A 72,089-nucleotide genomic window follows, 5' to 3' on the forward strand; every position below is an offset into this window, starting at 1 on the left:
GCTCCTCATTGTTCGCTGACGTGATGCCGACTTCACTGTGACATGTAGAAGAAAATCACGGAAAAATATCTTGCTAAATCAGTCTGGAATCACTTTTGATACCTTTGCAGAAACTTTACAGAGACTCGTCTTTGACAGCAAGACAGTCACATTAATGAACCTTAATGAAAATCATCAGACAAGAAATACAGGCCATCAATTATATTAAACACATAAAACTCCCATACCTTAAAAGCACCAGGATCAAGATAACATGGAGAAGACAGCAGTGCAAACGGAGTGCACTCCTCTGTATCAGCACAGAAAACATGGTTGTGTATCATGACTGACTGCGCACAAGAAGACAACACTGCTGCTCTGTCTACGTAAACACACACTGATCGATACTGGCCTGGATATGAACTCATCGGTGTCATTACACTCAGAGGTGGAGCTGAATACACATTACTACTGCAGGCCCTCAAGACCCCAAAACTCAGCATGGGGGCTCATTTGCAGACAAAACTACAAAGGTTCTCTAACAAAAACATTGTACAAATCCACATGTCTGGATGTCTTTTCAGAATATCACCCATTAAAATCTCTATGGTGGATAATCATAAGATAAATATAATATAAGCAGTTCTGTGATACAACTGGAACAGTGACAAAACACACTCTGGATCAGAACACAGCCTTGCAGTAAAGTGAATTCCTGTCACAAGGCTCGTGTGGGGAAATCATGATGTTTGTGTATTTATGACCTTTAAACTTTGCTCACCTTTAATTCCGAGTTCAGTGTGACAAAATAACATAACTCAGCTATTTTGTATTAACTGAATTCCCCTATCCTTGCAGTAAGTCCACTGGCATGAGGCTGCCAGACTCTTGTCTGTAAAGACAGCAGTGGTGGGAGGCGATTTCAAATTATTTCTCCACAACATTTCAGTGGGAAATGTTGTAACACACTACGTTTATTTGACAGCTGGAGTTACTAGTTGCGTCTCACGTTACAAAAACCACAGGATGAGCTAATAAAATACACTCCGTGGTAAAAGATTAAAACGGAGGTATCTAAACTTCTTTGGCTTGTGATCTCTTACAAAAAGCAGATGTCTGTGAGTTGTTCATTGTTTCACAGAAAGTCATTTCCCCCTCTTAACTTCTCAGATGGTTTCATTAAAAAAGTAATTTCAAGGGTCTTTCATTTCACAACAAAAACAAAGACAAGAAAAAAAATCTAAAAATACTTTCTGACTGTATGGTAAGTTTAAGCCGTTAACATATAATATAGTTTTCATCCCTTAAGTACACACAAATACACACACTCATTTACATATTTGTACGGGAACATCAAATTAGTATATCATTTTTGGATGCTTTATTTCAGTGACAGTTAGTTACTTTGCATGTCCTGTGGTAAACGAACACATGTAATGATACTGATGCTGATGTAGCACATCTGTGGTCACATGGCAGTGCCTGAGTGTGCATACTGGAGTGTTAGTGTGAGGAGAGCAGCCTCTGTTGGCTCATTAGAGCGATGCCTTCAGGTTCAGGAAAGACAAGGACACTGGGCAGACCAGTGGGAATCACATGATATTTTATTTGTGACTGAACAGTGGCATGGGTACAGTGTATGGGGAAGTCATAGACGTACAAAAGTCCTTTTTTTTCTCTTTTTCATGACAATTCTTAATTCCATAAATAAAATTTACAAAATATTTTGGACTATTTCTCATTTTTCTTACACGAGCAGGGGTACAGTTAGGCTACCTTTTTGTTACTGTAAGTCTAGCAATTAATAGTGATATCTCTATTGTTCATATTATATAAAGTTACCTTTATTTTTGACCATTTTGATTCGGTGGAGCAGACCTACAATATGCCCAAGTGCTTTGTTACAACAATGACCTCTTTACTGTATACAATGACCTGACAAGAAGAACAGTGATTGACAAAAACAAAACAAAAACAAAAAAACCTGATAAGGCATAGAAATGCACTCTACTGTCTCAGTGCTCGTGGTTTTGAAGCCATGTCATATCAGAGTGGGTTTGTTCTGCTCAGTTATTCAAGAGACTAAACAGAGATATGATTTTTTTTTTTGAGAGGGAAATTGTAAACAATGCGACCTTAGTTGGAAATGCAAAATATCTAAAAACAAAGAGATGCAGGAAAAATCTGCCTCCTGTTACTAAAATAGTCTGACCTTTTTTCTTTTTTTTTCCAGAAGTAGCAGGATTTCTGTTTCAACCCCTTTTGTTTCTTTCATCTCTCAAGTTCACAATGAGTGAGACAGATTCAGCAGGCTTTATTTTGAGTGACCATGTAACACAGATTCACAGTTCATACCTCACCAACTCAACAGAAACATTTTCAGAAATTAACCAGAAAAAAATAGAGAGAAAGAAAAAGAAAAAAATGGCTGCCAAAGCGAAACAAACATCCAGACGTCAAAAATGGAGGTGCTGGTAGGGCATTGCTTGAGAGAAACACAGGTAGTTGGCATCCAAGAGGCAGAGAGCTATCGTATGGCACAGAGGCTCAGGTACGGGGGGCTGGGGAGTTTCTTATTTACAAAATAGATGTTTGGCAAATTTTGATTTTAACATTGACGCTTCCGAGTCATTTTGATATCTCTGATGACTCGGTGTCATCAACTAAGAATTCACAGCTTATAAAATAAGAAAAAAAGAAAACTCATATCATTTGATTTGTTTCAGACCGAGGTTGGAAGCTGCAGAGAACTGAGCTGAGTCAGCTGAATCCACATTGAGTCTGTTCATGCAAATGGACGAGTCGGTGGCGCAACACTATGAGTACATTTGGCAAATCCATCTGCTGTGCACAGTCTTTGCTGGTGGCAGTTGACATACTGAAGGTCAACCACAGGACGCTGCTCCCTCTCCAACGTCTCCGGAAAAAGAAAAAAGAAAATAATTTGCATCATCAGTGTCACCCATGGCCTTTTCACGTTCCCTCACAGATAGAAATCCATCACAGGAGGAAGCGGTCGCCTCCTGTTGTAGGTTTCGGTCAAAGATCAAAGGTCACTTCCTGGTTGAAAGGTTATTTGATTGGACGATAAAGCCAAAGTCTGGTTGTCATGCTGAGGAGTGCAGTACAGTATGTGGCCTCTGGAGGAAAGCAGATCCTAGGATAGCCAGCTTATTACAGAACTGCCGAAATATCCTTTAAAGGTTGAAAAACAAAACAAAAAGCAAAAACAGAACAAGTCTGTGTAATCCAGCTGTGTGAGACGCTGCTGTTCACAGTCACACTTCTCTCTCTTTGTCTCTTTTCTTGAGCTTCTGTCTTGGCCTTGAGAGCTTCATCCCCTAAAAAAAAAGGCAAACAGCAACAGCTTACTAAGTGTGAAGCTGCATGAGTGCAGTTACACATCTCACCTTCAGGGGGCAACATTGTGCCTTCCTTGTCTTTAAATTGGGTGACGTAGATGGGCATAATGACTGAAACATTGAACTAAAGCAAAGCTCTTTCCCAACAGGCAGCAAACCACTCATCCACATAGAGGAAGGAGACACATGAAGGGGACAAATGGAAATATGAAGCAAATAAAGAAACACAGGGAGACATCGGAGATGAAAAGACCAAAGGAGGAAAAGACATGAAAATGGCACAATATGACGAGCGGAGGAAACTACGGTGTACCCACTCAGTTTGTTGTTCTCTAGCTGTCTTCCTGTGGACAGGTCTCATCCTGCGTAGGATCAGGATCAGGATCAGGAGCTCCGCTGGGCTTAGGAGAGACCGGCCTCGCCACATCAGAGCCCTGAGAGAGAGAGGAAGAGAGAACATCTCTATTCTGAGTGTTATACAGTTATTGAAATCTAGAGTGTGGAGATTTTTCCTCCCACATTTTCCACAAAAACCATCAGACATTTAACAGCAGCTCTAATCTAATCAACACACTTAGATCATCTTTGACCTTTCATGCTTAATTGACTTGACATTTTTCTGAAAAAGGGTAAAAATCAATGCTACTCAGTCGTATTAATCACATGACATTCTCGGTGTAATTACATGTGATGTGGCAGAGAGCACATCATCCATATGACAATAATAGATAGTAGCGTCGCGGCGGGCAGCTGTTAAATCAAATCCACCACTCTTTATTGACTGGGATGTGACCCCTCGGGTGTCGGCGCTCACCGATTGTTCCTCCTTGGCGCTGCTGCTGGGGTCGCCCTCGGGGTCGACGGGGGAGTGGTCTGTGGGGGGGTCACTGGCCTGGGATGGGGGGCAGTCAGAGGAACAGCTCTGATGAGGGGCTGGAGTGGATGCTGCAAAGACACACCATATGAAACGTACGGTAAATTCAATGGAAATATTCATGAAGGTTTCAACTTTGATTTGCACATTTTCCCAATGTTTACTGCTAATGTTTACATGCTAATCTGCCCTGGGAATATGTTTCAACATCAAGCGAGTCACACACATAATGTACACTGAGAGGTAGCAGATTTAAAGCTAGATCATGACCTTTATTGTACATCATCTCTTCTGCTTTTTTCCTATTAAACCTGACATTCTGAATCCCATCAAATAAAACACAACACAACTTTGTCTGCCCAAAGGTCACTGCAGTTTTTTAGTCACACAGTTTTCTCTCTCTTTTTTTTTATGAGGCACAATGCTGTAGGAATTTCAATGTAAACATTTAACCTGATGATGACACTTTATGGATCACCTGAGTGTTTCATCATGTGAAAAATCCAAATTAATATATATCAATGAGATAAAATGCTATAATTGATATTTGAGGCACTTGAAAAATGCTCCATGCTATTATTATAAGTTGGAACCATGATTAAAGGAACTTACGAGATTCAGTGGATGGTGAGGTGGAGGTGCCCGGGCTCAAGGTCATCCTAGAGAGATCAAGGTCGCTACAGCTCCCTTCCTCTTCCTGGGCAGCAGCAGATGAGGGCGGCAGCAGCTGACTGCAGACCAGTGAGTCCGGTACGCTCATGAGGCCTGGGGTCCCACACCTGCTCACCGCTGCTGACGCCATGCCAGGGCCCACGCCCGACGTAGAGGGGCCCTCGCCCGCGTCCGAGTCCCCGCCGAGGCCCTCTCTGCCCAGGCTGAGCTGCCTCTGCAGCAGGGCGGGGTCGGCCGTGTGCTGGGGGCTGGTGATGGCCGAGGACGGCGCCGATAGGTCGCAGGCTTGGGGGCACATGGTGGTGATTGGAACCAGGCCTTGGAGCATGGCAGCTGGGATGGCATGGCCCCCCACGCCCACAGTCTGGGCCGGCATGTAGGCCGCCATGGCCGCCCACTGCTGCTGAGTGGCTGGGAAGATGTTGGCCTGGCTCCAGATGAGCGGCTGACCGCCCGGAAGGACCTGAGCCACCTGGAGCGGGCCCTGCACCGGGAAGGCCAGGGTCTGAGCCGGGGACGGAAACGGCTGCTGCGCCCACTGGGCCGCCTGCACCGGCCCCATGGTCATATAACCTGCAGATCAGAGACAGGGAAGGAAATGATAAAAGGATATTACAGCGGAAAAAGGAAGTCACGGCAATCATTACTGTTATTATTATGAGCACAGAATACATTTTGCCTCATGTGATTACAGGTTCAACACATTGATTTTCAAAATGACTGTCTGTTCCTCTGTCAATACTGCTGTTTAACAATCTTTGTGTAACAATAAGAGCTATTTAATGCTTAATCAATGCTTAAAGGTGTTTTGTGAATTAAAAGAGACCACAGTAGGACTGAATAACGCAGCCCATTAGCGACAAGTCACACACACCTTTCATTCCAGCTGAACAACAGCCAAGCAAATAATATGTTTTTACACAGTGTTCCTGTTTTCCAAAGAGCCATATGCTTCCGTTGATTTCATTTCCAGACTTACAGCACAAAATGGTAAAAAATGTAAAAACAATATGAAGAAAAAACACCCACACAATTATTACTGAATGTGTTTTTCTGATTTATGTTAATATTACACAGGAACACAGTTGTAAGCAGGGACTGTTTTGAAAAGGCTTCACTCTTGGAGTGTTCCAGGAAAACAAAGTGAGATTTGAGGGTCAGCTGCTAGAAAGCACTGACTTCATATGTTTTTTTGTTGTTGTTTTTTTGTTTTTTTTTTATCACTGACAGGCACACTTGGAGAAAAGGGATTGATGAGAGTTTGTCTGTTTATTGCAATGAAAGAGCCACTGTTGCTGTTGTTGTTGTTGTTGTTGGGCTTCTGTTGATGCTGCTATGTTGCTGAATGCATAAAAAATGCCTGTTAGCCAAGTGCAGCGTTACGATGGAGAAGTTGATTATTATGTCTCCAGGAAAATTCAAGTCAGTAAAGATTTTCATTTTACACTGAAATAAATAAAAACAATAGAGATAGGAAATCTTTCTACTTGAGATATACTTTTCTAAATGGTAGTCTAAAGCATTGCAAACTGGAATTAAGTGATTGTGGGGTGAATGGAAAAATGATAATGTTATGGGTTTTATTAAAATATGCAATGGCCCTAAGACATCTGGGGTAAAAGACACACAATATGTGGTCATCAGATAAATCCACATTCTGGTCAAATCATCAAACTAACCATAGAAAAACAAAAAAATCCAATCCAATCAATGTTTTTTTCTGCAGTATATTTGACTCTGGTTGAGTCTGGGTAAGTACCTGACGGCACAGACGTGGGGCTGAACGGGGCGTACATCTCAGCAGGGTTGTGTTGCTGCTGGCGGCTGCTCCTGCTTGGGTCCAGTGTGTTGGCAGGTGATGGAGGCATCTGGGAGGCAGAGCACACATGGACACACACACAGATGTCACAACTATCAAAGTCACCCAAAAGTCACCGTGCTGCACATTTATCTTTAATCTGCAGCACTGTGGCACATTCAGGCCAATTTAGATCTCTGCAGCCGACGAGACGACTGAATTTACAGATAAAACGTGATTTCAGTGTTCCCGAACTTTGCGAACCTAAAAGACGGTTTGGTTTGATAGGTGTGGCCGTATACTCACCGAGGGAGGGGTGGACATGTCGCCGAAAAGATCAAAGTGGTTGATGTTCTGTGAGTTTAACCAAGGGATGAGGGAGAAAGAGAGAGAGAGAGAGAGACAAAGTCCAGTGATACATCACAACAATGAGGTTTGCAAAGTCATGAGACCTCACATTCATCTCCACATAGGGTTTGGTGGCTGCATGTGTTGGTACTGTAGGTGTGAGGAGTGAAATCTATTCACATAGACAGTCTGCGCTCTGGATGGCAAAGGAACAACTATCCCCTCGTTTCATTATCAGAAAATGGATCTAAAATGAATCTTTCATGGCTCGGTATAATTGAGTGGGTAAAAGGCTATTCAGTTCTTCTTATGTCTGCCAATCAAGAAGGGCCCCCATGAGAGCCTGGGCCGCTTTATCATGCTGATTCCTCTCTGCCAGCAGATACAGACACAAGAGGAACGTGTTTATATCATCGCGTGAAAGAAAGAAGAAGCTCCTGGAAGCACCCAACCGAGACAATGAGGCCACCTCACCCTATAGGCAGACGTGACCCCGGCTCTGGTCCCCTCTGCCAGCCACTCGCACTACTTAAAGGAGAGGGGACGCGGCTATGAAAAAGACTATGGGATGGCTAAGTTGCATGAAATGTCTCTGGGGCCATGCACAAGCAGACAATGAATCACCGTAAAAGCACAGAGACACACAGAACACACAGGGTTTGCATGCTATAAATAAACAGATACACAGGCAACATGTTCAACCAAAGAAAAGAAAAAAGGGGAAGAATCACAGCAATCACTGTTGCGCATAAACAGGGGTGTTTATGTCTCCCTGGGATAAGCCGGGACATGGCGGAAATGCACAGTTTGCACAGCACTTTGGAACCATTGAGGGGCACAGAATGAGTCAGAATTTGGAAAAAGGTAAACATTGTACACAGAGGTCTCTCCCTGCAGGCACTGACACACATCAGGGGAGTTCGACGCTCTCAAAAAGCTCCAACTGAATGAACAGACAAGCAGTAACACTTAGAGATATGGAAGCGCTGCTACTTATACTGGCATGGGCTGTTTGGGCGAGATAGCAAAGGGGGTCGGGACAGTTTATCTGCTTGATATGCTGAGCAACAAGCACACAAACAGTGAAGAGTGGAGAGGCACTTTGCTAGGGCTGTTTTCAAAAGTTGTGTGGAAATTCTTTCTGGGTGCATGTTTGGGCAAAATAGGCTTGAATAAATGTTTTCTATAAGCGATTTGAGAGATGTAATAGCGTGGTCACGGCATGGTGGTGAAGAACTCATAAAACCTACCAGGATGAGATGAAATATATTTGCAGTTTGATGACAGGAGGAGAAATCAAAAAATGCTTTTTTGTGCTGTTTTCTGACCAAACCAATTCACAGCAGAAAGATATTTTTTAAAAATTAAAATAAAATATATATCTCTAATCATTAAGGTACAGGTTTCATTGTTTGTTGGCCTTGACTATATGGAGCCGTGACTTCACTGCATGCAGCTCAAACCAACACCCACCCCACCTACAAACCTCTCCTTCCTCATCCTCTGAGGAAGACGGCACAGCCACCCCTTTATTCTAGTCGTACCACTTTAAAAAACTAAACAAAACAAAACAAAATACAACAAAAAAACGGGACCAGCAAAAACACTCTGTGCTGATTTTGTCTCAACCATCTGGTCGCGACATGCGTCAGATTCTGCACAGGATTGGATTTTGGACACGAGGCCTGTCTCTCTAATGTTCTGTGAAATTGCTGACATGTGTGATTTTGGTCGACCAATCAGTCAGCCTTATCTCTTCAAGCAGGCTCGACATGACCAATGATGCTTTGTCTCATCATCATCATCATCAGCATCATCATCAGCATCACCATCATCATAGATAACTGATGCAGATGTAGATGCCCATTGGACTTGTTGTTGGCTTGAGAAATGTGATTTAGAGCCTGATGACTACTGAATATTACAAACATTACAGTGTCAAAGGGGGGTTAAGGCACTTCCTTCCAGACGATATTAAAGAGAGGTTTGCAAGTAGAGGAGTAAAGAAACAAATAATAGAAAATAAAAAACACCTACAGTCATGAAATGGCGTTTTGGGACATCATAGATCCCTTCCTTCTGCTGACTGGATGGGACCTGCATTGGATTGGAGGTCGATTCAAATGTAAGTAACAGAGCAACACCTTATTTCTGTTTCTTTTTTTCTCTGACAGGCTGCGTATTTAAAACAGGAGCTTATATGAACTGAAAAATGTCTATTTAAGTAGAAAAAGCATACTACATCAATTTGGATTTAAGACATTTTTTTTCCCTAATGTAATTTTATCGTTTAGAGCAATGGGATTATGCAAATTTTACAGTTGTGCCGTTGAATCAATTCTACTTAAATCAATATTGATTGCAAACAATGCTGGTTCTGTGAGTATTAAGAGAGCCGATTGTTATTCTGCACCAGTATGTCTCAACTGGTTCATCTGACAACAGGAAGATGCCTTGGCCTTCTTTGTATATTTCTCTCACATTTATCCAAACTATCTATTGCTCTTACCCTCTCTGCCTGTCTCTCCAATTGCTCCCTTGACTGGTTAACTTTCCGTTACGTTTTCCCCAAGTCTATTGATCTTGTTTCATTCTGAGATCAAATGGCATGGCGAGTGATTAATCTCTCTCTCTGAATCTTTCATCTTCAGAGGAATGCAAGATACAGAGAGGCAAAAAAGAGCAGGAGGAGGAGGAGGAGGGGTTGGAGAGGGAGGCAGCGAGGGGGGGTGGGCGGGGTAGGATTAAATCATACGACAGGTCCCCAGAGTCCTTGCTGGTCCTCCAAATGGTCTAAAATCAAAAGGTCAAAGTGTTGGATATATAAAAGGAGCCTGGTCTACAGGCCAGACTCAACAACTGACCTTGACTCCGCTACAGTTGTTCCACTCACAACATGAGGCATCCTATTGTCTTTATTATGTATCATATTTTATTCATATATTCATTCAATTAGATCCAATTTTTGTTAACGATATCCTTTAAATGTATTTACATTCACTAATTATGTCTCTATATAGCAGCTTTTATTGTTACCGAGAGACTACATCATCACTGTATTGGATTTAAATTGTCTTCCAAAGCAGAAGGGATTCACATTAAATGATGATTGGATATGATCCAGAGATGTTTGTAATTTTATTTCATAGATATTATTTGATATCACTGTTCACTCTCCTAACCCCACACCAGAGCTTTATTAAGTTACGAGGCATAAATACAGCTGCTGCTGCGGCACATCAAAAGTGTTTCACTGCTAAAAAAAAAAGGAGTGGCTTTTATTGTAAAGACCCTGCAGGAAACAGCCACATCAAAACAGAAACCTTGGTTTGATCTACTTTTGAATCTCCAAAAACAATCTGCACTTAGTAACTTCTTTTTAAAAAGTTGTTAGTAACGTCACTATTATCATCTATCACAGGGTATCAAGAGGGAGGAAAAAAAGGGGGCAATGCTTGTCTTTGTACCTGATAAACGCTCTCCTCTGACTGGGGGCCACGGAGGGGTTCGTGTCCAGCCTCAAACACTATGTACTACAGAACAGAAGTAGTGGGCAAGGCGTAGAGGTGCAGAGAATAATGAGATGAGAAGACAGAGAGAGAGGCAGAGGTTGGCATATAAAACAGAGATATACAACAAGGGGGTGATACATGATGAGAATAAATGAAAGGATAGGGGAGCGAGGGTGGCGCCAAGTGAGGAGTGAAATGAGATCAGGAATGTGAAGGGTGTAAAAAAAAAAAAGGGGGCATATGAAAGAGGAATGGGGCGGTGGTGGAGAGAGAAAGAAAAAGAGTGAGGTGGGGAGAGGAAAGAGCACAAGTATAATAGGTCAGGCAGTAGTTCAAGGCAGTGTGGAGGTCTTAGCTCAGCAACGTGATGCTCCACCTCTTTGAGAGAAAATAGAGCCGCAGTTCAGAATACTGGCTTGAGATCCACGACTGAAGCCTCATCAGTCCTCAGATCTGTCAGTATCTCCTCTGAGGTGCATAGAAATAAATGTATTTATGGATCTCAATATTAAAGTAATAGTTTGGCATTTTGGGACAAACACTTAATCACCATTAAGTAAGATAAGAGGACTGAAGCCTTTCCCACATCTGTATGGTAACCATTTAACTGGAGCAAGCAGCTGGTTGGATTAGCTTCACATAAAGATGGCGAAGCGGGGACATAGCTCGCCTGGCTCTGTCAAACTGTGACAATATTCTTCGAGCAGCTCACTAATTAACATGCCATATCTTATCTGTTTAATCCATACAGAAATTTCGGTGACAAATCTGCTGTTTTACAGGGGACTGTTTCTTGGCAGCGAACGGTGAAGGAAGGAGTGAAGCCACTCCTCCCACCCAATAAGTCGTTTGGCACATATTCTCCCTTGAAACTGCAGCCTGTCACTTTTACCTCATGGTTTTTGTGTGTATTAAAAAAGAAGGTGAACTTGATATGTGCTGGTGGTGGGCGGATTTTATTCCCTTTGAACAGAGCTAGCTAGCTGCGTTCCACTGTTTCTAGCCTTTGAGCTAGGCTAAGCTAATTAGCTCCATACAGACATTAGAGTGGCATCAAGTCACATCCGGAAAGCTAATACATTTCCCAAAATGTCAAATTATTCCTTTGAAGGCTCTGGCCACAGTCTGGAGTTTTGTCAACCAACATCAACATAAATTGAAAAACTGCAAATGGAATGATGTTATGCAAAAACACACTTCAAGAGCAAAGAACAGAGGTGATCTGGGAGGTGGTTGGACGTACGTACTACTGAACATAGCATTCAGAGTAAGAGTTAGTGTTGTCTGTATTCAGTGTGAGCAAACACAGAGAAAAAAGATCATGTTCAGCCAAATAAATGCACAGGGCAAAAAAGAGGGGGGGGTGTAGGGGGTGGGGGTAACAACCAGTCCGGGGTGGAGGGCATATCTTTGGAAGAAATCAGAACATTGACACAGATCAACTTAAAAAATATGGTTTTACAACACTGCACTGGCAAATGGGAGTTGAATGGTTGAACAAAACTGTCCACTAGGATGATCTACTGTGTATTACTGGAATGGTGGAATATCATGAATCATTAATTCAAGCAGATCAGTTACTGGAGAAGATATTTGAATTAAGAATTAATTTTTTTTTTTTTTTTTTTAATTCAAAGCTTGAAAAGTGAAAACAGCTCCAGTGAAGCTAGAAGAGCATCAAAGTCAGCGGTGTTAGCTCCTGCTCTGTGTGCCTGTGGACCTACCTGGTAAACTGGATCATCCACTTCGTCCTCCAGGATAGTCTGTGTGGGTTTAGGACAGAGGGCAGACGACACATTTTGTAATTTTGACAAGTCAAAGTCTCATTAGAAAAAGAAATGGACGAGGAACAGAGAATACAAAACATTAATCTTAGTGTTTTCCATCAACTAGGCTATAATTACAGAGCGACAGCGTCTTCAGTTTTAATGAAACAACGATTTGCTCAGCCATAAACACACCAACACATACAGTACATTTCCTGTCACACATCTGAGTCTCAGGGGGAAAAAAACATCCAAACCTGTTGCACTTATCTTATATTTAGATGTTCAAAACAGAAATTAATGGAGCAGACGAACACAGTCTGTGGCACACTTCAGACGAAGCTTGAAAGTGTTAAGATTTCTGCTGTGCGAGTGCGTTGCTGGCTGAGTTAGAGTGTGTGATCTCGCTTATAAATGGGAAACGAAACTGCGAAAAAAAAGAAAAGAGAAAAAACAAACTCTCTTTCTCTCTCTGGGTGTCCTACCTGGTAAACCGCCTGTTCACACTGTTTGTCCTTCTGAGCCTTTTTCTCCATCTCCTCCCGCTGTTTAATATCGTAGATGAGCGTGAAGAGGTCACGCAGGTCAATGATGAGAGGCTCCGCCTGAACGGGAGAGGTGCAGAGAAAGAAGGAAGAGGAAGAAAAAGACAAAGAATTAACAAGGGCGAGAAAAGAAGAGGGAAGAAGGGAATGAAGGGGAAAAAAAGGGAAGGAGAGAAAGATAGGTAGCAAGAAGATGCAGCAGAGTGTAGAGTAATTGCAGAGCAGTGGCGGACGAGATGATGATATGTAGGAAAACAGGGAGAAGCAGAGAAGAGAGAGCAGAGCAGGAAGGCTCTTCACATTTTCAGAGAATGAGCCTGAGCCTTTCAGCAATAACCTTTAAAAACAAACAATTAACCCTCAAACAGAGCTCTGATGTGAGTAAGAGGACAAATATTTTTCCTCTGTGACTGATGTATTTGTTAATGTGTTAGCCCATATGTGCAACAGCCTATTTTTTTTATTTTTAACCATCCGCCTGAGTGGCTGAAATTGGATTTTTCATACCACAATCATCCCATGTTCGAGGACGTGTTTTTCTCTGTTGCAGAACATCTTTTTTTCTTTTTTTGCCGGGGGGAATGTAGTGATTGTGATTGTCGCTTGACAAGAGCTTCTGCCATTGTTGTTTTTTTTATTAGAGGTTAAATGATGTCCTCACTGAGCAGTGCAAGGTATTCAAGGCAGACTGGAGGCTAAAGTGAGTCACTATTAGAAAGTGATGAGACGTCAGTCAACGTTGATGTTGCTTTCCGCATCTGAAGACAGTTGCAGGAGTATAGTCGTGAAGTTTGACGCTGAACTCACAATGGTTCATCTCAACTGGTAATGATGTAAAGGCTAATGCTATGCTAAGGCTAATGCTAATGTAATGATGTTAATGCTAATTCTCGCTGTGAAGCAATAGCAAAACGAAATAGTTCCTTGAAATTATATCTTCTCTCCTCTTTGTTACATGGAGTGACTTCATGAAGGATTTTAAATATTTCATGAAAGCATTTTCGTTTTATCATTTTAGTTGCTGGACTCCCATGGAGTTGTCTGTGAATGTAGAATATTAACAGTAGAGTGTGGATGTGGACGACCACAGAGTTCAGCACTACAGGGGGCATGGAGGACTTAAATAACTTATAATCTCTCTGGTCGGTCGGCTCCTACCCCGTCTAATAAAACTCATTTGAAAAACTAGGAAACTAGTGCAGAAGAAACAAGCAGCTGCATCTTAATTCTAACGTTGGTTTGTTTTTGAATGGCGACATTTAAGTTGGTGTCAACTCAGCACACAGTTTTCTGCATCACAGACATTAAACCCGCGACAGTTCATTTTTACATCTAAGTGAACTGACCTAACAGTATACAATATCTTTTTGAGTTGCATGTATAGTTTTTTTTAATTTTATTAGGGCTGTCAGAGTTAACGCGTTAATCGCGATGCGATTAATTTAAAAAATTAACGCGATTAAATTTTTTAATCGCTGTTAATCGCGGCCCATTTTGTCCTCTGTCTGCTGGACTGGAGGACTGGAGTGTGGGACCTCCAGTCCAGTAGGTGGCGGTAAGGCACCTTCAAGTTGGTTGCTACACAAATATACACAGTCTAACATATATCCACAGCTCCATCCATTGATTTTTTGACGGCTTCTGTTGTCAACAAATGCACATGGCCAGGCAGAGGTGTAGCAAAGTAAAGGGCAATTTCCACTGGATGCAATTCGTTTCAATTCTGTGTGAGTTTCATGCATCATGTGTTATGATTAGGTAGGCCTACTAGGTCTGGTCTAAAAGTTGTTTGTCTAGAGATTATAACACTTTGGAGTGTTGAAAGTCCAAAGCGCCATATATAATATTTTTAATAGAGATTAATCGCGAGTTAACTATGGAAAAAATGCGATTAATCGCGATTAGAAAAATTAATCGTTTGACAGCCCTAAATTTTATATATATATATCTTAAACTGTACATGTAAACCACCATTTGTGCATTTCACACTTTCCTCAGTCAAGATTGAAGATCTGTAGACACACAACTGAGACCTGAACTTGACTCACTCCTCAGAAAATGAGGATTTGACTCCCACTAGACTTGCCTTGGGACTTTGAAGCAAAAACAGTGAAGTCTAAAATTGAGACCAGGAGAAGTTTTTCTGACAGCACCAGGTGCGCCCTGCATAGGCACAAAGCTTGAATATTTAATCGCTGGGCCTATGCAGTAAAAAAAAAAAAGAAATATGTGGTCTCAGTTACATTAAAATTATTGCTTTTGGCTCATCTTCAAAAGGAAAATGTTCAAATCTTGTGGCATTAAATACAAAGATTTGCAATCACAACATACAAATCTTGTTACTTGCTTCCATCGTGCCCTCAGGGGACTTGGATTTCAAAGCAGCCCCAGCAGGGTGGGAGAGCACTCACCGACTGTGCAGTCTTGATGGCCACAAACCTGTGGTGGCCCTCCTTCCCACATACATAACCAAAGGCTCGGTGGTCCCTGGTGTCCTTGGCGATGTAGCTGATCTCATGGACAGAGTGGTGATGCAGGAGCACCTAGGTGACAGAGATGTGTTTGTACAGATGAGACCTCGTGGGCCAGGAGGAATACGGTAGCCACACATCTACTGCATCTTCTTTTCATTCCCAAAGATGCAAATAAAGAACACGTCTCATTTCATTTGAGAACCTGCCTTTTCATATAAATGTTATACAATAAGCAGCACTATACACTGTGTTGGCAGAAAAAGTAGGTCAAAGCTACTTTAAACATCTTTGCATATTGCTAAGCCAAACGCAACCATCCAAGGCAGGGTGAGCCTGAAAGTCTCTGACAGAGGGAGGAAAGATTCAAGAGTGTTCACGTCTCTGTTACACAGTATGTCACAGATGATATGGGAGCAATAGGACTGGTCCTCTGCCATCAAGCATAAGGATCTAGTATCCTGCTGTTTGACTGGTCTGATTCGGGTGTTCCTTCTGCTGTGACCATGTCCACTTTTTATACGAGCAGGATTAACCATGCTGTGATTATTCACAATTGCTGTAATCTACCACATGACGCATTCACGCCATTGGTGGCCGTCGAACAGCCTCGACAAACCGGGCGAACGCAGGGACTGAAAAGCGCGCTAAACATAACTACACACCCATATACACACACTGACTAATTGAGCTGTCACTCAGGCACACCTACCTGCTGCTCCTCTATTAGCAGAGATAAGCTTAGGCACTGAGGAGGAGCTTTTATTTGAATATTAGCCGATGCTCAGTCCCTGGTAACGCCTCAGATTAATGTAAAATACAAAACTAATATGACTAGTCTACTCGATTCAGCAGAGAATCATGTCAGCTTTACATAAAGTATTTCCATCTAAATGCTTGCTGACGCCGGCTGCGCTGGAGTGATCCCCATTTCCACCATAATCACTCAAGAGGGATATTAAGTGTGGAGTGTTATTTACTGCCAGTAATCAGTAAATAAAATGAAGAGCATTAGGGGGCATGATTTCCAAAACAACAAATGAGCTTGTCAAAAGCTGGTGAGCTGGTTGGTGATGGCGGGAGGCTTAATGTTCTTTTTCATTACATGCGAAAGGCACGGCACTATCACCACCAGTCATATTGAAAAGAGATATTATCAAAGATGGGTGTTTTTGTTTTGTTTGTTTGTTTGTTTTTTGTGGGGGGGGATAAACAGTTGGTGGTTGGGTGGGGGTCGGCAGCCACGGGACAAGCGCTGTTGCATAATTATCAGTTTAACGCTAACGACAGCCGAGGTGGAGCTGCGGTGTAATTAGCATTAGCGGCAATGATCATTAAGGGGTGGAACTGACTGCTAATTATGGGTTAGCGCTGATGAGCAGAGTGGGCCTATCTGTGGCCAACACTACGCCCCAGGACGGGGGGGCCAGGAGCCCCTCCATCATCCTGTAATGGAACAGCAGGCCTCTGAGCCCGCCAGGGGGGCGGAAACAGCCCGTCTCATAACATCACCATAACATTGCTCACTGCGCTATCATTAGCAGGCAGACAGGGCCTGAGTGATCTTAAGTAGGTCCTGCAGCGTAGCCTTAATCTTACTTTGGTGTATGTTAAACCAGTTAAGGTCAGGGTCAAATATCAAATGCAAGACCCGCAATTTAATGCTGTCAAGTTCAATCTATATGACCGAAGGGGGAAAAATGTCCAGTGGAAAACATGTTATTGCTTCTTTTTTTTTTTCTTTCGCACTGATATTTTTGAGCAGAATTTCGATTTTTTTTTTTCTTTTTGCAAATGCAGCAGTAGGTACAACACGTTTTTACTTCAACACAACCATGTGACTCATATCACCTCATATCACCTCAGTGCAGGTACTGCCGCTGTGCTAATATGTCAACCGTGCCAACCAAGGCTTACAAGATGGCGGCCCTGGCAGCCGCTGTGAACTGAACCGTGCTAGCGTCTGCCCTCTGGATGTCCTATACGGCGGCTTCACGCAGCAGCAGCAGCAGCAGCAGCTGGCGGAGGCCTCACGGTGCAGCTCGGCCCGCTCGCTGACATGTTACTCACCCCTGATCTTTCACAGTAAATCTTGATCCCGCCGAAAGAGACCGTCAAGAAGACTCTCTGCTTGTGCTCCCCTTTGGAACGTGCCGAGGAAGCCATTCCCTGAAGGACATTAAAGGAAACGACATGAGGAGATGAAAGGATATGAGCTCAGCGTGAAAGATAGCGGGCGTTCTTCTCTTCCAGCTCAGGTGAGTGTAACAGTGGGGGAGGGAGAAGGAGAGATTGAGGGGGAGATCTGGGAGGTGGGGGGGGGGGGGGGGGGGGGGTTGGGATTGGGTGAGCGGGGTGACAGGAGTTACATAAGGTGTGATAGGACAGAATGTTCTTTCATGTGCCTTTTCTTGAAGCTTCACTCTCTCAGGAATTCACATGTCACCTTGTACAGCAAGTCTTATTATTATTTCCCAAGCACCTTTTTTTTCTCTCTCTTTTCATGAAGTAGGTCTTCTGCACTTCAACGTGACACACACACAAGAGCTAGCTAACAACAATAAGGTGAGATTTGCTGACAGAACGGATCTCGCTGCTGACCGAAACCGGCTCGCAACTTCACACACTGCTGACTGAACATCCAATCCTGCCTTTGAAGTATGCTTTTTCCCATGGTTCTCAGCAGCTCCCTTTCTCTCATGTTCTCCGCTGTAATAATGAAAACAATTAACATTTCTCCACCGCGTTTCAGTTGACGCAACCTGTGTGTTTGACATGTCTTTCATGGAACAAAGCCCGCAAAGGAAGAGAGAAGGGAAAACAGAGGAGATACAAAGGAGGAGAAGAACTGATGTGCTGAAAGTGTCTGACAAAACTGCAGCCCCAGTCACACTGATGAGTAGGTGACCTCCTCTGTACATTAGCTACCTTCCACTTCTGACTTTTCATTTCAAAGCTTAGCTGGTATTTAAAACCACAGCCACTGTGAGTTAATTTTGCAGGGAAACGGTGGAGGGAAAAAAAAACATCCATCCATCGTTACATAAACGTATTCATATGAGAAAAGGAGGAGCTGAAGGGATGAAAGGGAGAATGGAAAGGAGGATAACAAGCATAACTAGCAACAGGGATAAGAAAGAGATGAAGTAAGTGAGAAAGAGGCGGGCGGGCAGGAGAGTCGATGGATGTTGTCAATCAGCCATCGGCTTCTCCATTTGGTGGATTAGTCCTCAAGGCAGCGAGAGGCAGCTCAATACAGACCCCGTCCCCTCCTCTATCCCCTGTCCAGATAATAGCAGGTCTGTATCGACTGCTCCATTGACTGGAACTGGCTGGTGGCTGGTGACTACTCGAGTCATGTGGAGGGCACTGCTGAAATGTCAGATCAAGGCAATGAAAAAGTTGTTTTATTGGACATAGCCCTTTGAATGGATACGGGTGATGAGAATTAAGCTTTACCTTCTGGCTATACTGCTCTTCACATAAGGGCTTCCCACACATTTAAGCCGCAGCAAAATCTGTGAGAATATACTTAAAGAGCCGTGCATATACGTCCCTATTGGAGAGGGATTTATCCCATAGCCACCTACTGCAAAGATGCTTATGTGCAGCTTTTCTTTCTCCAAACAAAGAGAGAGGAAAGTATTTCTTGCCTTTTACTTTCAAAAGGATACAAAGTAAACTTTTGAGAGGAAGAGGTGTCTTATTTATGACTAGTATGTCACTGCACGTTTATCAAACTTCCCCATATGCTGAAGCAACGTGCACTGGCCTCTGATAAGGTTGGTGTTTTGGTACTATACTATTATTCTATTAAATAAAACTAATACAAGAGCAAAAGTAAAAGGAATGACTTTAATACTGTGTTTAACATTAGCTGCAAATGACAGCATATCTGGCCAACGAGTTTACCTAGGGGAGCGCCGGGTCGATTAATACACTTTTCAGTTAAATGTCTTTTTCAAAGATGACGTTATGTACACAAACATTTTTATCATGTGATCAACAACTCACATGTGTATTCTCTTAGTTACAAGTGTAATTTAACACATATGTTGGATGATCGCGCTGTTTTCTAACTTTGAACGTAAGTTGACATTTGTCTCAAACGCCCCACCTATGCGGGTCGTTTGAAACACAGAGGAGGGACGGTTGAAACAGCATGTTTTAAACAGAAACTACCGACCTTGCTCTCGTTTTTATGAAGCATATCAGACAACATACTAGTGTACTCGTCATTGCCAAAATTTCACATCATTTCTCACAATATAAATAGGTCAAACAAATATTTTTGTCCCGTGCGTAATTGTCAAGATCCGCATTTCGATTAAACTCACCTTTCTTCTTTTGTACGAGTTGTTGGACAACTGCATTTTCATTTCATTTACTTATTTCCCTGTCCTAAGTCATGTTTATGGATACACAGTTGAACATATTGTCATTTTACCCTCTGCATTTTTCCCTCACTTTGCTGAATATCTGTTGATTCATGTCATAAACACGTTTTGTTCATTAAAAATATGTGGTGTTTATTAAAAATACATGTTGTTCATTCAAATCAGTTGTTGTTCATTGCAAAACAGTTATTCATTTGGTGATTTATACAGATATTGATTGCACAATGTGACCACAATTACGCACGGTGGCGTGAGGGACACTTGAAACAGCTGTATCAATTGTCCCTCCAGCGACTACTGACACTTACTGTTTTGCCTCTAAACTTCAAAACTATGACATTGCATACATTAGGACCTGTTTATGTACAAATTCATCTGTTGTTTATTGCATGAAACACACAATACAACTTTTGATCACAAAAAAACTACCGCGCGTAATATTTTACTTTCCATAGTCGAAAACCGGTTCGCACGAATAACTTTTGAATGGCGTGACGTCATTTCACAAGCTTTCCCGGGATTGGTAGGTGTTTTGTGCTGAAGGTAGTAACGAAATCTGATGGCTCAAGCTTGCGTGGTTTTCGAGGAAATCGCTGTGTATCAATCGTCCTGTGTATCAATCGACCCGGCGCTCCCCTACTAGTTAGCCAGATACGCTGTCATTTGCACTAGTAAACCTTATTCACCATTACTCCAAAGACCAGCGACTCTCATCATATTAACTTGTGGGGTGTTACAGGTTATGTTACAAAAAAAAGAAAAAAAAAAGTCCATTCAAAGGAGTGTGTGGAAGCTGGTCCTGGTGGGTTATAGGGTTAATGGCTCTGCAACCTCAACCTCAACCTCTTTCTACTCCGTGTATGGAAAACAGCAACAGCATTATGTCATTTCACATTTTCTCTGATACTAGGAACGACTTGCTGTTCCTTCATTTCCATGTCTTCTACTGGGATCTTTGGCATCAAAAAGTCAAACAAAAAAACCCACATTTTTCAAAGCAACTCATGGAGCTAAAGTTAGCTTAATTAGCAAGCTAGCTACAGCTGAAGATCTGCGATGACAGTCGTTCCCCCGACAACTCACAGACACCAGCTGAAAATGAGAAGTTTGCTTTTGTCTCTCAGATCAACCTCACACAGTGTTTTGAAACCTACTGAAGAATTTCAAGTGGTAAATCTACCCTGTTACCACGGCACTGCGAGCGCACACGAGCCAGAACAGAAAGAGCTTACCAGTAACGAGGGTGGTGCAGTTTACACAACATTGTAGTTCACATACTGTACGTCACAAACATCCTTCTTACCCGTTCATCCACAATCACCAGCTCTGGATCTGTTATTGTGGGGCTGAATTTGACCTAATTTACTTGCGACGTTCTGTTAACAACGTTGCTAAATATTATCTGGGTCACATTATCACAGTTTGCATATGCGCCACAAGTATGAACTTTGTGGTAAAAATAGAAGACTGTGACTGACATGAGAAGACGTACGAGAGGCAGACGAACCGGGGGGGTTAGAGTTCTTGTGGTTAAGTAAGAAAAAAGTGAATATTTAAGTGATGTGCTAGGCTACTTTAAACATCTCAGAGGAGGGAGCCAGTTTACCTCCAAGGTCAATGTGTATGAATCAATGTAGAGAGGAAAATAAAGTACAAAGCTTCTACCATTTTGCACAAGATATAAACCAACCTTACAGTAGCTTTCTACATGACAAATATCTACTGAATAATATGGCCGGACTTTTATTTGTTCCATCTGGTCAGTTCTTTGCAGAGCTTCAGTGAGTCATATACAGGACAAGACAGCTCCCATGAGTCATTCAACAGACAATACAGTCATGCCCGAGCATGGCTTTTCAAAATCTGTCTTTGATGAATGAAGAGGCTCAATGATGTCCCTGCAGACACACACACACAAACACACAAACACACACATGCATGCACACAAAACCGACAGCCAGGCATTAAGTCCGCACCTTCAGCTTCATCATGGAGTCCTGGCACAGCTTGTCCCCACGAGCCGCCGTCACCTCATCAATCCCGATCAGCTTGGCCTTGTACCGCACGCCATCTCCACGGAAACGCTTAATAAGCCCCGCCTCACTGCGGTCCTGACCTGCAGCGAGAGAGGAAGAGAGGAAGAGAAAGAGGACACAAAATTAAAAGGGGGAGAAAATGAAAAGAGTGACTACAGGAAGCAAAGGATGTGTGAGCTCAACTGAATCTTACAACTTCAAGTATCATGCCCCGCCTGAGGTTTAGAGGGGTCTGTGTGTGTGTGTGTGTGTGTGTGTGTGTGTGTGTGTGTGTGTGTGTGTGTGTTCGCCAATATAAATATTTATGGAATAGGAAATTTAGTATGAATAGCAAATAGGCAGCAGAGAGCAAAGATTGAAAAGATTGAAAGGAGGTTGAACCTGAAATTGAAAATGAAGTTGAACTGAAGCCAGTGGACTAAATGAGAAAACAAGTGAAACACTGAGACACTTTACAATCACCGATCGCAGGGCATTGTGGGGCGTTCGCTCACAAAGCTAGGGTGGAAGGTTAGGGACAGTTTGAGTGTGTGTGGGGGGGCGGGGGGAGGGGGCTGACTCCTACGCGTCACCCACATCCAGAGTTCCCATGGGTGCTATTGGTGCTGACAAACCAGCTTGAATGGAACGCTATTGAGGGGGAATCTTCTCGGTCCAGCGCTCAGCCACAATCCACCATGCCCTCCCTGGGTGATGGATGTTGGGTGGTGAGATGGGGGGGGGGGGGGCGTTGTGTGTCTGGATGGCCTCGGGCTTCAGGGTTGTCCCCCCCCCCCCCCTCCCCTGATTATTCTGTCTGCCAGTCTCTGCCCTGACACCACCTTGACACTGACACCTTTCTCATTTTGTCTCTGCGCTGCGTGCCGTTGGACCGTTTTGATTATGTCGGCCTCGAGCAACTTCGCCCCGCGTCTACAACCTATAACACCATCCCCTCGTAGCCTCTGCATGGTTTCGTTGAAGCTTTTTTCGACGCCGACTTTCCTGCTGTGCCTCAAACAAAGAAGATAGCAGGATTTCAAATCAAGGTCACCGGCACCTTGGAGAATTTAGCAGTTTCTCAAACCCCCTTCGGTTGCCTGGATTCTAGGTCAGGAGCCCACACGAGCCCATCAGTTAACGACACATTTAGGTGTCTGGCTAAGCTGTGTGTGAGAAAAGGACAAGGTTTAATATCCCTAACAGAGACCGTCAAGCTGCACTCAAAGACCATATTACACCAAAATGAGCTTATTCCACCCAGAAACACACTGTGTTTCCATCCATACGACATCTACCCTCACACAAATGGAATTTCACTTTCCATTCCTGCAATTTCTAAAGAAAAAAAAAAACAAGAAGAAAAAAATGGGAAATTTAGAAAAAGAGCAAATTAAGGAGCTTGTGCACATGGAGAAAAAAAAATGTTTTAGTTCTAATGCAAGCGCTTGTCTTGGCTATGCACACCCTCTCACTAATTCATGAGGGCACAATTCTCTAAAGAGGGGGGGGAGGGCTTGACGATACTAAAGTCATTAAAGTCTCTAAGCAAGTGAATGTCAAATCTGGGTCTAATTCAGACTTGTTTCCCTGCCAGAGGATAATGAGTCTTATATACAGCCCTGGCGTGCACATAGCAACCGTGTGGAGAAATGAACATTCAGACGTTGATGACAGACTCGCTAAAGACGCTCGCTGTCGACTCTGCTTTGACATACAGTATATACATAATTACAGCAGCGATGAACCCTACAGAACAGATGCAGAGGGAGGGGGGGACACCTGCAGTGATCATCTCTCTACCTGCTTTAGAACCAATCCCCTCGCACAGTGGCTGTAGTCCGCTCATACCCTATTATGTATTCCATCCTGATTTTACTGACTCATACACTCTGTAATGTAATGTAAAATGCATGCTGCTCCAGTTGCATTTTAAACACGATCGGTCCAATTCAGCGCGGCTCTCTCAGATGAGCTTTAACCAGATGTTCTGTGCCATTTGTTTCTTTACATACAGCGTGCCATTTCCCCTAATAACACTTCAGGAGAGATTTAGAGGTTTATGCGCAGATCCCCCCCAAAAAAAAGAAAGAAAAAAAAAAGTAGGCCTTGCATACCGAATGAGAGTCTTGACACAGTGGCATAACTCGTACACTATACGTGCTCTGGGTTCAGATCAAGACGAGCCGAGTGTACTGTATTTGAAAACTAAAGAGCTGCGGGGCATGCTGTTTCATGTTGTTACACACTGTAGGAGAAGGAGAAGAGAGAGGGAGAAGGTGTGTGTGTGTGTGTGTTTGTAGTGAGGTGACACATATTCCTCTGGCTCTCTGGATTTACAATTACCCAAGGTTGAAATGTCCTCACAATATTTCTGGCCCCGTAAGCCTGATGCTCATAATCTGTTTGACAGAGAGTTGCCTTAAGTATTGTCTACTGTTAATCTGAATCTAAGGATATCCTACACATTGTTACACCATGCCCACCGTTCAGGAGTCTTTGTAGTCTGGGGTGCATGCGTCCTCTCTCTCTCTCACATCTCTCTCCCTCCTCTTTTTTGCCTGTTGCCCTCATTTTCTGACGAGCCATTAGGCAATTCAACGCCATAAAAATAGTGGATTCTTCAGAAACGGAGGAGAGAATTAGCAGCCAGGATGTCAGGGGGGGTTCATATCAAACACTACAGTCCCCCACCTGACACACACAGGCCTTGCAACCAGGACCATGGAGAGAACAATTACGGTTAGCCCTGCTCCATACTGTTTCAGGGCTCGTCTCTGATCACAGTGTTGCATCCTCCTCCTTGCTTGCACTCGAATGGGGACAGCGAAGGGACAGATGGCAACAGATGGAGAGTCAGAAGTGGCCCTCCAGTTATAAGGACTTGGCAACAAGAAACTTTTTGTTGGGGATCCGGGCATGGAGGCAGCTTAACCTCTGAACCTTTCTGAGCGTGTATCCGTGTCCGCCTGTCTCCATCCGTCAACGTCCCCGTCGGTAGCGCACACGCCGTCTATTTAGCCATGATGATGAGAGTTTACAGCCATGCTTAGTGAGCCATACTTTCACCTACATGCAGTGCGCAATATTAACAATTACTTTATGCAGCTCTGCACCGAGCAGTTGACGTCCCCTCCAAAATAAAAAAAAAGGGCTTGGTGTGTCGTCCTATCAGCGCGCGCGGGGGGGGTAAGGGGGGGGGGGGGGGGGGGGGGGGCTGATGACTTTAAAGGGATAGTTCACCCAAAATTGACATTTTTATCATTATCTACTCACCCTCATGTGGACTAAGGGCTGGGAGAAGTTTCAGAGTCCTCCGTGGCTTCTCTGAGTTACAGGGGGTCTCGGCGTAGCACTGCATGTCCATATAACGGTTGCAAATGGATACCAACTGTCTTCGTAACAAAAAGACACACCAAAAAAACATCCAAATACCTCCATGCTGCTCGTATGTAATGTCCGTCTTGTATTGAAGCCCGCGAAATGCGAAATTGTCCCAAAAAAAACTCAGAGAAGCCACGGAGGACTCCGAAACTTCTCCCAGCCCTTAGTCCACATGGGGGTGAGTAGATAATGAGAAAAATTTCAATTTTGGGTGAACTATCCCTTTAAGCAGTAGTAAAGAGAACGGGCGTCTGAGGAAGGCAAATCTGTCCCCGCCATCTGCCTCCCTTGTGTGCACAAAATACTTTTCATAAGCCTCAGCAAACACACAGATACACATTTACAAACATTAAAGACAGCACATGCTCACGTCTATAAACCCCCTCTGCCCGGCTCTCCACACTCCAGCACCAAATCAAGGTTTTTGGGGGTAAATGACTGATCGTTAGAGAGGTTATAGAATTAATGAGGGCTATTGTGCACATCATCAATGCTACTGAATAGAGCATTGACTCACTGTAGAGCAACATGTAGGTATTGATCGGTGCTGGGTTGTGCTGGGTGGTGATGGGGAGGGTCATTGTTTGGGTAGATGCTCCACTGTTATTATCACACTGACGGTAAAGCAGTGTGATGAAACAGTTGGATAAGCATGTCAGCAAATGACTGGGTGGAGTATAGGGGAGGACCAGGCTGAACTGGTTTAGTATTTGTACTGCGTGACGTCGAGTGCAGCAGGTGAATGGTGATTTAATCAGCTATTTGCCTCTCTCTGTCTCTGTCTCCGTCCTCCTCCGTTCTCCCGTCTCTCTCTCTCTCTCTCTCTTTTTCTTTTTTCCTTTTTTGAAATGAATCATTTTTTTGTGCACAGATTATAGCAGGAGAGCAACAGTTGCTATGGAGATGGAGTAAAGTCACGCATGTAAAGCAATTCTGTGGCTGGGTAGAGGGGATCTTGGGCTTGGGTTTGCTGCAGTAAGGTTTGATATTTCCAAATGGGTTTTGAAACAGGTGACGATCAGAGATGCTGTGATGTCATAGGAACCAAGCAGAGTGTCTCCTACTACTGTAATAATAGGTAGCTTTCATGGGTATGTGCCCTGTTTTCCTCTGAAATACACAACCAGCAGAGAATACATTAAAAGATAAGAGTGATGACAGTCTATATTTTTCTTTTTGTCAATAAATCCCACAAAAAGACCATAACTGGGCAATAATAGTAATAAAATAAGATATTACAGTAATGTGTTAAGTACACACAGGATTTTCAGTAACAAGTAATGTAAGGAATTATAGCGCGTAATAAAGAAATTACATAATATGCACACATAACACTTTGATACATGGGTCTTTCATATGTCATTATGTTGATATGTCAATTTTGTTGTTTTAAATTCACCTACTGTAGGTGTTAGCTGGGTTCAGTGTGTGAAGATGCCAGGCTGAGCTACAAGTAGAGAAAACAGCCTTCAGATATCCAGATGTCATATAGAGACGGTCCTCGACCATCTAGGTTGTTTATACAAGCAACCCCATGGTTATTGTTGAGCAGCATCTATGGTAATGTTCATGTGAGACAGCATTAGTCTTTTCCACCCAAAACAACATATTTACATCCAAGTAACAAAGCCATTCGGTGGCTGTTGTGATTGTCACAGGAGCACAGGAGGAAGTCAGGTGACGTTGTTGTGCTGTGACAAAGCCAGCGAAGGCAGGAGGTTGTGGCAGATGGTTCAGTCGACAAAACACTAGGCTTTAACAGCTGGAGGTGGTGTAAATAGTCACTAAAGCACTGAATATCTATTAATCCACCGCTGAGAATAGTCCCCCCAAATGTTTTTACTATATATTCCACTTTAAGTAAAATTGGCTCAAAAATAATAATAAAAAAATGCTTTTTTTTTTTTTTTTAAGAAATTGACATATTGCATTTAAATATATTTGATATATTTCTTCAGTAGGACTGGAAGGGTTTTGGGGTTGAGTATTACTGACAGTGTAAAGAGGTCATTTAAATATTATGAGTCAGATTAACACATAGTTGGTTTTGGTCATTTCATGGGATTTGTTGATAAGAGGAAAAATAAAAAATAACAGCAGCCTTATCATTTTAAATCACATCCGTTTCTTCTCCCACCCATATGAATATAAACAAGATCTTTGTCTTAATGTTGTGCATGTCATCAGCCTCATCCTCGGCGGCGTCCTTCACCTGGCCCCTACCCGCTCACAGTCTGCAGTCTGCAGTCTGCATGCATTTACTCTGCCCTATTTCCATTTATATGGATCTAAATAGCATCTTCTCTGATTGTGACAATGGCCCCTGCAGCACATGTGATTAACATGGTAAAGTCGGGGGGCTGATAGCCTGTACTGATAGCCCCCCCCCCCCCCCCCCCCTCCCTCGATGAGCCGCATGGCCACGTGTGTAATAGCCCCCTTGCTCTGCTCTCCCCCCTCCACTTAACTCAAATCGATGGGCCCTCCTCCAGCCCGGCCATTTATCTGAGCGAGCCGACAGAGCCGGTGAAACAGCCACAGAGGAGCTGGCCCCGTGGCCTCGTTACAGCCAGCCCGCACAAACCAGATTTACTGGACTAGCTGGAGTGGCTTTACTCACGGATGGAGCGATGGGGGGGGGGGGGGGGGGGGGCAGGCGAGGCAAAGGAAAAAGCATCCTCTTCTTACGCACTTTCTTCCCACTCCTTGTGATTTTTTACTCATTCTGCCTCTCCGTCTCCTCTTCTTCGCTCCTCTCAGCCAATTCAATCCCATTTCAATCTCCCGGTGAACGTTGGGAGAATGCCTCTTCCTATTACATCACTTATGCTGTTCATCAAAGCGACATGGTGTGAATTACCCTGTCCATGACACCTAAATCATGGCACTACCAAACCCCGGGGCTACGAGGACGGAGTAGCTTGTTACTACATCTGGATCCCCGGGACGAGACGGGGAGCCTCTCGACGGCCGGGCTCTCCTGAGCCAAGCTCCCAGCATTATTCCGCTCCATCCAAACCTGGCTTTAAGTTATGTTCACTGCCTGCCAAACATGAGAACGCTGCCGTTTCTCCATTTTTTACTCTTCATGTTACTACTTGTCTGTGCAGCACTGTTCCCTCAACATACAGTATAGTATAACAAATTACACATGCACTGTGATCTGATGTTTTACACAGATCTACATACAGAATTATTGTTGTAAAGAGATTTGGTAAGTAGACTCACACGTACCTTTGATCCTCCTAGACTCCCTTCGCTGGCTGGTTTTGACACCCGGCTGGAGCTCGGCCTCTGCTGACATCCTCCACTGCTGAGTCCCTGGTCCTGCTCACAGCGGATCCACCATGGGTTAGCAGCACACTTAGCTAATCCTCGCACACCTCCCCGTGTCCGATTCCCCCCTCCCCGCTCCCGTTTTCTTTCCCTCACAGTCGCTCTTTGGTGGAGGAAATCTCCTTCGAATCCATGGCGAGACGTCTGGTATTCCTCAGTGAGCGAAGATCCAGCATTGATAGCTACGCTCCTTCACTGTTTGCCCATGGCGTGCGAGTATCGGTAGACAACACATGGAGAGATGATTGAAATGTGAACCGGGCGATCCTCTCGAGAGCAGCGGCTTCAGATCTGAATTGACATCTTCTGGAGTGTACCTGAGTTCTCTCCGTGAAGGTCAAGTATCACATGGTCCGCCGTTGCTCTTTTCTGAGGGTCCACCTATTGGTCAGGTGTAATTCCCCCCAGGGGAGACTGCAACATTGATTGAATCAAATATTGTTCTTCAGAGTAGGTCAGGAGTGGATATTATTCTTTGGTAGAGCACTTCAGATGCAGTCCGACAGCCCATCACAGTCACTTGCTCCGAGCGCTGCAAGGCAAGAAGACAGGGATGACATTTAATGTTACCCCCAGAGGCGCTTTGAGCATTAAAATGACAAACACATACCCCTTGATCACTCATTACAACATTCATTTAACATACAGAATGGCAGGCACCAATTTAACAGATCAACAAAGATGTTATTATCTCTTCTGGATCATCAATCCTTAATGAGAAGCGGAGAAGACGCTCGCTGTTCAGCGCCCACCCTTGAAGGAGACCTGTGGCGAAATATTTGACGCTCAATGTTTTATGCTCCGCTTGTGAGTAAATATGGGACGTTTAAGCATAACCGGTGCTTCTGTGCATGCAAAGCAAAGCAAAAAATCTTCAGAAGATGGATTGTTAACGCTGCCAGCTCAGGCCGACAGCCCGGGAGGAGGGAGGAGCAGGAAGCCATGAATGACGGGCAGTTTCAAAAAGCAAACTGTGGTGGGAATCCTGGCACAGCCGTCTAGAAACTAGAGCCCCCCCACATTGTTCTTTAATGCCCTTGAAACATCTACTGCTAACACGGGGGCCATGCCAAACTGGCACAGTGGCTGGCACCGCTTCTGTTGGCATGGCGACGGCCCATTGTTGGAGAAAGAGGCCTTCAGCCCGCCGTGGCCTGAAAAGAGCCGCTGCACACACATTATCCTATGTGACATTGTATGACATTGTGAGTGTGTATAATGAGAGTGAACAGATGAGTGATGTTGTTTAAAATGTATTTTTAGACACAAACAAACAAACAAACAGAGAAGAAATCTCAGGTTTTGGTCTTGGCTCTCCGTGTTTATTTGCTTGTTAATGCCTGAATCCAGACAAACATCACCTGCAGCTAGCTTACAGCATACACACCGCCACTGTGTGTGTGTGTGTGTGTGTGTGACAGTTCAGTTGTGTTAGCTCAGACCTCACTACAAACCACTGTTCTTTCTATGTTTCTTCCAGTTTCTTGCAATTTAGCAGAAGCATGAAATCCTTTTGCTGGAATTTGAACATTCTTATAACTCCCTCCTTCAAATACAACTGCACCGCCTCAAAAATTCACTTCTCATTCACATTCATTTCACATTCAGTACTACATAAGTCTGTGGTTTGGTCTCATATCATTACACAGACCTTTGGGGTGGGAAACAGAAATCAAACAGTATTAAGCCCAGAATGATACAAAGCTGAAAGCAATGTTCAAATACAAATTACACATATTGTGACTGAGGCTACAAAATGAGCTACAGTACATGGCTAGAAATCACCAGAGCAGAGGTCTTCAACAGGGGGTCCGCGGAGGTGCTGAAGGGGGGTCGTGGACTTTTCCATTGATTAGACAATGTTTTATATCAATGTTTCAAATAAAAACATCAATTTGAATAGCTGGTCTGCATGATTACATGCAGTTGACAGGCATTGTTGATATTGGCATTGGCATCAGGTGTGTTTATAAATGGCAGAGGGACGGCCCCCTACTCACTGTAGCTTGTACACGTTTAGAAAAAACATGAATAAACCTGTGTATTATTTGAATAGCTTGGGGTGAATTCCAGTTCTCCCCTTAGCCCTAGCCCTTGGCCCTAACCCTTCGTTTTGCGCGTCCACGTGAAGTGGTAGGGGTGTCCCAATTCTGGTTCAGACGAGGGTTAGGGTGAAGGGGTAGGGCTATCTCGCCCTCGAAACTGAGATTTTTCAGGGGCACACTACAAACCGAGGGCTATGGCAAGTTTCCCAGGATGCATCTTGCAGCAACCGGCAGCTGTTTTATTTCTCACTGTAGCGCTGTTATTACGTCATTTTGTTAAGTTTTAATATTTTTTCATGCGAGAAAGTAGCTGTTTAGATCCCCAATGTGCGGTCGGTTTATCCACATGAGGCTGTTTAGACGTTTGCTCCTATGTTTTTCGGAGAAGTGAAGCTCCACGGTGGAGCCTCCACCTGTGGAGCAGATCAACGGCTCGTCACGGAGACACCACCCCGTCCGGAGAGCTTGTCAGCCGGCCAACTTCCCGACGTCATCCCGGTAGAAAAGACGATCGCTAAATTAACTTACCCGCAGGTTTTTAAAGCTTTATCGCCGGGTAGTTACATTCTTTTTAGGAGATAAATGCTCGTCTCATTGATGAAATGTAACAATTGTGGCAGTCGCATTCATTTGTTTGAATTAAAAGTGAAGCTTCATGTGTGTATTGGACACAGGAGCAGCACTGCCTGGGAGCTCTGTAGCCTACGTACAGAAATCACCACATTTACATCAAATGTTTTACAATGAACCGATCATCATTCATTAAAGTTTTATTTTATTTTATTAAGTTAACGTGGTTTTGAATAGAGGATTTGTGGCAAAAGCTCGTCACGTCTGCTTATGTGAAAGCCAGCAGAGACGACTGATGACGTATGTGATTGTTGAAGTGGTGTCCCAATTGGTAGGGGTTGACTTTCAACCCTACCCCTTGTAGCTCCGTTTCAAGGGCAAGGGTTAAGGGCTAGGGGTAGGGATAGGGATGAAAAATATAATTGGAATTGGGCATTATGCACAACAAGCTATGTTTATACATGGTAGCCTACTGGGCCCAGTTTAATACAATACACATTTTCTTCAATAAGGTAGGGGTCCCTGCTTCATCCCTACGTCAGTTTGGGGGTCCTTGGCCTGAAAAACATTGAAGACCTCTGCACTAGAGGGAAGTGAGAAAATATGTGGGTGAAAGGATCCTTTCACTTAGACATTTTTCAACATGCAGAGCTACATCTGCCTCCTGCAGACTGGTCCTTCAACCCTCCCGTTACTCCAAAATGAGCTGCGATGTTGAGACACATTTCATTTCCTTTCCTTGAACAACAGGTCACCTCATCACCTCCGGTTCCCCTTGTGCAAGGCTGTCTAGACCATGTGTCACCCTTCATGTGCGCTTATGAAGTAGATAATGACACCCGGGTCCAGGCGAAGGGGAAATCTCCCCATAAGTATGTCTCAGACAGAGCCATAAAGTGTCAGCGACGGCAGAGGTATTTTCCATGTCACAAAGAACCTTATCAGAATGTAATTTTCATTACCAACGAGGGAGATATGCCTCATTGTATTAGACGGAAGAGCGATTTAATGTGATGTACGGCTGCTTTTCAAAACCAATGCTATCTAGGTCACCCAGACTCCCCAATCTGCTCCGTGTTTTAACAGCTCCCAGTGTCTCTTATGATTTGGGTCAGAGTTAAAGAGCATCACTCGTTTCTCTAGCTACTCTCAACTGTTAGAGAATGTCAAAAAGCCCTTAACAAAAGCCACACTTTATTTATTAATTTGTTCATTTTAGTACTACCTCTCTCAAGTGCAAAGGAAAAACTTCCTCGAGGGAAGTCAGTGTGATTTCTGCTTGCATTTCTTTATTTCCCTCCGTCAGGCCGCCTCTTTTCTTTGTCTCTGTCTGCCTGAATTTCACAAATCATCTGTGGAGATGTTTGTTTCCTGCATGAGTTTTTACCCCATAACTGCATTATTGAACAAAAAACGGGCATGCTGTGAGAAAAAACCTGATGTATGGCAACTCTCTCTTCCTTGACATTAAGCACATCAATCATGCAAGCCATTGATTTTTCAGGAGAGGAGTCTGAGTGTGTACCTTCGCAAGGTGAACTAGACCCCCTAGGCAATATGCAGGTACATATATCTTGTCATACGGCTTTGGTGCACTGGGATCAGATGTGAATCTGAATCCTTCTCATGAGAGGAAGCAGTTCTTTCTGTGTCACAGAGCTGTCTATAACCTTTAGTGTGTTTAAGTTCAGGTCAATCACAACAGTTTGCACGCATCACACATTGGTATCACAATCAACAAGACTAGGCTGAGACCTAGTATATGCTTGGACTGCGTGATGGGCTATTTGCATTCTGCCTGGTGTCAGCAGGTTTCAGGCCTGTATCTGTTTGGTTCTCTGCGACTCTCTGTGCTCAGGGATACAGTATTTTAATAAGGGTTGAATTCCCAAAAAAGCTGTTCTCATTTACATGTTTTTCTGTTTATGTTGTCAGGCAACGGGATTAAGTCTGAAATAGTGACCGAAATGCCGCTAATTAAGACTAAATGCTGACCAGCAATCACTTCTCCAAGCCTGATTTTATTACCACAGCATCGACTGACAAAATCACTAGTCACATAGGCCTAAGGCAACAACTGTGCTGTGATTTCAGCCATATTACTTAAAATAAAAAATGATAATTAAGAGAGAAAATTATTAGATGGAATGTAAAGGGGAACTATGCAAGTCTGGTCACTTTTCCGCTTTTTTACTAACCCTCCTCCTGGCCATGTGCATTTGTTTTCAATGAAGCCAGTGAGAGGGCAATCCATGGAGTGGTGTATAACTTTATCCACCGCTATATCATATGCGTTTTACAGTGTGTATATTTGTGTAGTCTTATCTGTCATAAACAAGAGATTACAGATTATGGGGCGTGTTTGTGACATGGCGCCGCTGAGACGGGATCTGGGACACCGGGTCAGCGGCGTTGATCTTGCAGGTTTGGTTTGTGGCCAAGAGACGCTACGTGGAAGGCAGAGAGCTTCTATTCTCCCTGTAGCACGTTATTTAATAATCACAATTACTCCAAAGCTGTTTAGTTAAGGTAAACATCTAGCATACAGTAGTTCCTCTATAAATCAGCTGCCATGCGGTCAACACAAAGATGTGTGTTGAGGGGAAACCTGACTTTATGCTCACACAGTAACAAGGGGGATTCTTTTGGGGAAACCCAGTTTATCCAAAAAAAATGCAAGAGTTGTTGTTATTATCATTTCAAAAGAATAATGAATAGTGTGGAAACCCCACCTGCCTGACTGATTAATGGTGGAACTCCATCACTCAGTCAGTCAGTGACATATGCACTGGCTACTGCTGTTGGGGTCCGGCCAAAAAAAAACTAATAACTACATACAGTCAGATACAGTGTTGTTAAAACTAGAACAAAAAATACTACCATGACAATACCATGACAACACAATAACAACACACGATTTGAAACTGGAATGGAGGAAGCAGAGATATATAATTATCAAATTAATGCGTACACAATACAATAAGGAACTTGTTTTCTTTGAAATAAAAACTATGATTTAGAATTGGATTTATATTACAGGGAAACAAAAGGCTGTAATCTCCAGCAATTATATTGAGTTCTCGCTCTCTATGGAAGAAAATGAATCATTAAGTGTGATCAGATTTTCAGTCATGTTTACCGTCTCTGAGATATAATGGGCAATCACTGAACCAGTGTTGAAATCAGATCATTCTTGAGATTTTTTAAAGCTCCAGCATTCCAGTAAGTAACGTTTCCTCCTGAGACTGGTGTTTAATAGACTGCACAATCAACCTCACATTGTGAGACAAGCCTCCTGCATCCTGCTGCCGATGAGTAACAAAGGTTGAACAGCCATCTATCACTGGATATGGCCAATTACACCTCCATTCACTGCGGTCCCGACGGAAGGCGCAGTCTGTGCTCTCCAGCTTGTGATTGCTGAGGAACAGGGACGGCCCCGTCCCCGGACCATCATCGTCTCTTCCTGGCCAAGGCCGGCATGGCCCGGGGCCGGCCCAACGTTTGTTCGACAGACTGGCTTTGGCACCTTGCGCTGGTCATCTTTGTTACGAAATTCCCCCCAGCTTATGGAGTGGGACACAACTGTCACAACCTGGTCTAGCAAAGCTCCTCTAAATAGCCCTGCTGTGTTACCTTGTGTCACCTATGGCAGCGTGGGCCACCAGCTACTGCTACAACCTGTCCAGGCCTTTAATCTCTGTTGTTGTCAAATGTTATATTTTTCCGGGGGTTAGGCCTTTTTTCTTTTTTTTTTTCTTTTTTCCATCAGCTCTTATCGCAGCTGCAGAATCAACAACCAGGTCGTCTCATGTGGCCTTACAAGTGGCTGATAGCCTTTAAATCTAAGATAAGGTTAATTTGCTTTTGTTGGACTAATTAGATTTCTGACGAGCTAGTGATTGACTGACATAAGGGTCTTTGGGGTGATGCTGGAAACTATTAACACTTGTGACCATATGATTCAGTGGGTTAATCATGTTCCACAGTCACGCCAAGCTGTACAGCAACAAGACTGACTGTTAACATGCACATGCTAAACTGGACAGGTTGACTTTGTTTCCTGCAGATATTATAGTTACCATATTCATTATATTAGTTTAGCATGTTAGCATGTTAACATTAACTATTAAGTACTTAAAGCAGAAGTAAGCGGAATATTTGTGTGAATATAAGTCTTAAATAGACTTCCTACAGCAATCACTTATATAGAGTGTTTGGTCTGAAACACGGGTCTGTCAGTCACTCTGCTCTGCTGTAAGCCGAGGAGAAAACTTTCCTTGTATCCTACAACCTTTATCCAATGAGGAGAGAGAACGACATAAAGGGGCGGTCCTCTCTGTGTGTGCAGCCAAGGGATGCACGTGAATGTGGTGACGTAGGGACGAGGGCGGGGACTGCATACTCCATCTGCTGACAGGAAGTTAGCCAAAACCACCGGATCGCTTAATTCTGCTTTAACTCAAAGCACAATTGACCTATGGCTAAGCCACGCCCCCAAACGCGATGAGCCAATCACAGTGCGCATAGCTAGCCCATACACTCGGACATTCTTGGCTTCCACGTCCATTGAAATGCATTGCAGTTAGTCAGTTTTCATTAGTTTTTATATGTTTTTTCTTGACATTTTAAGTTTAAAACGGTCAAACGGTGTGCATGGGGTACATGCAACTCCGACACTAGGTATCCCGAGAGGCTGGGCGACGGGGTGGATTTTTTTTTACCTTTTCCCAAGCCACATCTCAACCGAGAGAAGTGTCTGCTCTGGATAAAGTTATGCGGTAGACCACAACACCAACTAAACGTGGATAAAATTAACAAGGATGTCTACATCTGTTCTAAGTTAAGTCAACAACGTAGGCTATTTGAGGCAACATATTGTCAGAGATGTTTAGATGTTAGCCAGTATCACAACTAAGCATAAAGCCCGCTAGCTTAATGCTAACGTATAATGTAAAACTCTATAGACAGGCTAACAGAAATTAGCCCGTCGCTATCGGCGTTTCGCAGCAACCAACAGCCATAGCAGTAAAGCTAAGTGAAGTTTTGGTGACTTTGAGATGATATTTAATCTCTCTGTCTCCAAAAATCCTCAATTGCCTCCTGTGAAATGTCTCCTACTGTGACAGCTGCCATAGCGTCTGCCACCGAATGTTGACTGTTTGTCCGAGTGAGTGGAGGGGGCGGGGCTTAGCCATAGGTCAATTGAGGCTGATGAATTCTGCAGATATTTAGTAACAAACCAAAACACTGGACAAATTGAACTTCTGACCTGAGTGTTAAACCGGTGGTAACCAGTCTGTGAGCAGTGAAGGTGTTGTAAGTGGGTCAATGAACCTTTTCCAAAACTGTGCTATGTTGGTTTTTTTTTTTTTTTAACTAAATTATCACCATGATAAGCCAGTGATAGGAGTTTTTCAGTGTCTCCAGTTGGACCACAGTCTCTACCTGTTCACAATCTCAGGCTGATCATGACCAAGTATCAGAATGGAGAGCTGGTTAGAAACAGGAAGAATTAAAAGGAAAGTGGCTCCAGAGAGAGATGGTGAATCTACAACTGATCTCTTCCCTGTCAAAATAAAATAAAATCCAGCTTCCCAGATTGTCATGTGGGCCATGAGTAAGAAACGATTGGGAACTGATCTTCATGGTGCTCATAAAGGAAGTCTGGAGATCAGCAGCAGATTTCTTGGACCAGTAGGATCACTAGGATTCATCCTCTCATGAACAAGAATGTCAACACAAAAAGTCACGGCAGTCTATTTGACAGCTGTAGAGATATTTCAGCCTGGACTAGCTACAGTCAGCAGCTTTACTCTGCAGGCGCTGCTAAAAAAAACAAAGGATTTTAGGAGAATTCAGACAAAAGAGGACGTTCTTAGGATGCTCGGTGATGAAACTGAGCTAATTACCAGGCTTTCTTTTAGCATGTGCAAATGTGAATAACATTAACATAAAACAGGAGCAGCAGAAATGCCGACAACTACACTATATTAACATAGTGCTGCAAACTCAACCATTCCTTTTGATTTCTGCAAGGATTTATTCCAAGGCAGAGCTGAAATATGGTAGCCAAGGAAGAGAAGACCCTCTCTCCTTTCTTCTCCTCTTTTCTCTGCCTTCCTGGCCTTCCAGGGGGAACTGATAGCCTCTGAGCTCAGGCTGTTCAGCCACGGCCCATTAGTTCACCTCATTCTGACAAGATGGAGGGCCTCTGCCGATGGAACAGTCAAGTGTGCAAACGGGGAGGAGGGAGGAAGAAAAATACATACAAAAAAAAATTCAGTTTGGGCATTTGAAGCGCTCTCATTTACTTTCTGGGGGGAAAAGGGAGGCCTCATTGCTTCAGGTTCAGCAGCTACAGCTGGTAAACTAAATAAGCGTTGCCACACAGTTGCTTTGCTGTGCAGATTTATGTCAGTAAAGGCCTCGGAGCTGTGCACTCGCTTAGGCGTGGCTCCAGCATGGCCGGGCATGGCAAGTGAGAGGGCAGTGAGGAGCTGCCCTCTGATCTGCTCCTGCATTATCATTTCTACCAGCTCAGCTGCAGGATAACTGGACCCAATTTAGACGGAAGACGAGCGAGAAAGGAGGGGTGTGTGTGTGTGTGGGGGGGGGGAGTAAGGAGGAGTAAGGGGGGGGTCTCTTCAAGTCTGAGATACATGACATAAATGAACAAACACACTGGCGCTCACACAGTGGAGGTCTCAAGATGCAAATATTAATGGGGTTTATTTTGAAAGTTTGCATTTCCTAGGCGGCTGCTGCCTGTCTGACAGACGTATTCAGGCTAATAAAGTGTCACTACATCCCCATGGTGACAGTAAACAATAGCATGAAAACAAGATGAGCTATGTTTCCTGTTTTACTCATCTAATTCCCCCCACCAGAACACACACCAAGGTCTGGGAACCGGTGCAGGACTCCTGGACCTCTCTCAGAACACTTAATTGGTGGATGTGGCTCTCCAAAACGACTCGTCTGATTGTCGCTCTGTGCCTTCCCCGACCAGTCTTTAATCCACTGTTGATTTGGTTTGTTGTTTGTGCTGTGTCTCAGTGTCTGAACAGTGTGTTAAAACAGCCTATTTACCACATTCAGCTGGGAGAGAGAGGGAACTGGGCCTGGCTCCAGGAGGCCTGGATCAACACCATGTTGCCTCACAGCCAGTCTTCTCTTCCTTCTGTCTTTTTTCCTCTCTTTTTGATTTGCTTTATATTTTTTTCAGTTTTAATCTCTGCAGCCTTTTATTAACTCTTGCATTTCTATCTTCATTTCTCTGTTGCGTGTGTTTTTCTCTACCTCCCAGCCCTGTCCTCCTCTGCCCTCCTTTCCCTTTGTCTCCCCTCTCTTCCAACATAATGCCTGTTTGTGAAAAGAGGTTGAAGCATGTTTTATTTTGCTGCCACCCCCCACCTCTGCTTTCTTTTGTGAGTTACAAAAGGACAGTGGATACCTTGGTTCGGTCATTATTTCATGTAGCGAGTAATTAATGAGACAATTAGGTTTTTTTCCTCCCTTTGTGTTCTCTTTGAACTAAATAAATAGCCATAAGGTGTCCTCTTTAATTGCACATGGGTCATGGATATAATTAAGATAACGCGTGAAGCCTCTTTATGAAACTTGACTGTGAATAAATGTTTCACAGTCTGTTGTTCTGAATGCATTCATGTCGTAAAAGACACAAATATGATTCAGCAGCGTTGTGGACTGGCAACATGACTATCAAACACAACAAAGATCCAGTCTAGCTGAGATTAAAAAAAAAAAAAAAGTTGCCATGATCAAAAACCACTGAGCACAAAAACATTAGCTCCAGTCTGCGAGACAGCATTAATGAAGCTGAGGGGGAAGCACCTAACAGGCATCTCCAAACCTTTCTGTTTTTCTACTTGCTGTTACACCGGCTTATTGATGTTGTCACGTGTGCGACACACCGCACGCACACAGTGTCGGGGCGTAGTTACACTTAATGTAAATGAAAAGGCAGTGTGACATGTTTCGGATTGACTGAGGTAAAACTGAGGGACTGCATGAAAATGACTACACCAGGAGAAGATAGTGTGTTATATTTATTCATTTATGCAGTAAGTATAGACTTTGATGGCTTTTGAATTGTTCTCGCCTCCTTACCTCAGATTTATTTTTCGGCTCAGCCTCCCTGTGTCTGCTGTATTTACTCACTGGTAACTATTTGGTTTCAAGTGGCAGGGATTTTTAGTAAACACACGACTCTGTGTTTGACATAATGTGCAATTTAGCAGATATTGTAAAAAAAAAAATATATATTTAACAGATGTCAAGATTTTTTTTACCTGCAATAGCTGTTTTTTGTTGTTGTTTTTTGCCACTTAGACCGTCACAGACACACACTGGGAATCACATTTGAATCTGATATAGTGAGGTTGATTGTGATAAGCTGCTATAAGCATCCATCTTTTTTTATATATTGCATTAAATGATCCTCTTCTCTGCACTTTCATTTGCACAGCTTTTCCCCATCTATGAAACTACTTTCGAAAATTCCTTTATTTGGTTTGGGTTTTCTTCTCGACTGTGGCATCTGGCGGGAAGAGAGTCTGACATCACACACACACACATACATACACAAAGCAAAGTTAGCATGTTCAATACTTCCTGCTGTGGAAACGCAGATGGATTGTTTGGTTTGTTCTCTCAACTCTGCTAGTTTCTTGCAGGCAGCTGTAGGAGCTATTCAGAGCAAAGGAAGAAAGTTACACTCCACTACTACTGCAGCGTCTCTGCTGCAGATATCATCATCTCAACAAAGTAACTATTTCTTCTTTTCTCTGGAGTCCACCTTTGTTGTAGCTTTACTTCTCCCACTGTAAAGTAACAAGTCCCTCATAAAACAGTATTTTAAAAAGGATCTTACACAACCAACACACAACACACACACACACGCTATTCCCTGACTACAGTACAATATGTGGGGGTGTAATTAGTGAATCTCCCACCACACCTCAACGTCTCTCATTAATCTCACATGAGTGATTAGGCTGCTGCGACGTATGGAACCACGGGAGGTGTGAAACTGGGTGTGAAACTGTTGTCATCTCATATGTTACCGTACTCTGGAGACTGGGAGGATTAAACCATGCCAGGCACAGCCCATTGGCAGCTAATCATGCCGCTAATGATAAGTGAAATATTCGACTGCCTCTCATTACAATGGCATCGCAAGGTCAAGATCTCGCACAGATCGCGAACACACGCGAGCGGTGGTGCAGCTGTTGTGTCTCTCCGAGGAGCTGCCTCTTCGCTTGTTTGTGTTGTTTTGTATAAACCCAAAGCGGAGGCCGGGTTATGAGCCGAGTGAAGCCTTCTGAATATGACACTTGACGGCTGATTAGAGCAAAAACATCAGGGTGGTCTCCGACTGCGATGCTCTGATGAGAAGTGATCTAAAGGGTCTCATCACAAGACGTCCTGCTGACCGATGGTGCTGCGCCAGATGCTTGTCGCTCAGCTCTGCACATCAGACACACCAGATCTGTTACCTGCAGGCGCCTTTTTCATTTAAAAAAAGGCACAAAGTTCCAAAGTAGAACAAGCGCAATTAGGTCAGGAAAATCAAATGTCATCATCCGTTTACAGTGATACATTCACCCTACATCTTCCCTTACATGTCAGATTCTATAGCTCAGCTGATGGTCGTGGAGATAAATATAGGCTTCTCTTCCCCTAATTGTAATGACATGAATAAATGAGGGAGAATAATGATGCATTAACAAGCCAAATCCAGAAATGTACAGTTTCCTCAGTGGAGGTCAGTCCAAGGGTCAGCTCCCTTTAGAGCAGCTTGTGACTCAGGGACAAGGCCGGGCCGTCTTCAGAGGACCCCAGGGCTCCGGGTTCACTCTTCAGCATAATAAGGCTGTTATTATTTCATACACCTGTATCGTTGCTCTCAAGGCCTCTGGTTTTAATATAGTGTTATCACAGTGTATGTTGCGTGCACGCGTTGCTTATTCTTTAATACAGTTATTACTCACTCAACTTATTTTTGCCTCAGGGTTCACAGCCAGGTTAATCCAGCTCTGCATGCTCAGAATTCATTTTTTTCTCTCTCTTTGATTCATTTTCTACATAAGCGACTGATCATTTCTACCCTTCCAAGAAATAAGTGGGTTACAACTCTATTCCCATTTAGTGGGTGTTTAGATCATGAACAAAGCTGCTTCAGGTGGATGTTGCAGGGGAACAAATAAAACACATGGTCAGAGAATACACAGAAGGATGTACATGACATAATAAGAAATGTAACTCAGTGTTTTTCTCAAAATATTATTTTGTGTTCCTAATCAACAGTGTATTTAAAGTTTTCCATTATTTAGCTTATAGTTTTGGGAAACATGGATATTGTCAGATGAAGTTTGGCATATGAGGCTGTGAAACATTTTTGATCACAACAAAGGCAATAGTGCTCCACAGGATCATTTCATACTATATATTAGGGCTGAAATTAGCAGCAAAAAGATTTGCTCCGTAGGTGGGTCTAGGAACGAGCCATAGGAACTTTTTGAGTCTCGAACACCGTTTGTGTTCACCAATCACAGCGCTCTATCTGTTTAGAGAGTCGTTGGGCGGGCTTAACGCGATGACGACATACATTTTAATTGGCTTGTCAGGCTAACGTCATCCTGCTCTTTGCTCTGATTGGTCGTAGCGCTACCCTATTGGTGCAGAGGCAGTTTGAAAGACAGCCTTCATCCCGCCCCCTGGATTGAGCCGAGGTCTATCGGTCATTGCCAGACTAGACATTTTAATGATATAGTTTGGCTTGTCAGGCTAGGCTGAAATATTAATCCAAACATTATGGAAATTGCAATATGGTCAAATATATACTGTATGTCCAAATCGCATGAGCTGCAATTTGTTTTTTGACAAAGACTATACAGATGAAGCACTGTGGTGCTCCACAGACACCGTAGTCTATCAATCATGTTCTTCAGATGGACAGGAACATCCCAGTTTGGTAAAAGACCCAACAGAACTCACATCATCGACATTTTAATGATTAGAAATTAAATGCAAAAATCACCACCTCACCACTAAAATCTACTTTTCTACTCTTTTCTACTATCTTTACAGAGGGATGATAAACGTTCCCTCCTCCTACTCGTCATCCTCCATGTTGGCTCCAGTACTGACAGTGACGACCTCCAGGCTCCATCCAATTCATTATACTCTCAGTAACCAGTTTATCTGTCACACAAAGCCCAGGTTATTGCGCTCTAACACAACAGTTCTGTGCTGAATCCCACCTACAGGAAGGTTGTCGTGTTGACTCAACTTCATAGTCATCGTTTAGGATGTAGTTTGTCGAGTTGAGTTGAGTTGTGTTACGCTGACGATTGCTTCTTTTACATCAGTGAAGGTTGACTCGGGGTGAATACCATTCCAGAGAACCATAAAGTTAAATCGACACCCTCTGAGCAGTTCCATTAGCAGGAGTCTTGGTTGCGTAATAAAGTTTTGCCGTCATTTAACATTTGATTACTCACATCTGTAAAAGATCGAAACGCAGGAGGGGGGTGTGTACGCTGTGCTCAGTGAGGGAAAAACATGAATCAGGGGATGTGAAATCACATGAGAATTGAGCCTGATAGCTCCTCTAGGCTGAACTAAACATCTCAATTACCTCCAGGGGGTTGAAAAAGCACTGCGGTAAGGAGATGTGGCAGATACAATATTTAAATTGACTGTCAGTGGAAGAAAAACCTTGCTAAGCCTATATTTGATTACATATTTTATACAACACAAACACAAATGCACGCACAAATGCATCTGAGCTAGGGAAGTGCCTGCTGCTGCCAGCCTGCCTGCCACACCATTCTAACCGTCAGCCACATGGAGCTGCTGTGCTGCCTGTGGGGAATAGGGTTGTGGAAGGGGCCAACGGGATGCAACCGAAGGACCTCGCCACTCAGAGGTGATGAATGCTCTGCTGCGTACGGAGCCTCCTGTAGAGCATCTGTGCGCGCAGATGAATGGGGAGGAGAGTCTGATAAATTGGGTCATACGAACGTAGCGTTTCTGGGTAATGCGGTGAAAATGCTGGAGGAGTAGCAGTTGGATGGCTACACGTGCACGTGCCTACAACTGGGGCAGAGCTGCTCCAACCCGACGTGATTTCCTCTCCTCGGCTCCTCTCTCACACTCCTGGCTTCATTGAAAAGTTACGCTTTTCATTTGCAAAATCAATAAATAAAAACATGCTTTGAGTCTCCATTTCTTGGAGCCACCCGAACAAAACAAGCCACCTATACAGTAATCAAAATGCTTTTAGCATCTGAACAATATTCATTGTTGTTGTTGTTGTTTTAGAGTACGCTTTTTGCTTTTTTCATTTTTGCTCTGATAAAAAAAATCACTGAAAAGAGCACACATTCTAGATGAATGTATGCCTTTAAGTGAATGTTGAAAATTGATATTAGGGGCATATTTTGATGAACATTAATGATTTGTGAATGAATATAGTATATTGCAATAATGTATCTACCATATTTATTTATCAAGAAGACTGAATTTCACTTTAAAACACTCATTGCACTTTTTAATTTGATGTTTTTATCTGAGAGTTCTTAGGTTTTTCTCTTGTTTCTATTTAATTGTGATTATCTGCTGCTCTGCTTCTCATTATCCTGTTCATTGCAGCTTTCTAGGACCACAGTACTCAGTAGTGAATCTTGAATACTGATATCTGACTTGACATTAGCTTGTCATGTTGTCTAATTTAATTATACTGATATGTTTAAAGGTTTATTCCTCGTGCCAAATTTGATGCTGTGAAACACTGCTAACTCTGGGTGTCAGATGTTAGATCTTAAAGAGAGAGAATTAAAAGGCCACTGAAAATGAAAAATAAAAATTTGAACTTGTCTCTTAGTAAAGGTTAAATATGTATGAAAAGTCATTCTGAGAGCTTTTATATCCAAATCCCTCTCTGTTCTAACTTCCTGTTTCATGTTTTTGATGACTCACATGAATTCTTCCAGTCAGACAGGATTTGCAATGACCAGATAAGCTATCCCATCATATAGGCTACTGTAAACGCGCTCTTAGACCTGTTGGCTTGTGGGTCTTGGAAGCTGGCAGGAGTGTTAGCTGAGGTCTAATTTATTAATTTCTCTCTCATCCTCCGAGTCTTGATGTAACAATGCAGCAGAGGGAAACGTGGAGGGAAGCCAGCAGGAGCTCTTTAAAGGTCCCTGTTCTCTAGAAATTCATGATCTCAAAGCCGATTCAATCAAATATGTCTCGATAATTTGATCAAATCCATCTCAGAATGACACCCTGCCCTCAGACCGTGTTCACCTGCCTGTTGTGTCACTGCTCCCTTAAAGGTAAAGTGGCGGCAGTGTAACATACAGTCCACTGGCAGCGCTGATATCACATTATACTGACCTTTAAAAACACTGTCACTCATTAATGCATATACGTATGACATGGCAGCTGACATGCATGGACAGCAGTGTGTGGGCAGCATGTGCATACGCCACATCATGTCACATCACATCAGACATATGGAGTCTGGTGTGTTCATTGCTGTTCTTCTGTTTAAGACTCTAATCTAATTGAATTCATTTCAGGCTGGGGGAACGGCGAGATGTGGTGGTGGGGGCACACGATGAGGCGAGGGGGGGGGGCTTTACCTTGGCAAAGATAAGAAGACAAACTAGATTTGAGGGCGGATAGATCTTGTCGGCAGCACACGCCGCCTCTTGGCAAGCGAAGCCAAGTCGATATTGAGCGGGGGGCCTTTCTTACCTCCTAAGATTTACAGTATCTGGAGCTCCACAGCCTCATACTTCAGTAGATGGATGAGTATTTCATACGGTGCCAACTGGCGCAAGATGAGTTGAGCTGAAGGTCATTGTGACTCATTTCCAGCTCAGAAGCTGGGTGGCTGGACACAGAGCTGCTAAATCTTTACTACTGACTTGTTTTAATAGTACAAAAGTAGAGGGCTGAGAGTACTGTACAGCGCTGGTGCAGCAGCACACGTGTACATGTACACAGACAGTACACTGCCAAAGACAGTTGAAAGTCCAGTAGTGGGGAGTGGGTGCAGATTGCCATAGAACCTGGAGGCATATGGCAAGGCGCCCCATGCCTCCCAGATAATTGAGTCCTAATGAATCACTGGTTTGGCATGCTACATGTCCCCGGTGATGGCTGGTGTCATTGATGCATTGAAGATGGCCGCTCCTCTGGAAGTGAAGTGGGCAGTGACGGCTGCTCCGGCTCAACGCTGCCGACGCTGCTGGCTTCACACTCGACACTTCACTCGCTCACCAGATGTTACAGGCCAGGGCACAAGGATTACTAGCCACCAAGCTCCACACAATGGAAATAATTGTGTGATGGGCTGGCAATTCACCGCCCCATTTGATTCCACTAATACTGTGTGTTAGTGGCGAGGTCGCCGCCTCGTCGTCAACTCAGCAGGGTCAACGCCACTTGGGACGTGGCTGTGGGAAAACACTTGAAGTCAATGACGCCTGACTGCTGTTTTTTTTTGCAGAACTGGTATGTATATAGGTCTGTAATGAACTGAAGTCCATATGAAATGATGGACACGTTACATCAACAATAAATACTGACCTACTTGTTCCACTTTTCAGACAGTTGATGCATTTCTCACCGTTTTCATTTCAACATGTAATTGAATAATACTAATTGAACAGCATTTTGAAAGGTTTTGACAGAAATAAACCATTTCAATTTCATAATACACTGTTGCAAGATGGAATAATCTTGTTTTCAGACACATTCCTCTTTTTATTCCTATAAAGGTTAATCGTGGTTTAATTTTCACAGTGATATGTTTGAGAGAGATTGATCAATTAACTTTTGAGAGGATTTAGGCCTAGACTTCATCTATCAAGAATAAATAACATTGCCACAATCATTTCATGAGAAGAGGTAAAATCTACTATATATATATATAATTTTTTTCAAATTTATGGGCAACAGTATATAAATTAGACAGAATGTAATGAATTCATATGCCACATAGTATTTGTAACAGATGCAATTTACAGGCTAACTATGAGGTGGGAAGAAAAACAACTAAAACTTAAAGAGATCGTTCACCAAAAATTCAAATTTTCTCATTATCTACTCACCCTCATGTGGACTAAGGGCTGGGAGAAGTTTCAGAGTCCTCCGTGCCTTCTCTGAGTTACAGCGGGGCTCCGTGCAGCACTGCATGTCCATATGACGGTTGCGAACGGAGCTCACTTTTCTTCGTCCAAAAAAGACACACCAAAAAACATCCAAATACCTCCATAGTGCTTGTCTGTAATGTCCCTCTTGTATTGAAGCGCCGACATGAGAAATTGTTCTGAAAAAAATTAAATAAGTCAATGTTTTAAGCTTGTTTGTAGCAGAAGCTCCCAGTGTTGCTCTGCCGGAATCTTGCGTGATTTGCGGAGCCGTGAACTGGGCGTCAGTGCAAATCGCGCGAGATTTGGACGGACCAGGAAGAGCCGTGCTGGGAGCTTCCGCTACAAACAAGCTGAAAATATAGACTTATTTAATTTTTTTCGGAACAATTTCTCATGTTGGGGCTTCAATACAAGAGGGACATTACAGACGAGCTGTGTGGAGGTATTTGGATGGTTTTTGGTGTGTCTTTTTGGACGAAGAAAAGTGAGCTCCGTTCTCAACCGTCATATGGACATGCAGTGCTGCACAGAGCCCCGCTGTAACTCAGAGAAGACACGGAGGACTCTGAAACTTCTCGTGAGGGTGAGTAGATAATTAAATTTGAATTTTGGGTGAACTATCCCTTTAAGCTAAATGTGCAAGATAACATCCACTATGTGGGGCTTATATTCAGTTTTTAAAATGTAGGTTCTCTTTTTGGTCTTGTTTCTGAACCAGGTCCAGACAATATACTGTATACTGGAGAGGAACTGTAATTCTTTTAATAACATTTCCCTATTTCAGGTTTCTGTATTTTGCATAACTGTGAACTTAAATATTGTTTCTGTGAATGACCTTTTTTTTTTTTTTTTTACCAGTGGGATGTTAAACCAATACTTCAACATTTGGAAAAAAAAATATGCCTATACAGTACTTGCTGTCTTGCAGAGACTTAGATGAGAAGATTGATAACAGAATGATGATGTTGCCCTGGATGTGAAGCTGCAGCCAGACTGGAGACAGGGGGGGAAGCAGCTCGCCTGGCACCATCGAAAGCTAATTAATTACCACTTAACATCTTGTTTGTTTAATCTGTGCAAACACCTACGTGTAAAAATAACATGTGCTGGACATATTTCGTAGCCGGGGTCTGTTTTGAAAGAGCCAGCGAAGTCATCGCAAAGAAAGAAATGTGGCACCCCAAAACCTGCAGATTGTCTTTTTTTTTTTTTTTTACATCTTGGGTTTTGTGAGGATCTTCTCATCTAACACTCTGCAAGAAAGCAAATGTATTTCCCCACATGTCAAACTACTGCTTTAAACTTCCCGTCGGGGAGATCTGAGTTCCTTTTCTTGAGCTACTCTCGTGGCTTGTAGTTTGAGTCTTCGCTGCCGGCGCATTTAGTTGCCACAACCCTCCCGTTGCACTCTCAACTTCAGATGCACCTGTCATGTTGATTACATCCCCAGTGGAGTATGTGCATCATTCAGCATCCTGCTATGCACCAACTATCTGAACAATCTGCCCCTTTTTATATGTGTTCAACTGAGGTAAATCAAGGATCACCTCTGGCCTGCCTCTGCCCGGGGGTGGGGGCGCGTCTTCATTAATGAACGGACTGGATGTGATAAGGCCATGGGCGAAACGAGAACTTGCAAGACACAATCTTGCGAGCTCATTAAAACTACTTTTATAAAAGATTCAGGCCACTCCAGCAATCATGTGTCTAATGTGGAGATGCTACGTTAATGTGGTGTAACCCCCCCTGTTCGTTAGATGCATTATCTCAGAGCACTCGGGAAATCTTAAGGGAGTTCAAGTTGAGGTGATGCCACTGCGATATGAGGAGAAACAACAAACGTGATAACGCAGCAGGCTTTCAGCAAGACAAAAGGCAGGAAGCAACACTACGGCAAGTGGGTGAGACAACTCAGAGGAATTTGAAAGGAGTGCAAAAACAACTAGAGCCAAAATTGTTGTCCCTGCGTTGTTGTAATTGCTCGGAGATAGCATGAAAAGGAAATATTCAAACAACGTTCAATATTTTATGATAATTGTAAAAGGGGGAAAAGGCATTATGGCCTTAATCGGATAAGATATACTGTAGCTCCCATATCCACTTGCTGCGTTCGCTGTCAGAAGCTAAATGAAGTGTCTTGATTCCACTGGGAGAAGTCCTTACTGGAGAAGTTAATGCTCTCTAGTGTTCTGTGCAGCTCCATCTTAAGCCCCACAACTCACACTGGGCTGTAGGGAACTGTCTTGGGATGACAACTGGAAATTGTACTGTATGTAGGAGTGTGTGTGAGTGTGAGTGTGTGTGTGTGTGTGTGTGTGTGTGTGTGTGTGTGTGTGTGTGTGTGTGTGTGTGTGTGTGTGTGTGTGTGTGTGTGCACGTGCAACACATGTGTCCTACAATCGAGCCAGTGAGTGCAGCTTAGGATCTGTTGCAGAACATCCTCTGTAAGGAGATTACTAAAGGCAGTTTGGCCGACTGGCAGAAGTCGCCAATGAACTTTGGCACCAATGTCACAACAACACTGTCCCACAAAGACACAACACAAACATGACTTGTGATCATTGGAGCCAACATGGATGTAGGTGAGCCATGTTATTTCACCAGCAGCCTCTTTTTATGGCCGTTGGTTTAGCAGCAGCAGCAGCAGCAGCAGCAGCAGCTGAGAAGGCCGTTTCTCCGCGCATGGCCTGCTCTTACATGAGCACTCAAGCAGAAAACACAAGGCACCATGACAGACATATGGTCCAATACTGAATTGTGCATTTGAACTGGTAATATTGGCTCATGTTCAGTTTTACCCTGAGGGGTTCTGGGCTTATAGAGAGGTTCAAACACAGAGAGGAAAGTCCACAAGTAGCCTATCATGAAGGTCTCCTAACAAATGGTCCAACATTGGTATTTTGCAGAGCAAAACTCTTATTTATCTTCTATTTTGTTGTTATTCAGAAGAGATGAAATGACTCATTACCATGAACATCTACAGTGCTGCCTGGTAGTTTAATTGGGTCATTATGGTTACATAGGCTATAGAATTACAAAACAAAAAACACACTATTGAAAGTTTCACAGGAGTGTATTTCAGGCAAAAACAAAGAGAAGAAGAACAGCAAAAAAAACAGGATCACTGACCCCTCCACCATTTCTAATGAGGAAAACCCAAAAATGGGCGCAACCACACACCATGTCGCAGTTTAGACGGCCCCCACGCCCTGATGCTTCCGTCATCCCCACAATCCTACATCTACAATGACCCGTGAACTTGATCCGAGCCCGGCGGACTAGTCTCCAGGCCTATCACAGCGTGAGGCAGACTGGCTGAGCTCTGCCGGTCCGACCGGAGCCGCTGCGCTGCTGCTTCTGCTGCTGCGCGCTCCCATCCACAGGTATCAGCCCACGGAGCGTCTACCGGTTCTACACAGAAATCAATACATGTATCAACATATGCGTCATCATTCACTCATTCACTCAGCATCAGAGCGGCTTCACACGCAGTCGTTTGAAGATGATTTACTGCTGTTGCAGCAGGACATCTCTTCATTTGAATATTTGAGGGGGGGGGCACAGACGTGGGGGAGGAGGGGGAAAAAGGTTTCTCTTATAATTATATCTTCTTTTTTTTCAAATGTCATCTCTTGAAGCAGCATAAACCACAGACTACGTTTCGGTTGGGCATCGAAATCGATCAAGTTCAGAACGAAATGTCCATCCCTCAATTTGTGCGCAATTCAATAATAGGCTATGGGACAGCAGGTTGTTTGACAGGCGACCGGCGTTTGCTCTTAAAAGGACTCCACGTTCAAATCCACCACAGCACCATCGGTGATCTCACTCTCGGGCTCGTTTCTCATCTGATCCGTGTCATTTTCTGTCACATATGTCCGTCTCTTGCCTCAGTCATGCACGGCGGACTGTTCCGCAGCCCATTTTCATTCAGCGGCCAACGCATCCTATGCATACATCTCGACTTGTCGCCTCGCATTTTTAAACAGCTGCTATAGTTTCACACAAGAAAAAAAAAAAAAACACACACACACAGACAGACACACAGGGAGGTAAGACTCCCCGTCAAACACGAAGCTCACAACTGAAGATGCCACTCACCTTTTCTCAGCGGATGCTTTTCTGGAGTGTCCCATTTATGCGTTTTAATCCACATCTGTGTCCCCTTCATCTGAGCGCTCTGTTCCCCCCAGCGCGAGAGAGAGAAAGAGAGAGGCAGAGAGCGTGTTTAAGAAAATCCATTTGTTAATTCCATTTGCCGGACACACAAGGTGAAATCACATTGCCTCTGCTTGTTACATGTTCAATTTTCTTCCATAATTCTAACATCCCATAAAGCTCTATCTTCTTCTTTTTCTCCTCTCTCTCTCTCTCTCTCTCTCTCTCTCTCTCTTCTCTCCAGCACTGAAGTTGCCTGGTTACCCCTGTTTCTCATTCAAGGAGGCTGAAGCGCTGCATACAGCGGCCAATCATAGCAGCAGCCGGAGAGATTAACTATTTCTTGGCTCCACTATTCTAGTTTCAGGCTAAAACGAGCAGAGTGGGCGGGGAAACTGGGCCCCCGGTGACAGAAAAAAAAATTAAAATGCACAGAGAATAATGTAGAGAGAGGGAGGGAGAGGGAGGGGGGATCCGTTGGAGGGAGAATGTGTGTGTGTGGAGGGGGGAGGGGACGGAGGGGATTAAACATTTTCGAAAAAATAAAGGATGGGGGGGGGGGACCAGTTGCCACTTCTCCCAACAACAGAGATGTAAGTGAGTGATCTTCCAGCTGCAGGGTGTTGTGCTGTTCAGTCTCTCCTCCACTGGTCAGTCTTTAAGGAGCACACATCACTCTCATTTGTGAAATCCCCAAAAAGCAATCCATCAGGTTAATTGATTGCCCCCCCCCCACACACCCTCCCCTTTAACCAGCCACCCGTCATGCCGTGCACGCCCCCCTCCCTCCCTCTCTTCTTCCCTCTCCCCCCGTCCCACTCCAGTCGCCTCATCATAGCTCCTATTGATTTCAATTTCCCCCTGCAGCCGGGGTGAAAGGTGTAGGGGAGAGAGCCAGCTTCAATCATTCCTACACGGCACGTGGGGGCATAATGACCCCCCACCTTCACGCTTTGCCAGGGGGGGGGGGGCTACTACATCCAGGTCAAGCCCCCCTCCTCAAACACACACCTATGAGACGGATGGCCTTGGCCTGTGTGTGTGTATAAGCTTCTGCCTGCTCGGCCTGGTGGCTTCAGACAGCCCCCCCATGCAGAAGTGCTGGTGCATTATGGGGGAACAGCGGGAGGTGGTGACAGTGGGACAACAAGCTGTGTGGGACCGTGCACTAGACTGTCTAGGCTTCATTCCAGCAGATAATGCTGAGCGTGAATATTTTTCTTAGGTCTTTTAATGTGAAGCTTTTCCTACATCCCAGCATCGCGGTGGTGAGCTATGACGTCGGTGCTGTCGGATTCAGACAGAGTTCACGTGCCATAAGAAAAGTTATTGAGTTCCTGTTTTTTGTTGTTGTTGTTGTTGTTTTTTTCTTTTTTGTTGTGTTGCTGCTTCCGACTGTGATTGATGTATCGCTGGCTTCACTCCATCCCACAGATTACACATGAAAACAACAGTCCTGGGGTCCCCCCCCCCCTCCCCCACTACCGGACAAGCACTGTGTGTGTCTAAGCGCTACATACACAACTTTACACACACACACACACACACACACACACACACTTAGCGGCTGATTGACGTGTAGCTCTTGGCTGGAGAACAGCTTAATCCCACTGCTTTCACAGATGGACTCAGTCTTTCTCTTTTTGTCTGGTGTTACCAGCAGTGGCAGTGCCATGTTATACATTTACACACACACACACACGCGTACACACACACGCGTGCACACACACAGTACAGTAGCGTGTACTTGTGTTTACTGCAGAGGGAGGCTGCTGTGTGGGTTCTAATCCCCTCCCTTTAGCAGCCACCCCTGCTACCTTGCACACACACACACACACACACACACACACACACACATACATACGCACACGCGCAAATGCACACAGGCACATCTATTCTTTGGTCATTAAAAAAACAAAGGAGGTCAGTGTCAGCGGTGGAATCAGGCAGCTGGGTCCTGTGAGGCGAGAGTTAATCCTGGTTTTCAAGGCCCACAGACAAAAAGAAGCCTTGCAGATGAAACGTTCCATGAGTTACACATGAACACGTCGTCGTGCGTCACCTTGTTAGCCCATGCATGCACCTTCACAATAATGGGGAGTGTTTGTTGTTGCTCAGTCTGCGGCGGTGTATTATTTGCATGAATCAAGAGGGGAGAGATTCGACTCCCCCCCCCCCCCCCCCCCCCCCCCCCCCCCCACCTCCCCTAATCGTATTCCTCTTCTGCAAAAGGCTTTGATTTCCATGTAGATGGAGCTGCGTTGATAACAAACGGGGAACTGCCCCGGAGAAATGAGGCAGAGCGATAAGATAAGGCGAGCAGAGCAGATCCCCATCCAGACAAAAAAAAAGACAAAGAGGAGAGTCATCACCCCACATGGCGCTTAATCTCCATTCAATCCAGAGATTAGCGCAGTCAAAATTCACATCGCCACAGCCCCTAGTGAATGATTAGTCATCTCCCAGAGGAGAGGTGGTTAACTGGTTAACTGGTGCCCCCCCCCCCCCCACCTTTGCAATAAACCCTGCCAGTGAAACATGATCAATAACTTAGTTCCTGGTCACAATGACAGAGGTGGCACTTCGGGATCACAACGCAACATGGTCTTAAATGGCAGAAAATCTGCTTATTGTGCATGGACACACACACACAAAATGCTGATTTTCCACTGTTTCCTGCTCCTCAAAGGCTCGGCAGCTTACTCCAGACTTGATCACTGATTAGACCATTCAGCTGTATTCTTGACACAAGAAAACAGTCACACAATGAGGACAGAGGACTGTTTGCTCAGCCTACTCAGGGCTCTATGCTAATCAACTGCTGTAAGCAAGTCAAACCGTGTTCTCGTGGCGGCGAGCGAGCGATTAGTATTCAGTGGGGGGGCACGGCGCGGAGAAGCCTGACATCGATAAATGTCGTGTGACCCTTGACCCCGACCGCTGCGACTGCTGAAAAGTTCCTCTCCCTTTATCAGGCTCAGCCCAGGCCTCTTCATTTCCTGTAGCATGGCTAATCATAATGTACTCACACACACACAGGGGTCTGGAGGCCGGACGCACAAAGGGACAAAGCCAACGGCAGCTGTGGTCAAACGGTCCAATCGTTATTAGGAAATACAACCTGAGCGCTAAAGATCATTCACTCAGGTGTGCAAACGCTTCACCGGAGTTGAGTAGTCCCACAAAACTGACAGATCCAAGCTTCTAGAGGTGTTACAGATAGATGGAGCATACTCTTGAAACTGCATAAAAGCCGAGTGTAAAGGTTCTGGAATCAGGAGTTGGAAAATCCCATCATTAATGAGTTGTTCTGGACCTTTCAACTGAATCACACAGTCTTCCTCAGCAGATGGAGTTGCCTGCTTGTCATAGATTAAATGGATTCAATACAGTCGAAGGCTCACAGATACAGAATGGACTTTGTTTTACTAAACAGCACTACTCAGTATATCTATATTCTATACTGAAGACCATTTCAAAACCTTGTCGCATTTACATTGTGCCTGGTGTCAGTCATTTTCAGCTCCTTATCTGTTCACTTCTCTCTTACTCTCTTTGCTCACAGTCGTACTTTAATGCAGGTGAATTCCCATTGAAGCTGTTCTCATTTACATGTTATTTTGTTTCTGTATGACAACAGAGCAGGTATGAAACAGTGACAATGTGGCCCAGTGAGACTACATGCTTACAGCAGTCACTTCCAAGACGCTGCTCTCCACTGCTGAAATCCTGATTCTAGGCAGCAAAACTGCTTGATGGCACCAAATTACTCTGAGAAAGCAATGACCAAATGAGAAAAACTCCAACAATTGGATGGTCAACGGATGACGCAACCTCATCACTCATTCACACAGGGTTCACCTGACCAATCGCGTACTGTAACCTGTGCTTTTGTCAGTAACAGATCAGCTGTGTAATGTAAAAAGAGTTCACACACAAAAGCAAATGACTCAGGAGTTTCTATCTAGCGTTTTGGTGTCTTTCAGCTTTGGTGTCCAACTTCAGTCTGAGGTTACGCTGATCACATAAACTGATCAAGTGTAAGCAGACCTTCAACTCTGCAGTTTATTTGTTGCAAAAAAAAAAAAAAAAAAAAAAAAAAACATAAAGGAGACACACCAAAGGCAGCAGCATTGTTGAAATAGAGAATTTAACTCCTAAAACTGCCGCTAGCAACAACAACCAGGTCCGTAAACAATTCCATTATCCGTGTTACTTTCACCGCTGGTATTCATGGCAATCGGGCTGCAACTGTGGATGTCTTCATCATCGTTTCCAAAGGTCTTCTTCGCTTTCACCCATTTTCAAACAACAATAAAAAAAAAAAAGGATCAGCAGCGTTTCCTAAAGTTTCTATTTTCGGTGCTCTAAAACTCCAGAGCGGTGTGTGGATGGGAGGCGAAAGCGTAGCAAAAGCGATCCGTTTTAAAACAAATAAATGGAGTGTGGATGTATCCTACTCCTCCTCATCAGTCTTGTGTCTGTAGCAGCAGCGAGACATAAGGCTGCTGAAAGAGAAAACCCACCGTATACCACCTGCTGAGCACCAAACCAGCAGATACATGCTGGAGCATTTAGCAGCTTAAGAGCCACATTGTTCCCTCTGGAAGAACACGGTAAATACTGAACTAACTTTCTTCAGGTGGGAACAATCATGCCTCTGAATGAATGAATGAATTTTAATCGGTGTCTGCTGGATTGTTGCTGTTTGCTAACTTATTCACCACTTGAAATGTTTAAAGCTTCTTCCAATGGCCCGGACTTGGCTGGAAAAGATAAATGAACAGTGCTTTAAGCAACACTCCACCTTGTAGGAGCAGGAGAAGTGCTGTTTAGCCCCTCTTCTTCTTCCCCACTCAGGATCAATGCGGTCACACTGCTGTAACACAAGTGCACCGGCTGATGCTAATTGGGGTTTTAAAAAGCGCTTGTGTATTGTGCCACACGTTTAGCCTTGTTGTGCCTTTGTGTTCATTGTTGTGACTTGTCTCCAGGTTGAAAGCCACAACACCGGCTCATTAATCTCATGTAGCCAGGCCAGCTGTCTTGTCAAGCTCACAGAGGTCTGGAGAAAATCACGCTCGAGCACGAAAATCCTAGAGCAAACACTTGACCCGATTTGGAAACACTAATTTGTGAAAACGGTAACCTTGTTTGGGTAGAAACAAGGTCTCTATGCAGTGGTTTCTTTTGTGTAAAGGTGTAACCAGGCTCCTGTGTCCTCTAAATAACCTTGGATCTCTTGAATATGCATGAATGTAATCCAGTCGTTGTTGTCTTCAACAAAATCCAAGAAAGCATCTCAGCCCAGCCACATAAACCTAATTTAAACCACATTTATACATTACGGGTTCAATTTGGGTGGTTAACAGGTTAAAATCACCCATTGGGGGCGGTGTTTAGCACAGTTGGTAGAGCACCCGCCCCATGTGTTGAGGCTATAGTCCTCTGCAGGCGACCCCTGTTCGAATCCCACACCGAGCAACCCTATCCTGCCCCCCCCCCCCCCCCTGCCTCCCATTCTCCTGTCTCTCTCAACTGTCCTGTACATTAAAGGCAAAAAAGCACCTAAAAAATATATTTAAAAATAAATAAATAAATAAATCACCCATTGGCCAGCATGGACTCGCTCACTAATTACATGGCGGATACACATGGTTGAAGCTTAAGCTCAAGGTGTGAGGATTTATTAGCTGCTGATATTAAATCACAAGAGCAGGAAATAAAGCAGATGGACAATGACAGGTGCCAGTTAGCATGTTTTTGGGGAGGGACAACAATGCCATGGATTTATATCCATCTGCTGAACTTGCATTCTCAGTTAGAGGCACTAACACAATGTGGTTACATTGCATCTGTGCACTATTTGGATACAGAACGGTACAGTTATCTCATGCCAGTTATTTGGTGTCTGAACATCTTGATTATTGTCTGTCATTTGCATATTTTTGGTCCCTGCATCCATGCCACATTCTTGAGAACTGATGAGCAGACATGCATCACTCTACAATATCAGACAATTATATGAGACTGTTTGTCCAGTGTCAGTTGGCCATGTTGTTACCATAGAAACTGTCCAATGCACAAGTCCTTAAAAGATGACCCCCCCTCATAAACAGGGATCATCACTTATCTGAAAAACCGATCAACACATGGAACTCCTGGTGATGTAAGTCTCTGTGTGTGAAGTGGAAACAGTGATGTGGCACAATCAGCGACTCTGAGCACACAGCAGCTTCCTCAGTTCACCATGGAAACGCACCACACCTCCCTCATGTCCGGTAAGTCAAAGAGCTCCTTTATTTTAGCGAGTGTGCTACTAGGTATTTAGAAATCTCATCACACACACACACACACACACATTGGACACACTACTATTAAAAACTAAACAAATTCAAACCCTGAAACATGTCTTCTTCAGCTCACACTTTTGTGATTTACACCACAACACATGATGTCTCCATAATGTCCTATGTAAACAGACTTGTCTAAATACCTGGACCACACACTCAAACCCACATACACACACATACAGTATAAACACACACACACACATGCAGTCAAGCACGTATTGTATGGGATCTTTCCACCCACACGACTGTGATCAAATTGTCTAAGGGCCTAATGACAAAGACATTGTGACAGTATGTGATTTATTGTGTCAGAAGAGAAAGTAAAAGAGGGTAATTGAGGGGTAAGTGGAGGAAATAAAGTTTGCAGGTGTCAGCGTAACTTTGTCTGCCATCACAAGACTATGATGAATTTATTCATGGGTGGGTGATGCTGCCAAGTCAAGGACAAACACCATATAATTACCTCATACATTTAGGAAGTGATTAATTCCAAATTCCCGCTATTTAATTAAAATATGCAAATAGACAGCCATCGCTGTAACATGCGACACACTGCAGAGTAACAAAGTTTGACAGGTTCAGTCACTTCAGGATGTAAACGGCCTAAAAAAGAGCCACTGGACCACACACACACACACACACACAGTCACACACTGCATCTGTCTCCGTTGCACATTTGCACCATTGCGCATCACTGATTTACTGAACACATTGAGGTCCAACAGTGGTGACTCAAGCAGGCTGCCTCCTTCAAAGCAGAAGAAGAGTTGGAGAGCCATTACAGATATAATTGGATTTCATTTCAACCATGTGGAGGAAAAAAGACTTGTCACCACCCTGGAGAAAATGGAGCCAAAATACAATCACTGTATTTACTGCACTGCGTTAGAGGGGGTGTGTTTGTGCATGTATGTGTGTCTCGCCCCGTGCTCCTCTGCGTGTGTGTTTCAGTGAGTCGGTGTGGGTGTGTGTTGCGCATTTAAGTGCGTAAAATCCCAAGACACATACACAAGTGTCGAATGAATCCAGAGAGAGAGAGAGAGAGAGAGAGAGAGAGAGAGGGACGGGCTTCCCTGATGCTCTTTAAAGCGATCCATCAGAGGAGGACAAACTGCAGACAGTAAATGCAGGGCGGGGGGGGGGGCTGTGGCTTCAGCTGTGCCACTCCACTTTAGGAAATTAGCCCACCACATTGTGTGTTGGTTCTGTCACTGTGGCACAGTAAAACTGTCCATCTTGAGAAGACCTTTAGTCCATGGAAACCCAAATACACTAAAAAAAGCTTTCAGAGATACACTTAAACATGAAGATGCGTGAGAAAAGACAGAAGGACGATGCATGGTAAACTTCAGGTAGTGCTAACTAGCTAACATCAACGCATGCAGAACAGATAAAACACTTTCATGCATTCGCAATAGGCTCTATGCCGAGGGTCACATGACCAAACCGGAAAACGGGTAACTCCACTTCCGCTGAGATTCTGACAAGCACAACGTGCGGTAAAAACAAATCAAACCCACTTCATTTTTCCACAATTTTGTTGTTGCTCTTCCCAGGATGGCACAACAACTTTTTTATTCACGATGCCTGCAGGAATTACCCAATCTGAGCGTGTCCGACGTTCATCGAATCATATCTAAAGCTCCTACCACGAAAATGGACACGCTTAATGTTAATAGTTGTGCTAATGCTAACTCTCGCTGTCTGTAACTTACTGCCAGGTTATAGACTACTTGTTCCCTGCAAATTCTCACGATTGATTACTGGCTGAGTTAATCTGTTTTTATGAGCCTGTCATCGGTTCACTGCTATTCCAACATGGAAATAAACATTTAAGACTTCCACTGCTTATTTTCTTCATATGTAATGTAGCCTATAATGTAAAAAACATCTTGTGGACATGGTAAAAAGGTTAAAAGCTCTAAAAAATGCCTTCTCTATATTTCTGTATACTTTGCAATTACCAGTTTGAAAAAAAGATTACACAAAGGAATGAAATATGATTACACAAAGGAATGAAATATGAAGTTTATTCAACAATGTCCATTGTTAACATAAAAAAACATTTAATATACAACTTGTAACCTCCTTGTATGACGTCGGTCTGAAGGAAGTGCCGGCTGCAGACGGTGGTGCTCTTTTTTTATTATTTTTAAGTTTTTTCTTTTAATATTGTGAATCCACTTCTTTCTTTGGTCCACATCCTTGGGGAACGAATGGAAACTGACAGAGCTGTTGAATCTCCCTGACATAGGGCATTCAGGAACACAGCAAAAGCTGTGGTTGCTAGCACTTCACCTTCTTTTCCCTGTCTTTACTCGACATTTTTCAAACATAAAACATAAAAGCGATAAAAAAACAGTATACATTACATACAACATAAAAGAGACTATAACGTTATAACTACCTGTAGCAAAAGAACGCGTAGAAGTAGCTGGCTGTGGTCTGTTTGATTTGTTTTTACCACGCGTTGTGCTTGTCAGAATCTAAGCGGAAGTGAAGTTACCCGGTTTCCGGTTTGGTCATGTGACCCTCGGCATAGAGCCTATTCATGCAATACTGAGACTGTTCAAGCCTCGTGCTACAGAGGTTCTGTTGTCACATCCAGAACAAACAAAAATACTTATGACTGAATGTGTACATGTGTAGCTTTTACTTACCATGAAAAAAGCAAATATGGCATCAATAGTATCTATTGTGAAGACACAATGGCACTCAACCTAATGAAATGGTGTGTTCAAGTGTCTTCACAGTACAACAGGTGCCAACACATTGTTATTATTATACAAATCTGGAGGGAAGAAGAAATACAGTTTTTCTTATGAATATAGATACTACTTATACAGTATACTCATATTCCCTATGGAGGTTTCACATGGTGTGTTATACACTTAAGTTTATATTTGTCATTGTAGATGTGTAGATCTATAACCCATCTGATTGAGCTATTACCATAATATGATAATATAATATATTCCCTGTGACTTATAGTTCCTGATGGGTATTTAACACCATGTCTGGCTGCAGTTTAATAAGGTCATGTGTTAGAGAAACAGTGAGGAAAGCCTGGAGCTGAAACACATCTGTTTCTTTCTGCTGCTGAGCAATAACCTTAGTGTTACACACTTATCTAAGAGTGCAGATGAGTTTGTTTTTGTTGGGGGTTTTTTTTGGCAAAGGAAAAGTATAACATTTCTATACACTTATTTTGACACTCCGTTGTAATCATTTAGCTCACAATATTATTTTTGTTTGCAGTCATTGTGTGTTGTGACTTGGTGGATAAACCTTACCCTACCATGAGTGCAGGAATCTTTTGCCACATTTTAAGATATAACATTTTTTTTCAAACAGGTGCACAAGCTTTGTAAACAAGTCATCTGTCTAATCGCTTGCCATATGCATTCCCCTTTTTTTTAAAGGGAAAGCAAGATGTTAAGACCCAATCCCAGATAAATGATGTGCTGAGAGTGGGGCACCCAGATGGAGCTCGTCTTTTAGGAGCACGTCAGAAAAGTGGAGCTCCGCTCAGGGAGTGGGGGCGAGGGAGGAGGGAGACGGGAGACGGGGAGCATTTGATTTTCCATCAAGAGCATCCAAAGGCCTTCAGACCCCCCCCACCCCCCTCACAGCCTGACAGGCACACCTACACACACATCTTCACATCAACACACTCCTGTGCACACGCAGACAGATGGGTGCAGCTGCTTGCACACCTCTCTGTGTCTAACTTACATATATATTTAACCACCCACACGTACTTTACATGACATGCACGCACGGGCGATGCAAATGGAGGCACGCTGACACACACACACACACACACACACACTCAACACACACACACACAGGCTTTCCTCTCTCAGCTCCGTGTGCAGGGGCAGCCCCGACATGCTCACTAGAGATTTGGGGAGTTTAACTGGTGCAAGGCCCAGATTGGAGGCTTTGATCCTGATGCAGGAGTCAGTTCCACAATATGTTGACTATGGGTTATTTACAAGTTGGAGGCTGCTTTGGACAAACACACACACACACACACACACACACACACACACAGAAGCTGCTGCATTAACATCTGGAGTCGGAGTTTGCCTCTCCTCCCACCATATCCTCATCTCCATCCTAAATGTGCCAACCTATTGTTTAGAGAGTTTTTATCTGGCAGAATATGAATTCTGACAATACACAGAAATGATAATAAGGCTCCTCTTCTGATATTTTGAGGCTCTGACCCAGTTTTGATTTGTTCCACAGGGGGCGTTGCGATACATCGCTTCAGAACACAACTCTAAATCCTAATGAAGGCTGAATCTGCTGTATAATTGCACCAGAAACTTTCTCAGCACAAACAAGCTATGTTTGAAGATGGGTAGATAGATGAATCTCATTTAAGCCGGGCCGGCATGATATTCCCAACCCACTTGGAATAAAAACACAAGGACTAGTAGGTATACCAGGGCTCAGCGTGTGTGTGTTTTGAAAGAGGAGACAAACAGGATCTGAGAGAAGCAGCGAGTGACAGAGGGAGAGACAAAAAGGTAGAAGACAATGAGAGTTCAAATGAGAAATAGATGGGGGAAAGAGCCAGATGGGGGTTTGAATATCCTGCTAACTTCCATCTCTCAGTACGTACTGTAGCGTGACGCGCCGCTGTCGCCATAAGAGACGGGAGCGTAACGGTGTGGGAGAAGAACTCAAATGTCAGTCAGTAACAGCAGCCTGTTATATTAATCACAGTCAGAGGCCTCCTTAACACTCCCACATCCTTGGGGAGGAGTGTCATAAAAAATAACGCGGCAAAAGAGAACTGTGCGGCAATGCAGCATGAAAAATGCCCTGCATCTGCAGTGACTCAGCCAGTGAATCCAAGGTAAAGAGGAATCTGTTTGCCCTCTCTCTTTCTGTGCTTTCTCTCTCCGTCTCTCTCCCGCTGTCTGTCTCTCCGTCTCGCCCTCTACACACGCTTCAGTTCGTAGGCTCCTCTCCATGCACACACACACACACACACACACACACACACACACACACACACACACACACACACACACACACACACACACACACACACACACACACACACACACACACACACACACACACACACACACACACACACACACACACACACACACACACACACACACACACACACAGAGGGGATAAAAAAAAGGAGGAATGACAGAAAGGAGACTCTTGCTTTAGCATATTATCAGAGTCTCCTTACATTCATCAGGTTCTGTGTGCCTACGATTTCAGTCATTATCCTCAAATAGACACATGAATTCATCCATGCTTCCTCAAACAATCACCGCTGTCTTTCCCTTTTCTAAATCAAACAGCAGATGCAGGCGTTTTCTTCTTCTCTCCCCCCTGGTTGGTTAATCTGTTAATTCTACATTCCCTGGGTGAGACAGACAATGAGGACGATGGGTTTCGACGTTAAAAACCCACGGCTATGGGCTCTACACGTTGAGACCGTCTATTGTCACAGGGCTTTCTAATGTAAATAAGCTGTGTAAACAACAATCGCTACATGCTACTGTCCTAGATAGATACTACAGTGCACTGCAACACCATTAAGCACAAAGACATATTTATGCATGACTGAGTAGACTCGCATTCATACTTTGCACTAGACCATAGTGAGGCCGAGGACGGCACATGCATAAACAAACATGAACTCTCATTTAGACGCATAACTAGCGTCCGATGAGGAATATAAGCAGACCGTGGGTCAAGCAGGTCTGCTGGACAATAAAAGCCACCACTTCTTTCATTTGATAAAGAAGTTTGTGACAAACGTCCTGAGCAAAAGGGCTGTGACTAAACCCTGGTATTTATAAACCCACTTGAAGGTGACGCGCTGTGAGTGGAGTCATATCACCACTTCTTCCTCTGTGCCCAGGCAGTTTGCCGGTTTATTTCCGGAGTTTATTGCATTTGCATGACTGCACCCCTCGCCGTGATAAGTTTGCTGATTTTGTTTTCCTACTAGATGCACAAGAGATTTGAGCAGCGACTCCTCCTCTGCTGCAGAGACAGTCAGTGCAGGACAGTGGGGATTTGTCTTTTACAGATTAGATTTCAAAGTTGTTGATAGGGTTTTGAATCCTACCCTGTTTATGGACACATCTGAGATATGATTTTAACATTTAACACTAAAAGCGGGTTATTTCTGTACCTGTGAACATGCGGCTCTGATGGTGCACCATCTCCTCACCCCTCCAGGTGTGTCTCTGTCTCATCTTAGAGAAGTTGAAGTTCAGGTCACCTCTTCTTCACCCAATCACCAGTAACTGGACAGCAGGGATGACAAGGAAGGAGTTAATTACCCATGTTAGACTTGCATACTGATTTCAGCATGACACATATGTCAAAGAAATATCATAATCCTGGTGGAAGGAGAACTCAAGTAAAAGTAATTAAGTATTATCTGCAAGATAAACCCTAAGTATCAAATAAAAATCACCTGAAGAATCTCCCCCATAATTATACTGCATTATTGCTACTGATGCATCCATGTCGAAGCAGTAGGCCTATTATGTCCAAATATTACAATAAGATGCTGATACAGAGACATAGTACAACACAGTTGTTGGTAGCTCTGGAATGAGGTACTTTAAAGAGATAGTTCAACATTTTGGCAAATTGGCAGTAGGTTTGTTGCCTTTAATTGTCGGTAATCATGGGATTTCTTGGTTTCCCTCATCAAACTAATCAAATACACAATCCAACAACTCCAAAACGCTCTGGTGGACAAGTTGTGACCTGCACATTCACCACACTATGAGATAATAACAGAAAGTTACCAGACAGAGTTGTTTTAGAGGTAAATACAGAGACTGCTTGCTGAAAAACTCTTCTGTCCTACATGCCAGCGTGTGTGTGTGTGTGCAGTGTGATGCTCTGTTCCCAACAGGAACGCACTTTAGCAATTTTGCATGAATTTACCTCTAAAACAACTCTGTCTCGTAACGTTCCATTATTATCTCATAGCGTGGTGAATGTGCAGGTCACAACTTGTCCACCGGAGCGTTTTGGAGTTGTTGGATTGTGTATTTGATGAGTTTGATGAGGGAAACCAAGAAATCCCATTAGCCTCCGTAGCGTAGCTCTGAGCATAGTGTGAATAAACTTCATAAACAGCAGCTCACGGCTCTGCTCCGCCGTTCTAAAAATAGCTTGCACCGACAATTAAAGGTAACGAACCTACTGCTATGACTATAGGGATTATGGCAATGGGCCAATTTGCCAAAATGTTTAACTATCCCTTTAGATTTAGATTTTTTTTTTTTTTTTTTATAGAATTTAGATCTTTAACTGTTATTTGCATTTCAATGATTATATTCCCAGGAGCATGGTCTCACTGGGTCAGTGTATATGTATATGAGCTCATTGGAATGTGCAGTAAATGCTTTGAGAAACGAATGCAAATAATCCTTTCCTATAAAAAAAATGAATTTTCCATCTTCTGACATATTGATGCACTTGCTGACATAATAATAAATCTACAGTCATGCACTTCTCAGAGACGAAAAAACACACGCAGGCAAGTCAGAGAGAGAGAGAGCATGACATCCTCTGCTGTGGCCTCACTCATCCGTGGCCTGCTCCGATGCAGATGTGCTCTCTACCTCGTTAACCTCAGCCAATGGGAGCTGCCCGCGCGCAGCTGTGCAGCCGACATGCCGCTCTGCCTCACCAGACTGCGGCGCTGGCACGAGGAACCCACTGGCACCAAGTCAACACATACTCACACGCTTGGACACATGTACATACACATACAGTACACGCTAGTGCACACACCCTTACACACAGTCTCACACACACACACACACACACACACACACACACACACACACACACACACACACACACACACACACACACACTGCTGTGCCTGCACATGACTGGAGAGTGCTCAGACATGACTGTGTACAGGATCCACCTCTGCTCAGCGTCAGAGCATCACACTGCACACACACACACACACACACACACACACACACACACACACACACGCTGGCACGTAGGACACACACTCACCTTGTTCAAGGCCAGAAATAAAGAGGTTGTTTATTGACAGGCCGGGTTTCCTGACTACATTCAATTATACTTTGCGAGGGGGCTTGTACAAATTTATATCCGCTCCTATAATATTCACAGTGGCTCTGCATCCTGTAGAGCTGCAGCAGCTACCACTACCACCCCATTTACAGTAACCATAGCAACTGCTTTGGACAAGCAGGGCTTTGAGGGGAGGGAGGTCAAGGGTTGAGCACTGTTCAGTGGAGAAATCAAATCTGCTCTTTGCCTAGACAGAAGCTGTGAAGACTGATGTCCAGCAGGAGAGGAATCTGCAGAGCGGGCTGCTTTAGGAGGGAGGGGAGGGGGGGGGGGTCACGGCTGCGCTGACCCGTGTTCAAATCTGCTGCCCGGCGCCGACTGTGACTGAGCGCTCTATCTGACTGATCCAGAGAGTCTTCTGTCTGCTGAATCAAGATGTTTTTATCCTGCCTGCGCGAACGCCCCGCAACATCACAGAGATCTGAGCCGTTGGATTTATTCCAGGCTACTCTCGGTCAATCAGTTTGCAATCTGGTGATTTGTCTCTTTTTTGCCTTTTTTTTTTTTTTTTTCTCTTTCACATCAGAAGCGAGCCCACAGGTGGTCGCTTACTTTACTGTAGCCATGGCAACTGCCCACGGAAAGCCAAGAGTGTCTAGTGGAGAAGAAAAAAAAAAGCCCTTTACTTACCTTTAGAGGGGCAGCTCCTTTGGCGGCGGAGCGTGGGCGGTTTCTCCTTCGCTAAGTGAGTTCTTTCGGCCTTGACTCGTTAAAATTAACCAGAACAAAGTTGACACTGTACTGGGTGAGGGAGGGAGGGGGGGGGGGGGGGGGGCAGTCAGCCCAGGTGGGCAACATTCATTCCCCCTCCAGGCCCGGTCCACAGATGGGCCGTGCCAAGAGGGGCCGGGCTGGGGGGGGTGAAGGGGGGGGGGGGGGGGGGCACGGTCCTGGCACGGAGGAGCTGAGCCATCTGCCTGTCACGGCTCCTCCGTTTCAGACTCCTGCTCTGGCTCTGCTGTTCCCACCACAGATGGACAGCCTTCAGAAAGGTGTTAGTCATGCCTGGGCTCCATCCCAGTGACACTGGGAGCGAGGCGCTGCACAGCCTGGCTACCATTAAAGCAGAAGAGGCTGAGCAAAGAAAGGAAGGATGAAGTAAATGTGTTGTATATTTGAACAGGGCTGAAAGGGGGGCTGAGAGACGCTGAGCTGGGTTTAGCTCTGTCAAAAAAAAACCCTGATATTTGCACACAACATTAAGTAAACGCTGTGTGGATAGCAGATATTAAATGTTACGGCCCACAGCCTCTCGTTCTACAACCAGCGCTCCCACACGGCAACGCCACCTTGCTGTTTTTTCCTTGTTCTTGCTCTTACACCCCTGCCTTCCTGTGTCATTTTCCTTTACACCTCTCTCTCTCTTGTGTATTCCCACGTAAGTGTTCACAAATGCATTGTTTGAACACATGCACTTTCATTTTCTCACCTATATGTTCCCTCTCTGTTTCTTTTTGGCTGTCCTTGAAGCCCGGCCTCTTTTCATCCTCACCTTTCCTCCCTCACATTCCTTCCTGACCTTCTTCCTCCTCTCCCGTCAGTGGCAGCCCCATCGCTAATCCGTTGGGATGCAGTGCAGCATCTCTGCCGGGGGTTTTCTGGAAGTGGATTTGTAAGAGAAACACCAGTAAGCCTCTCTCTCCCTGTCTTAATGGCAGATTAGAGCCTTGCTCCAGCATTAAGTCGACAAACACACAGAGCCGTGATGGAGCCCGGCAGGCAGGTACAGGAGGAAGGTGGAGCAGCTCCACATTCCTCAGAAAAAGTAGGAGCAGGGGAACGGAAGGCATAAAGAGGAGGGTGGGGGCAGAAGGGGGTGATCATCATAAACTAAACATAAGCTGCTTAATGTACCACCTGCTAATTCAATTTTTCACAGGAGAAAAAACAGGTATGGTGAAAAGGACACACGAACCCACACATGTTTATCTTTTCATGTGGATGTGGGGATGTTGGGAGAGGTTGACCTTTTTCCAGACGTTGGTTTTGATTGCTGCTGTGTATTTCTGTCCCCTGTACGACAAATACGCACCATGTCTGCACTTCACATCAAATGTCACATGCAGTATTTTTATTACCTATAGTATCAACTTGAGTGAAAGATGCAGTAGAATAAATATATATGTATTTTAACTGAAGGACAGTATTTCATGAACATTTTATGAAGCACAGCTGATGGTGAAAGTGTGACTTGTGGATTATGTGCAGTATTTGTTGCACTTATCCTGGATCAATGTTCCTAAATGAAATTGTTAGGTGCATAGAAGGAAATGATGCAAAGCCTAGAATGAGATGTCGAAGTTATGAGGAGCTAAAACCTCAACATAAACTGAGTGAGAGAGCGGTGAGAGAGGGAGACATTAGATGTACTATTGGTGGTAGGTGGTTGTTACCTTAGTTTGTCACTCAGATGTCACGATTTGTGCCGTTAACTCAGACAAAACCTGAACACACAAACCTTTGACAATAATTACAGAGTAGCCCCTTCCCCTCCCTCTTTTTTCCCCCTTTTGTTTTGTTTTTTTCTTTCTTTCCCCCTTTCTTTTAAGTATGGTTGTTAATCATTTACGATTTTTATTCTATTCACTTTTTTCTTCATTTATTTTTTCTCAGTGGCTGTATGACTATGTCCATATTCGGTTGTTTGGACAAGGGGTTATATGTTGTGTCATGGGTGGATGTTGGACAAAAAAATCAAAAATGATCTTCCTGTGCAGTGATTGTCTTATACATGCTTTGTCAATAATAAAAAAGACCATTGAAAGAAAGAAAACCTGAACACGTGTTGATGCAGTGTGACATCATTTTTGTCGATACCCATCGCAAACAAATGTCTATAATTCTTCATTCTACTTCAAATCATGAGAGAAAGATGGTTCTTCACTCCTAAACTTGCTGCATTTTGAAGTTTTCATCAGTTTACAGTTGTCAATATATTCATGGGAACAGTGCAGCAGTTGCCTTTACAGTAGATAATGGTATTGACTTGATCTTTCATCTTTATTTAATCTATTTTGCTCTACCTGTATACCTACCTACTGTATGCACCTATTGACTGACCTATCTGTTTACTCCCCGCCCCTCCACTCCACTCCACAAACAGAAATCACGTGTTTCAGTGCTTGTGATTAGACATAATAAAACTACTGTTTTTTTTTCCCCTGGACGTTACACTGATAACCATCTGTTCATATTGACATCCACTCTGCTGATCATGCAGATGTTGCTCCTGCCTGGTCAAACCTCTGGCCGCTGTGTGACGCGCTCACGGGGACGAACCTGACCTCACGTGCCAGGTAAGGTAAGGCTGAGGGCTTGTTACTGGGTCAGCGCCGTGAACCGGCACTGCAGCTCTCACATCTGACCTACATTACACTCCACGTAGCTCTGGATGAGCTGCACTCCAGTCTCTAGACAGAGTTAGAGGAAAAAACACAGCAGATAAGCTCCGGTGCTGCTGCACTGACAGCATGCCACAGCTGATGAGTAGGTTGACTTCACCTGCTCATTCATTCCTCTTGTGACTGAGTGATATAAATGTGATCTACTGTGTTTTGTAATGTATTCCTGCCCTATATGACCTGCTCTTAAAGAATTATAACACACATCGGATCTAATGAAACCAGATTTCCTACATAGTCTAAAAAACTTTCCTTTTCTAGGTCTCATTCATTTTGATTTACTACAAGCTTCCATCAGCCGGGTTCAATCCATCGTCTGCTAATTCTTCTGATTTATTCCTTTCCAGGTCTGGACAGATGGTCAGATTCAATATCCTCGGTTTCATAGGCTTCTTCATCTGCCACTTCTTCTTTAAATTAAATATTATCATCCTCATCGAGGCCATGATCCAAATTCCAAGTAACTCATTCACTGTTAGTCTCTTGCTTGGTTTGGCACTGTACCACAGGATGATGTGTGAGAAGCCTTATTTATTCATAGAAAGATTCAAAGATCAGACCTACACAGTCTCGAGTGATGCTGTGGTCGGACACAATATTCTGTTTCATCCCATGGCAGACATATTTATTTTGGTTGTAGTATTTGGTTCCTGGAGGAGGGGAGGACATGTGTGAGAATGGATATGACAATTTACTTTCTATTACAGCGTACACATGCTCATTCTACAATGTACATAACTAGTGTTGCTGTTTTTTCAGTGATGACAGAGTTCAAATGTTTGAATTCTGACAAGAACTAAATCTCACTGCCATCATTTATGGATTAAAGCTATGATGGCACTGGACTTCATGAAAAATACACACACACACACACACACACACACACACACAAATAACTTTTCTCACAAATAATGTAGTTTTTTCAAAGGGAGAATGTGGGTTGTATGATCTACAAATAGCCCCTAAGTATTTTAATTGCAGTAGCAGACTCTCAACACTCCTCCCGTTAGCAACGCCAGCCCATAGCCCTGCCCAGAGATTTATACATTGTTGTGAATTTTATTTGGACCTAACCAACTCACGTATCCCTCCGGCCCAGGGTTAGCGCCCGCCGATCAGCAGTTGGCTAGCTCCAAATAAAAACTGCGTTTTTCCTGCACTTTGATGGGCTGGAAAAAATTATATTATAGCGAACAATGGAACTGTGTATTTTTTTTCACGCACCATAACAGTCCTCGTCCCTACGTCACCACATTCACGGCGTCCCTTGGCTGCACACACAGCCCTGCATGCCGTTCTCTCTCCTCATTGGATAAAAACTGTAGGATACGATAAATGTTTTCTCCTCGGCTCAGAGCAGAGCAGAGGGACTGACAGACTCGTGTTTCAGACCAAACACTCTATGTAAGTGATTGCTGTCGGAAGATATAACTATTTAAGACTTATATTAACACAAATATATCACTTACTTCTGCTTTAAGGCCGAAAAACTCCGCAATGTTACTTTAATACAACAAAGTGATGTTATGATAAAGAGTGACATGAAATATCAGGTGAGTGAGAGTGAGATAAGGTGTGGCCCATCAAGACTATGAATTTCCACTTTGTGTTCCTGGCTGTGCCGTAACTTAATCATTAATGTAACTTGAAAAACAAAAAAATGGCGTTAACAGTTATACCATTTGTTGTTCAACTGAGCCAAAACCCAATGAGAAGTGAACGTGACTTAAAACATCATTTGTTTACAATATACAATGTAAAATCATGTCAGTCAAAAGTGGATTAATAATTATCTACACACTTCTGCTTGTGCAACTGGGTGTAATGGGCATCGTGCAATACTATAGCATTAATACTCTTATAGGGCATCGTGCAATGCAACCTGGTACCTATGCACTCCTGCACTTTAGCACCTGTGGAATGTGTTTGTTAATATGTTTTTCATTGTCATAGTCGCCTTTTTTTTCTTTTTGTGTTGTCTACATTATTATGTGTACTGTTATTCAACTGTTTTTATGTTTATGGGACTCCGGATGGAAATTAGCACCTTGCTGTAATCCGGCACATTTACATGTTTTTTTGTCCATTAATGTGCACTGTCCCATTCAAATAAACAAATAAAGTAAAGTAAATAAACTGAATTTTTTTAATATGTGCGTGATGAATGACATCACTTATCCGTCTTTGTGTTTTGTTAAAGCACTATATGAGGTCTGCTTCAATATGAGAGCTTTAAATGAATCATTGATCATCTTTGTGATGCTATATCATGGTTGAGATATCATTGCTCACTTCTTAACAGGTACATGTGATCAATTAGCAGTGGGTGTGGGGGTATAAATAGCCACAGCTGCGTGTAATAGTTGTGGCGTCATGACAGCTGCACTCGTGCTGCTGCAGCTCGCTGGCTGTGGCGCAGTCGGTCAAATTGCACTTCTTTGTTGCAGTTGTTCTCACTGACAGGTGTAATGAGAGGTGGAGTGGGCGCACATACTGAGATGCAAACAAGTGCAAGACGAATCCATATCATTTGTGCTCAGCATTGACTTCAGATCTATAACACAAGGTTACCAGCAGCTTTATACATCTGTTCATGATAGTTCTGTCTTTTCTTTGATTTCCCATTGAGATAAAAAATAATAATCTTTCACAAGAGAAACCTGACCAAGATAGAAACCATAAAAAACTCACAACATTTTTCAATTCTTTCTATTTTACTTGTATTATCTGCTGTTTTTATTGTCTGTAAAGCAACTTTGAGTTCCCTGAAAAGTGCTCTGTAAATAAAATGTATTGTTGTTGTTGTTATCATTATTATTATTATTATTATCATTATTATTATTATTATTATTATATCATTTCTGATCTGCTGTTTCCTGTTCAGAAAATCTCAAAGCACCTGATAAATTTCCACTCAACATTTTTACTAAAAAAAAAAAAAAAACTCAAACCATAAAACTTGTGCTAACTGTTATGGTTTGATTTTTGTTGGTCATGTGTTATTATTGGTAACGTTGTGTCCACCAAAATAATTTAGATTTTGGGGAAGCATCTGTGTCCAGTGGTGTAGAAAGGCAGACGATATATACTTGTTTGTCTCTGTCCATGGTTTGCCCCTATTACTGACTGCACATTTGGAGAAGAGGCTTGCTCTCATAAATAAAAAGCAGCTTTGTTATTTTAAAAGAGCGTGTATTGTACAGTTCAAAATTTATATTTATTAAATTGGACTTGGGAATTGAGCTGCTTATGATTGTTTTTGCATACAAAGATAATAAGAAAAGCCTCTTTGAAAAGCATTGATATACAGTCTAATTGTTCCAAAACACATTATTGAGACCTGTACAGTATTTGATCCGAACATGATTATGGTCTGTTACTTTCACCTTTCTGTACAAAAACATGGAAAAACAATATTGAAAATCTCAGCTTACCGGCTTACTGGAAAACTTCAGAAAACTTTGTTTGCCCCCTCGGGGGATAATAAAGTTTTCTGAATCTGAATCTTTTTCTGCTTTTACAATCATTCAGACACTGAACTCTCAAATGATGCTGTATCTCAAATCAAACCCTAACCCTGCCATTAGGTTGATAGGTTAATTGCTTCACTTTTATATTGTATGTTTATTTATTTATTTATTCTTGGCTAAAAATAAATGCCCTATTTCACGAATCTAAAATTAATATGAAAACTTAAAACATTAAAAACTGAAAACATTAACTTTATGCCTTTTGGAGATCATTTGATCCAAACTCTTGCTCAACACAGTGATGATTTT

General features: G+C 43.5%; 2 protein-coding genes across 3 annotated transcripts in view; both read right to left on the minus strand.

Moving 5' to 3' along the window:
* Nucleotides 1-376, minus strand: part of c8b (complement component 8, beta polypeptide) — a 7,416-nt gene extending 7,040 nt beyond the window's left edge. The window contains exons 1-2 of the mRNA XM_083991221.1: nt 228-376; nt 1-35 (exon numbers count right to left, since the gene is read on the minus strand). The exon at nt 1-35 is cut by the window's left edge and continues 113 nt beyond it. Coding sequence (XP_083847347.1) covers nt 1-35; nt 228-310 — 118 coding nt within the window. The 5' untranslated portion in view covers nt 311-376. The remainder of the gene's footprint in view (nt 36-227) is intronic.
* A 1,249-nt stretch (nt 377-1,625) lies between these two features.
* Nucleotides 1,626-50,658, minus strand: dab1b (DAB adaptor protein 1b). Of its 2 annotated transcripts, XM_083991223.1 has the most exons (16): nt 50,373-50,658; nt 28,777-28,991; nt 28,358-28,654; nt 21,701-21,840; nt 17,398-17,496; nt 15,268-15,399; nt 12,797-12,916; nt 12,270-12,308; nt 10,501-10,566; nt 9,071-9,130; nt 6,992-7,039; nt 6,647-6,755; nt 4,828-5,460; nt 4,156-4,286; nt 3,659-3,775; nt 1,626-3,320 (listed from the first exon to the last, which is right to left on the minus strand). In XM_083991223.1, the coding sequence occupies exons 3-15, from the start codon at nt 28,425-28,427 to the stop codon at nt 3,674-3,676; spliced, it is 1,749 nt and encodes a 582-aa protein (XP_083847349.1). In that variant the 5' UTR covers nt 28,428-28,654; nt 28,777-28,991; nt 50,373-50,658; the 3' UTR covers nt 1,626-3,320; nt 3,659-3,673. The 2 variants fall into 2 exon arrangements, with proteins under 2 accessions (XP_083847349.1, XP_083847348.1); XM_083991222.1 differs by having other exon boundaries at nt 28,358-28,991.
* Between the last annotated feature and the right edge of the window lie 21,431 nt (nt 50,659-72,089).

Source organism: Trachurus trachurus, assembly GCF_905171665.1.
Source record: "Trachurus trachurus genome assembly, chromosome: 17".
Taxonomy (NCBI): domain Eukaryota; kingdom Metazoa; phylum Chordata; class Actinopteri; order Carangiformes; family Carangidae; genus Trachurus; species Trachurus trachurus.

Excerpts from the sequence above, each read along its gene's own strand:
- dab1b (XM_083991223.1), bottom strand. The coding sequence starts at position 28,427 with ATGTCAGCAGAGGCCGAGCTCCAGCCGGGTGTCAAAACCAGCCAGCGA. Across the intron at positions 21,841-28,357 it reads GGAGTCTAGGAGGATCAAAG|GTCAGGACCGCAGTGAGGCG; the intron begins GTACGTGTGAGT and ends CTCTCGCTGCAG. Across the intron at positions 3,776-4,155 it reads GCGCCAAGGAGGAACAATCG|GGCTCTGATGTGGCGAGGCC; the intron begins GTGAGCGCCGAC and ends TCTCTCTCTCAG.